This window comes from Gopherus flavomarginatus, chromosome 11 (genome assembly GCF_025201925.1).
Source record: "Gopherus flavomarginatus isolate rGopFla2 chromosome 11, rGopFla2.mat.asm, whole genome shotgun sequence".
Classification (NCBI taxonomy): Eukaryota; Metazoa; Chordata; order Testudines; family Testudinidae; genus Gopherus; species Gopherus flavomarginatus.
Genome location: NC_066627.1, coordinates 5,720,048 through 5,790,410, shown reverse-complemented (window position 1 = coordinate 5,790,410; position 70,363 = coordinate 5,720,048). Strand labels below are relative to the sequence as shown.

The 70,363-nt window shown below is 49.9% G+C and overlaps 5 protein-coding genes and 5 pseudogenes across 5 annotated transcripts; all 10 read left to right on the top strand.

Moving 5' to 3' along the window:
* LOC127031573 (mast cell protease 3-like) overlaps positions 1–188 on the top strand; it is a 6,015-nt pseudogene extending 5,827 nt beyond the window's left edge.
* A 13,800-nt stretch (positions 189–13,988) lies between these two features.
* LOC127031554 (olfactory receptor 958-like) lies at positions 13,989–14,921 on the top strand. The gene has a single exon (XM_050918485.1). The coding sequence runs from the start codon at positions 13,989–13,991 to the stop codon at positions 14,919–14,921; it is 933 nt and encodes a 310-aa protein (XP_050774442.1).
* Positions 14,922–19,096: 4,175 nt separating this feature from the next.
* LOC127031767 (olfactory receptor 958-like) lies at positions 19,097–19,858 on the top strand. The gene has a single exon (XM_050918805.1). The coding sequence runs from the start codon at positions 19,100–19,102 to the stop codon at positions 19,856–19,858; it is 759 nt and encodes a 252-aa protein (XP_050774762.1). The 5' UTR covers positions 19,097–19,099.
* Positions 19,859–21,580: 1,722 nt separating this feature from the next.
* Positions 21,581–22,513, top strand: LOC127031765 (olfactory receptor 958-like). Its single transcript, XM_050918804.1, has one exon. It carries the CDS (start codon positions 21,581–21,583, stop codon positions 22,511–22,513), a length of 933 nt encoding a protein of 310 aa, XP_050774761.1.
* A 5,070-nt stretch (positions 22,514–27,583) lies between these two features.
* On the top strand, positions 27,584–28,521 carry LOC127031764 (olfactory receptor 958-like; annotated as a pseudogene).
* Positions 28,522–35,114: 6,593 nt separating this feature from the next.
* On the top strand, positions 35,115–36,054 carry LOC127031763 (olfactory receptor 10G6-like; annotated as a pseudogene).
* Positions 36,055–45,182: 9,128 nt separating this feature from the next.
* LOC127031762 (olfactory receptor 958-like) lies at positions 45,183–45,956 on the top strand (annotated as a pseudogene).
* A 1,714-nt stretch (positions 45,957–47,670) lies between these two features.
* On the top strand, positions 47,671–48,606 carry LOC127031761 (olfactory receptor 958-like). Its single transcript, XM_050918803.1, has one exon. It carries the CDS (start codon positions 47,674–47,676, stop codon positions 48,604–48,606), a length of 933 nt encoding a protein of 310 aa, XP_050774760.1. The 5' UTR covers positions 47,671–47,673.
* Positions 48,607–53,645: 5,039 nt separating this feature from the next.
* On the top strand, positions 53,646–54,631 carry LOC127031555 (olfactory receptor 958-like). Its single transcript, XM_050918486.1, has one exon. It carries the CDS (start codon positions 53,699–53,701, stop codon positions 54,629–54,631), a length of 933 nt encoding a protein of 310 aa, XP_050774443.1. The 5' UTR covers positions 53,646–53,698.
* A 6,591-nt stretch (positions 54,632–61,222) lies between these two features.
* Positions 61,223–62,162, top strand: LOC127031760 (olfactory receptor 10G6-like; annotated as a pseudogene).
* Positions 62,163–70,363: the final 8,201 nt, after the last annotated feature.

Sequence of the window (70,363 nt, the reverse complement as noted above, 5' to 3'; positions counted from 1 at the left end):
AGGATGCCCAGATTAGGAAAATTGAGCTTCCTATTGGAAACACCAGCAGGAACCACCCCTCTAGTGATGATCATTTGGCAAGGCAGCAATTAGACCTTTAAAATATCACTAAATGATGTGACTATAACAATATTTGTAACATGTGAACAGGTCTTTATATAATTTCTATGTGCTTGGTTAATCATAACTTTAACTGTAACTTTAATAAAACTTGTAAAACAGACTGGGCCTTTTATGTGTGAAATGTACCTGTGGTCACAACCCTTTGTCCTTATGTGTTCCTAGAGACTCTGAAGCAAGTAAATCTGAAGCAAGTAGCAGAGGTGACTTTCACTCTGTGAGTTTGAAACTGTAGCCACTAGAGCCAAACCTATGATGGTGTAATACCGCACTACAAAATTCACTTAAATAAAAGAAAAGGCAACAGATGGAAGGATATTGCAAAAGGCTGGATGGAGAGCTGGATGGATGGATATTGTGGATGGATGGCTAGAAAAGGCAGATGAGAAGACTTATGGATATTGCAGGAGGATGGACAGACAGAGGATGAATAGATACTGTGGAACAATGAATGGATGGATATGGCAGATGAGAAGGTAGAAGGATGGATGGATGGGCAATACAGAAGTATGGATGGATGGATGGATATTGCAGAAGGATGACTGGACAGATGGATAGACGGATGGATGTATATTACAAGAGAATAGACAGATTGATATTGAAGAAGGATGGATGATCATGAATAGATACTGGAGAACGATGAATGGATGGACATAGTATATAAGAAGACAGATGGATATAGAAGGATGTATGGAGGGATATTGCAGAGGAAAGGAGGACAGAAAACTATTGATGTTCCAGAGAAATGAACAGTCGAGCCTGCCGTGAGATCTCCCTCCAGACAGAACTTACTCTTCTTATTTTTCAGCGCTACAGTGGCTGTCCTAGCCCTATAGAGTCCAGTCTATGTTTCTTCCACACTATCTTTTTTTAATTCATATGGACGTCCTTTGCTGGCAGCCCAGTATATCCGTATCTCATCAAACTCTGTGAGGATTTGCAGGGAGGAGATAAGGGGGTTCCCTACAGGTAGCTTTCTGCCATGTTAGTTCATGATTCCTATAGAAGGCAGTTCACCCGCTTACCAGATCAGCGGTCGGGGTCACCAGTGTTTTCAGTTGTTGGCTGTGTGTGTGTTCTCTCTGTGTGTGCTGCACCAGCTCTGGCCAGGTAGCCCGTACAGCAGACTTTGCTCAAACTGTCCAAGAAGACCACAGACTCGGTTCAGTGGCTAAGGTGCTTGGCCAGGTTTATTTCTGGCAAAGCACGGTATTACTGCCCTATATGTGCTACAAGTACATGAACACATTTATGCCTGTGACAATGGGCTCGGCTCACTGAGGGGCGGTGACACGCCACTCCCCCCAAAACCAGACAAAGACAATCCCTCTGTGACCCCCCTTTTATACACTGGTACGAATAAGTTATGTATTGCCCCTTTGATGTTGTTAGTCACCCTCATTTACCTGAGGGTCCCTGATGGTTCTTTCAAAACGTCTCTGTCCATCACGCTGTCATCCTGACCTTATCTTTAGGAAGAGTTGGTGTGTCTCTGTGTCACCTTCAGGAACTGTGTTTACCTTGCATTAGGATGTTCTGGCACAGTCCTTCTGGAATATATTTAAGTGAATACTTAGTGCCTAGGAGTGTTTGTGTTTTTGCAACACCAGCCCTGTGCTTGGCAAGTTCACATATCGGATAGTGAATATGCTTTGTAACAGGGCCTGACCTTTGCTCATAGACTGACTCCTGCTAACTTTATCTTACCTCAGCAGGCCATGACTTTAGTTCAAACCTTAGACCTTCCACCAGACCCCTTATGGGAGGCCTCATGTCTCAGGATCTCTCTTTTGACTACACCTTCCATGTCCATCCACCCCTTCTACCTATCTATCCCTCCCTCCCCATCCACACGCTTCTATCAATCTGTCCTGACATCCTTCTCTCCCTATGCATATGCAAATCTCCCTGCCTCCCCATACACTCCCTTCCTCCCTCCTTCCCTTCCTCCATCCATCCAATCCCTGACACTGTTACCCATTGCTATAGTATCTCAGCCCTCTTGGTGCCTTCACCTCCACCGTTTGCTTGTTAATTTCACTCCCTGTCCTATAGCTGTCTGCATCTATCAAGTTTAGTGACATTCAGCCTTCTTGGATGTTTATTTCCTTCCAGGGCTTTTAGAAATGGCCACTGCTATCGCACACTACCAGGCTGGAATGTTCAAAGCCACCTGCAGGAATGAGGTGTCAAAATCCCGTTGACTTTCAGTGAGTGTTGGGCCCCTAACACCATGACCCTCCCACCTTTACAATCCCCAGCCCATCCTGTCAAGTGCTGGGGCTCAATTCCATTGAAGCTCAGCTCCCAGCATCTCCAAATGCGGGGATATGGGGAGATTTTTACAAGCACTGAACATGCCGTGGGCCCCCTAGAACATATGGCCAGGAGAAGGTACACACTGGAGTCCACTCAGCCCCTCACCCAGTACAATGGGAACAGCTCCTCATGGGACCCAGCCTCACAGAACACAGCTACCCTTCATCTGGGGGTGGGTGAGAAATGGATATGGACATTTTCCCTCCCCAGGGGGCAGCAGCCCCCATTCAGTCTCAGGGCTGAGGATTGGCTGACTCAGGGGGATGGGGAATGGGAGATGGGGCCTTTCCCCTCTAGGGGGAGCCAACTGCCATCCAAGACTGGCTGGCTCAGGGGGGTTGAGAATCAGAGGCATTGTTTCTGCCTCCACCTGCAATACGGGGTCTTTGGGAAGCCATGCTGTCAAAGACAGGGGGCCCTAGTCTCCTAGATCCATGTCCCTCCCCCCAGCTCACACCCATACAGAGGGGAAGGAGAGCCACTGAGAAGGATCAAGGGGCCAGGTTCCCACCAGAAGCTGATCTGAGTCTTGGTCAAACCACGGCTCCCCTCACAGTAGCACCAAGCCAGGGAGAGAGCTCAGACTCTGTTGTTAGCTGCTGAGCCACTTCCCCCATCTTTGCTCCAGATGAGTGTGGTGTCCAGATGTGCACAGCTGCCGGGTATAGAGGGGGAGATCCCAGCTAGGTGTGTCCCCAGCTATGCCTGGCACCAGAATGGGCAGCCTCCTGCTGGGCAGGGCTCCAGGGGCTCAGATGTGGGGACTGGTTTCCCCCCACCACACCTATGTGGTGGGGTTTCCCTGAACAGAGACGGCCGAAGCCCCACCTGGGAGGTGGAAACATCACACTGAGGTGTCCCGCCAACCCCCGTAATTCCCATCTCTGCTCCGACACGGGTGCCTGAAGAAAGAAGCCAGCGAAGTCATCAGCGGATGTTTCAGCCCTACCACACACCTCATCTGGTGCTTGCATGGAACGAGCGGTGGGGGGTAGTGCAAGCTGTATCAGGGCCCAGCTCTACCCCAGATATGCACAGCTCCAGGCTGGGCCAGTGCCCAGATGTGCCCCAGCTCCAGCTGTGGAGGGCACGTAGCAACAGAGGAACCTTCCTGAAGCTCCTTCACCTGGATGCCAGGGAGGAGGGGAGCAGCTTTGCTTTGCAAGACAGCAGGCAAAGGTATCTGTGAGCCTGTGACTTGTGAAAGTTTCCAACCAGACACAGGACCCCTCCTGTGCACAGAGACACTGAGATGAATCCAGGTTAACCACAGCACAGGCCTCAGACTAGGCATCTCCTCTTGGTGGCTGAGTCACTTCCCCTCCCCCCACTCTGCAGGACTGCAGGGCACTGTCCAGGGTGAGCGCAGCCCTGCAATTCCTATGCAGCAACGGCTCCAGGCACCAGCGCTCCAAGCGCATGCCTGGGGCAGGAAGCCACAGGGGGTGCCCTGCTGGTCCCTGCGAGGGCGGCAGTCAGGCAGCCTTTGGCGGCATTCTTGCAGGAGGTCTGTGGTCCCACGGATTTGGCTGCAATTCGGCGGCGGGTATGCCAAAGCCATGGGACCGGCAGACCTCTCGCACGCAAGCTGCCGAATCCATGGGACTGGGGACCTCCCGCAGGCACGCTGCCAAAGGCAGCCTGACTGCTGTGCTTGGGGCGGCAAAAAAGCTAGAACCACCTCTGTGCCCATTGCCCCACCAGAATGGACTCAACAGTTGAGGGACCCCCAGTGGTGACTCTCCTTCTCCACCCTCCCTGCAGCTGGTGTGGGGTCCAAGCATTGAGCTGGCAGGTCCTCCACCCAAACTCTGGAGAGCCTGGCCTGGAGGTTTCCTGCCTCGCATTGCCATTGCCCAGCCAGGCCAGGCCTGTAACCCACCCCACAGGCAGATGGTGCCCCCCATGAGCCCTGATAATGCTGCTGCTGCTCACTGGTGCTAAGATTGTGACTGAGGCAAGGGCATATCCCCTGGATTACCAGGCTCAGATTTGCACAGGCCCAGCAGATTACTCTCTGCTAGCTCCGCAGGGCAGCTGGTGAGTGACACCTCACATGTGAACTCCTCCCCAGCAGGAACCAGGGGCTGTGGTTTACCCTGAGCCAACTGTCACTTGAGGGGTCCAGCCCCTCCTAATCAGGTCTATAAATATCCCCAGAAGTAGATGTATCACCCACTTCCCTAATGTCCCTCTGATGATGCTGTTACTGCTCCTGTTCCACATTGCCTTTCCCCTGACCCCTGGGCTCAGGCTGGTGAGTACATGGGAAGAGCCCCACCAATGCCAGCCTCATAGAAAGCAGAGCCTGGATATGCTGGAGCTGTCTGCAAACCCTGACTCCTCCCTAGAGTCTGATGCTTCCATCAGGGCCATAGGTGTGTCCCCCGCACCAGCTGAGGTATCATGGGGTTTGTGCGGGCATTGGTGCCTGCTCAGCACCCAGCTGGGGAGCCTGAGGGCCGTGGGCTCTGGGGCTGTTATCAATGTGTGCCCAGGACCGGGCTGGGGAGCTGTGGGGCCTGGGGGCAGGTGGAAAGGGAGCTAAAGGGGCAGAAGGTGCAGAGGTGATTGGTACTATAATAACAAATCCCCTGAGGCGGAAGTGACACAGTGAAGCTCAGTACACATTGGTGTGAACAGCTGGTCCCTATTCAGGAAATGGAGCTCTGTGTTGTTAGAGCAGAAGCCTGGGGGGTGGCTGGGAGCCCGGACTCCTGGGTTCAGCTTCCTGCTCAGGGAGGGCAGTGGGTTCTGGGGGCACTGAGGACAGTGGTGGATTCTAGTGGTTGGGAGGGGGGCCGTGGGCATCCTGAGTTCATTTTCCAATTCTACTGCACACTGCACCAATGATCTGGAGTGAGTCAATTTTTCTCCTTGTGCCTGGATTTCCCAGTGTGTGAAATGGGAATGAGGATCAGTCCTGTGTAAACTCTCTGGGATTCCTAGTTTCCCTGTAAGCTGTGCAGATGTGTGGCCATGCAGCAGCCTATTTAGTGCCATGCGGGCGCTTAGGGAACTGCCCGGGGACCTGCCCCAGCAAGGGGAGGGTGTCCCTCCCCAGGCCCCCACCCGCCTGCCCTACAAACTGTTGCCCTTGATTATGTAGATATTGAGGTCCCCCACACAGCCCAGGTAGTGGTCCCTGCCCTGGCACAAGGGCTGCAAGGATATTGACGTTGTTCCCATTTTCAAGGAGATCAGTCTGCCGGAGCAGCCCAGGTCAGAGCAGATGATGCAGTCTCCACTGTCGTTGCCGAAGATGTCTGTACCCAGAGAGTCTTTCCGAGGTACCAGTGATCCAGGGACTGGACTGGAGCCCTGAGGTGGGTGTGACATGGCATCCCATAATGCTTTATAGAAATGTGCTTCTGAGTGTAAATATGACATAACTGGAATATATTTTATGCTAGATATGCCATGTAACATATCTCTGCAAAGGTTATGACCTGCTGATTATATTCATCCTATCTGTATGCATGTATCACTTTTATATCTGAAGTTATGGGCATTGGCTCAACGCTTGTATTTAAAGTGTTTGCTGTAGGAAGCACATAAGAGAGATTTGGTCAACATAGCGTGCGGGGTTTATTCAAGTAATTGGGAGTATTTAACTAACAATGGACTTTGAGAGACGCCAATCCACATCTGAGCTTTCCTGGGAATGTTCAAACTCACATGTAAACAATGGCGTCGGCCTGCAAAAAGCTGAATCATCCATAGACACGTGACTTGCCCAGGTGGCTACAGGCCCCCTCTTGTGGTGGTGATGTTGCACAAGAGAGAGAATATAAAAGGCCCCAAAAAACCCTCCAGGTTGTCTTTAGCTGGGTCAGGAGATAGCCTCTCCACCCCAATGAGATGCCTAAAAGAAACTGGAACAAAGGACAGTAACTACAGGGGTGTGAGTGATTGCTGGACCCAGACTAGGGAGGAGTCTAGTCTGTCAAAGAAGCTTATTGGAACATCTCTGAGGGTGAGAGTTACCTGCATTTAATTTCCTACTGTATTGACTTGTGTGTTTTCTTTTATTTTGCTTGATAATTCACTTTGTTTTGTCTGTTATTACCTTGAACCACTTAAATCACTTTTAATAAAATCACTTTGCTTATGATTTGACCCAGAGTACGTAATTAATACCTGGGGGAGAAAACAACTGTGCATATCTCTCTATCAGTGTTATAGACAGTGAACATTTTACGCATTTACCCTGCGTAAATTGGGAACTGAGTATCTGGGTGCTGGGGGACAGGAGCACTTCTTAAGCTGTTTTCAGTTAAGCCTGCAGCTTTGAGGGCATGTGGTTCAGACCTGGGTCTGTGTTTCTGGCTCCAATTTGAGATCCTCTTCACTTAAAACTGTTAGCAAGGCTGCCAATTCTGCCTCCTGAGCTGACTGTGCTTCTAGTGAGAAACCAATGGTGCTCATTGTCTCATTTCATCTGATTCCCACAACAGCCAAGCCTGCAGTTTTCCATCCCTCCTGATACCTACAACTTCCATCCAAAAAACATACCAGAGTCCTCTCCTTTACCTGATTGGGGTTAGCCACCCAAAACACCTGATGCTGGGTTTTACCTGGGCTGGCTTCACATTGGTCTGGGGTGCCAGCCAGATGTAATCCAGCTACCCAGGCTATGGGTTCCTTTAACATTTCTGCTTTAATGTTTTCTACCTGTAAAGCCAGCAACCATTTGGCAATATGCTGCCCACTCACTTGTCCCTGTAAGATCGTTTGCATGTTTAACAGCCGCACAGGGTCATAATGGGACTGGACAATTACATTCTGCATCCCTGTGAGGTATCTGAATTTCCCTCTCCCCCTTCCCCCAGTAGGTGCACAACAGCACCTTTTCACACCATCCAGACTTCATTCCACAGCACTCAAAAGTTGGAAGGCAAAGGTCACGGGTCAGTCCTTTGCTCCATACTCCTGTGCTCATACACACCCAATGGTGGTGTCAAAGCCCAAAGGGGCCATAGGAAAAGGTTCCTCCCCATCCAGGGAGGCCAGCACTGGAGCACTGGCCAGGATTTTCTTTAGTACTCTCACTGCCTCAGGACACTCTTCTGACCACGCCCAAGTTGAGGCTCGGGTTAGGTCGAATAGAGGCTGGGCTATTTCTGCATAGTTGGCCACAAAATCCCTGCAGGATCCAGTTAGACCTAGAAAACTTTTCAAGCTTTTAACATCAGTAGGCAGTGGCAGAGACTGGATCAATTGCATCCATCCCTTATCAATTTCCTTTCCCATCTGGGACACCTCCACTCTTGTCTGTCTCATTTGAGCCTTTTTCCCATTGACCTTTAGCTCTGCTTTTGCCAAAGCTTGGTTAGTTCCCTGTCTTCCTCCTCTGTCCCTGACATTAGCAACAGGTTGTCTACATATTATATACACCTTGCTGAATCCACCCCATCCAGAGCTTATTTCATGTATCTGTGGAAAATTGCCAGGGAGTCCCGATATCCCTGTGCAGCAAAATTGTCTGCCCTCCCATGTGAATGCAGTTTTATACTGACAGGAGGTAGCTAGTGGCAGAGACCAAAACCCATTCGCTATATCCATTATGATGAAAATTCGGAATTGGGGTCTGTCACAGGGTCTGTCCTCTTGCAGGGCCACCCAGAGGATACCCGGGGCCTGGGGTCTTCAGCGGCGGGGAACCCCCGCTTCGGCAGTAATTTGGCAGCGGGGGGCCCTTCTGTTCTGGGACCCACTGCCGAAGTGCTCCTAAGACCCGAAGTGCAGGTGGGTCTTTGGTGGTAATTCAGTAGTGGGGGGGCCCTCGCCGCAGGTCTTCGAGGCACTTCAGCGGCAGGTCCCAGAACAGAAGGGTCCCCCGCTGCCGAATTACCACCAAAGACCCGGCTGCACTTCTGCGACGGGCCCCGGAACAGAAGGACCCCCGCCGGCGAAAACCGGGAGCGGAAGAAGCTCTGGGGGCCCGGGCCCCGCAAGAGTTTTCCAGCCCCCCCAGAGCGAGTGAAGGACCCCGCTCCAGGGGCCTCAAAAAACTCTCATGGGGACCCCTGCGGGACCCAGGGCCTGGGGCAAATTGCCCCTCTTGCCTGCCCCTGGGCGGCCCTACCCTCTTGTGCCTGCACCCTGTGTTGGGTGGTTAAATAAATACTCCTCACGTCTTCTTTAATGCTTCACCCTTGTGTCTTTTTTTACAGTGCAACAGTGCAACCCCACTTTGTTCCCCCAACAGTTATCCACATTTAGACCCTCCCCAGGGTCTGCTGGCCCACAAGGTTCCTTTCCTTGGGAGCCCTCCTGTCTCCTCCCAGGCTGGCCTCCTGACTGAGCTTTCCTCAGGGCTTTTATAGCCCTCCCTTACCCAGCCCAGCTGCTGGCATTTAACTCAAGTCATTGCTGTCAGCCCTCATTAGGGCCCACAGCTGGGCCCTCTGCTGGCTGCCCAAGCCCCTGCACTTGGCCTCCTTACCAAAAGCAGGGCTTAGCCAGAATTTTAGCTGGGCCTTCAAGCGGCTTACCCCTGCCCTGCCACAGGGTCCAATGCGGGCTGGAATTTCAGGGTACACTGCTACCACTGAGGCTGGTGAACTGGCTGGAGCATTTAGTGCCCTGTAATCCACAGTGAGGCATCAGGTGCCGTTTGGCTTCCTCACTGGCCACACAGCAACATTACAAGGGGATGCAACCTCTCTAATTAATCCCCTCAGCTCCAGTTCCCCAATAGTTGCCCCCACCTCTGCCAATGCCTCCCGAGGAATAGGATATTGTTTCTGTGGAAAAGGGTCCCCATCCTCTAGCAGTACCTCCATGCTGCCCCTAGCACAATCCAGGTTATCCCTAGCCCACACAGGTATGTGTTCCCACCCTGCTAGGGGTGGTGGGAGGGCAAGCGATCATAGTGGCTATCCCCATAGGAATGGTATAGCCCTGACGGTCCTGCCTCTGCCCCAGTAAACACACCCAATTGGCTAAGTCCAGTAAAAGTCCCAGCTTGTGTAAATCTCCTGCCCCCAACAGACTGAGTGTATCATTACAACCACACATAATCTTCCTTCCCCCCAGATTCCTTTGATCCATCACCGCCTTAATTGTGTCTCCCTTCCTATTGCCCTAACAACTGTCACAGTTCCTTATGAGGGCCCCCCCAACCCCATGTGGTTAAGCTGATGACTGCTCCAGTGTTTATCAAAAAATCCCTCATGGGACTCCCTTGGATTGCCCCCGGAGCGAGGGGTGACCGGATGCATCCCATCCTAGCCTGAGAACATGGACAGGACGCCTCCCATGGCACCTCTAAGTCTTGGCACCCATATCCATCCCTCCCACTGATTCAGAGGGGGCAGGGGGGTGGTTCCAGCACCAAAGACATTCCTGTCTCCAAGCAAAATTCTGTGTCTGGCATTTCAGGCAATCCCAGTCCCCTGGCCTCTGGGGCCATATTCCACTTGATCTGGTAAGATCCTGGGTAGTTAGTTTAATCTGCAATCTCTGAATCTATTGCTCTATAGCTGTCTGCTCATCCCTGACTACCCCCCCCCAAAGCCACAACCTCTCCCTCTACATCCGCCCCTCTGGGCTGACCCACTCCTTTCCACTTTGTACTGACCCCCCGGTGTAATAACATGGACTGGCTCTCCCCTCTGGTGCATCTGCCTCCACACAGCCGCCTGTTCCAGAACCTGGGGTAGCTGATTGGGTGCAAGTTCAGGATTCTGCAACTGTAAATGCCCCACGAACTGCAGCTCGCTCAGCTTCAGCCATTTCTCCAGCAACTCCACACCCCTGCCATGCTCCACAGCCCTCTGGGTCCCGGTGCCCCTGCCTGGGGTATCACCCATTGACCGTCCATGGGATGCACCCAGCCCCGTGTCCATGCCTGTATGCAATTAAGTGAATCCCGCCCTGTGTCCCCAGGGATTTGCTTCATCTTATTCATCCCCGCAGTACGACATTACACCCCAAACAACTGTTTTGCCACCTGTCCAGGGATTAGAAATGAGTGCGCCAGCCCTGCCACATAGATTCCCCAGGTGCCCCGTCCCAGAGGACTGAGCCAAGTGATCACCTGGTCATTACGAGTTAGATCCTTCATCTCCCTGCCCACCTTCACTAGCCAAAGCACAAAATGATCTCAATCCTCCAGGGGTTCCTTTCCCAACCAGCCCAGTACTGCCTCCCGGTCCTTCAGGGACAAGGGGCGGATTTCTGCCTGTTCTACTACTTGTGTGGCATGGTCTCCCCACCACGCAACTGGGGCCACTATTCCTGCCTCCTGGAGTTCCTCCTGGGTAGCCTTTCTCGCAAGGGCCGTAACTGTGGATCCCCGGTTTACAACGTCCACTGGCAGTGGTGGGTACAGTGTATTTTCAGGGTGAGGTTGGGGAGGTGTCTCCTTAAGTTCCATTGATGGGGCAGATGGTTTGGGGTCCCCAAGTCCATTGCCCCCATGTTTACATTGCTACAATTCATCCACTAAGTCTGCTACTCTTCCCAACAGTTCATCCTTCCCTTGCCGGATTGCTTTACAAGACTCCCTTGTCCTTGGAGTATCCCATGCCTTTAAATCTGCTACTTCTACTGTTAACAAGGATTTTTCCATTAAAATCCATTGCTGATCCACAATCCCCTCCAAATCCTTAATGTGTTGGAGGATATTGGCTTCCCTTTTTACCCAGTATGCCATCTCAGCACATAAACCTTGTAATGTCAGTCCCTTTTTCCTACATTCCTTTCCCTTAGGCTCTCCCCAGACCTCCCCCATTTCCTTCTTGATCTCATCCCAGGTGGACCCCTGCACCTGGTATGGGACCTGATTCTTCCTTATGCATTTATTTAAAAGATCCATTCTCCTGGGTTGCCAGAACTCACAACTACCATCATGAGCGTTCACCATACCCCCTCCAAGCAGCTGAGTGGACTGTTGTGGGGGGACACTTAAAGGCTGCCACTCACCTTTCTGAAGCAATGCATCTGAGTCACAGCACCAAGATGTTAAAGGGCTTATCATTTCACCTTCCCACTTCCCTGGTCCTTCTCACGTAAGGAGAGTGCAGCAATACCCAAAGTCCAGAGGTGCAGACAGTTCAATGGTTATTGGGGTTAGCTTCCACCAAGCAGGAATTCAATTTCCTTTTTCCCCAACTTATTTCCTGTTTGCCTCCAATTCATATAGAAATATTCTCAGCTATACCTTAATGGTTAACCGGTCAATTTACTGACATTTAACTTACCAATCCTAACATACTGTAACATGATTATTTAACCAATTATACCCCACCACCTTAATTGGTTTACACCCAACAAAATTAACTATATAGCAGACCGAAACAAGCACAGAACCAGACAGAGACCATACAGATAAACAATAGAGAAATGGGGACCAATGAGACAAAATAACAAGAAGTGAGGGTTTCACAATCACAACCACTGATAAGTTAGTTCTTGCCAGATCGGATGCTATCAAACTAAGTTTTCTTTAACCATCTTAAGATCTGTTTCTTTATCTGGTGATATCAGTTACCATTAGGATGTAGGCTCAGTTACCATTAGGATGTAGGCTGTCCTCCATCTACACAGGGGTGAATTTCACCCTCACACATAATCACACCACTGCATGAATACATCCCTGTGTGCAAAGAGACACAGAGATGGAAGCAGGAGAACAGCAGAACATACAGCCCCAGGAGAAAGCTGTGCTGGATATAGAGCCCTCCAGCTGAACCTCCAGCCCAGTTTACTCCTATTTCATGTCACTGGGGGGAATTTGCTGGCTTGTGTCACAGAACTGGAGAGCCAAGATGAGCATGAATGTCCCATCCCCCCTCCAATGGCTGGGCCAGATTCTCAGCTGGTAGAAATATACACAGCTCCCATGATTCCAGTAGCGTTACTCCTGATTTACACCAGGTGCCAGCTGGGAGGGGAAGGAGCCCCAGGGAATCCAATGGAATTGCTCAGGAGTCAGGTCAAAGGGAGCAAGACTTGAATCTGGACCTTGGTGGAGGTGGGGATCTAACCAATTCAGTTCCATGGCACTACTCTTATTGAGGCTGCCTGAGGGCCAGTCCCAGAGGGCCATGAGCGTTAGCTGAAATGATGCCAAATCTCCATTAATTGGAGACTCAACCAAGGTCTCAGACCAGGAGCCTCTTGGGGATTTAGGGCCCTGGTTCTGAGGGGCCCAAAGGAAATTTAAAGACCAGGGAGAGCTGTAAGGAGGCTGTAAGCTGTGAGAAAGCTGTGGGGTCTGCAGCAGCGTTGGGTGATATGCTGCAGATTAGGTCTCCCGGCTGGATACCAAGCACCCAGGCTGTGCACCTCTCCTGAGCAATGGGCCATTTGGGATAAGAAAGCTGGATGGTGCTAGAAAGGAGTCACGACTGAAGGACAGAAAGGGGGAATTCCCATCAGCTGGAGTGGCCTCTCCCAATGCAGCCAGTGTAAGGCCCCTGCTTTGGTAAAGTTCTTCTCTTTCTTTATCTCAATCTGTGTCTGTCGCTGAACCTGTCAGTCTGCCTCACACCGAGGAGGGTGTTAGCCAAATATTTTCTTTAGAGAGAAATTGATCCAGCCGTCCAGCCATCCACCCCTGTGCAGTACCTGCCTGCCAGTCTCAACCCACCAATATCTTCTCTTCCTGTGGTTCTCCTGCCTGGGAAACTCCCTGGCAAAATGCAAACAGACACTTCGTCACTGTCCTTCAACTCTCACCTTAAAAAGCCCCTGTCCCATCTACAGAGCCCAGCCCACTGTTCACAGCAGAGCGATGACAAGCTGTGTCTAGGGGCCCTGGAACAATTTGTGTAGTGAGGGAGCTGAGTGCCATTGAACCAAACTGTGAACCCTGGATATGATGGAAACCACGTCAAGCCAGTGATGCTTCCGAACCCCCAGTAACCCTAGTTCCACCACTTCTGGCTGTGGCTGTTCCCGTTTTCCTTCTTTCCTTTTCCTTCTCTCTGGGACCCCGATAAATACCCCCAACAAATCACAGCACTAACAAAGCTGAGGTCATTAATCCTCACAGTCATTGCTTTGTATGTTCCATCATACCCCTCTTCCTTAACACAAACACATCACAGCTCATGCATTTCTAACAACAAAACCTTGTGAAAACACAGCACTGCACTGCACACATGGCCATTCCTCTGTAGAAAGGGTGTGAGAGAGAGAGAACGAACTACTAGTAATAAACGTTAGCCAGAAATGGAAGGCTCTGAGGTACTGTGATGAGAATGGGGGGTAAGGACCTAGATAGAATAGAAGTGAAGAATTGGAGTAGGTAAGGAGACTAGAATAGACTAGAATAGACTAGACTAGACTAGACTAGATGTCCCCATTGTCTCTTCGTCTCTGGACAGTAAGATCTAAAAGGCAGATATTTTCTCTCTCTATGATCAGTGCCAGCCCAATGAGCCAAGACCCCAACTGGCAATCCAGTGAGAGAAATACACCGCTCCCAATGGCAGTGAATAATGGGAGCAGTGCAAGGAAGCAATAGGACGTTAGGTCTTTTTGTTTCAGTAACTCACTGGCATTATTTCTCTCCCCTACCCAGGAATGAGTCCCACATGAGGCTGGTCAACCACACTGTGATGACTCATTTCATCCTCTTAGGGATCCCCGATGTCAACGGCCTCCAGACCATCCTCTTCATCACCTTCTTAGCCTTCTACCTCTGCACACTGCTGGGCAACCTGCTCATCTTCTCAGCAATCCTCGCTGACCCCCGCTTGCACACCCCCATGTATTTCTTCCTCTGCAATCTCTCCATGCTGGATATTGGTTTTTCCTCCATCAGTACTCCCAAAATGCTGACCAACCTTTGGTTTCAGAGTAGGGTCATTTCGCTAGGTGGGTGCATGTCCCAGGTCTTCTTCTACCACTTCCTGGGCAGCACCGAGTCCCTGCTCTACACCGTCATGGCCTACGACCGGTACGTGGCCATCTGCCACCCACTGCGCTACCGGCTCATTATGAACCGGAAGATGTGCATCCTATTGGCTGCTGGCACCTGGATCACCAGCTTTTTCCACTCCACCATCCTCACCAGCCTGGCCTTCACGCTGCCCTACTGTGGGTCCAATGTGGTGGACTATTTCTTCTGTGACATCTTCCCGGTGGTCAAACTGGCCTGTGCAGACACATACGTTATTGAGACCGTGACTTTGACCAACACTGGGGTGGTGCCCATGACCTGCTTCCACCTCATCCTCGCTTCCTACATCCGAATCATGTTCTCCATCCTGAAGATGAACTCGTCCGAAGGGCGGCGCAAAGCGGCCTCCACTTGCGCTTCGCATCTCACAGTGGTGACGCTGTTCTATGGACAATGTGCCCTGGTCTACACACAGCCCCACCTGAGCCCAGTGCTGGTGGCTGCTGTGCAGATCTTCGGCAATGTGGTCACACCCATGCTGAACCCAGCCATCTACACACTGAGGAACAAGGAGGTGAAAGCGGCTCTGAGAAAACTGAGAGGGGGTCAAAAGCCTGAACATTGATGTGCAGCAGTTGCAGGAATAACAAGTGGCTCTGTGTGGAGATACCTCCACATATCCATCTGCATGGCTGCTCCATGGCTTTTGTGAGCCTCTTTCTCCCCCATATCCCCACACAGCCCCATCTATCTATCTGGAGCTCCACAAGTCATGGAAATGCTCCTAAAGATCCCCAGCTGTCTTTGACACAGTGTAAGGCTGACATGTTCAAAGCAGCCTGAGGGAGATGCACACTCCATCTGCATTGAAATTAGCCGGCCTTGGAGATCTGAACCTTGTAGAGGACTTTGAACATCCCAGCCTTATTTCACACATCTGCATAGCTCAAACTCTTTAAATTTATCCTTACAAGGCAGGTTTTCTACTCTTTCAATTAATCTCAGGGCTCTTTTCTGAACCCTCTCAGATTTATCAGCCCCTTTCTGGAATTGTGAACACTAGAATGGGATGCTGTACCAGCAGCAGTCATGCCAGTGCCAAACAGAGAGGTAAAATCAATCAACCAATCTCCACAGAGCCACAAATCCAGACTATGCAGCTTGAGAAATGAAAACCTGGAATGGAAGTTCAGTGCAGAAATTGTGCACATTGATTTTAAAAATCACGGTAGATGGTGATGGACAGTGGGAAAGCTCTCTTTACCGACAGGCCATGGGCATGAGGCAGCCATAAAGGGAGAAGGAGGGTGAGCAGATGGCTATAGGATTATGTAACTGAGAAGTGTATCAACTCAACTAGGGTGACCGGAGAGCAAGGTGAAAAATCAGTTTGAGGGGTGCATTGTGCAGAAGGTAGAGATCCTGTGGGAATTATTTGCAAACCATTATCTTATGGGTAAGACAACGGCCTGGGATGCAGGAGATCTGGGTTCCAGTACAGTCTCTGTAGAAGAGTCCCTGATTGCCCTTCAGTAACTCACTAAATTGCTTTGTGACTCAGTTTCCCTATATGTTATAGGTAGCTAATTAAATCCTTTGTCACTCTCAGCTATTAAATGTGTATCATGTTCAGATGGGGACTGTCTCTTATTCTGTGTCTCTGTGGGTGTGGCACAAAGCAGCCTGCATCTCAGATCCAGACTGTAGATGGTACCATAATACCGACGATAAAAATAGTGATGATATAAACTAAAATACTCAAAAGTCGTTCCTGTTCTGGTGTTTATGGCAAAGACACACGGAACTCAGCTCATGCAAGCCAAACGTAACCTCTGAGCCCGGTCTTCGGAGCAGTGAGAAGGCTCAGCCTGGGTACTCATTAGAAATGTCAACATTTTAATTAACCTCAACGGCCATTGCGCCCCGTGGGGTGTTATGACTGGGTTGGGGATAACACATCTACAGAGATTAATTATCATGTCTGTATCTGCCCCTGAATTCTGGCTCCCAAGGAAAATGCCTCCCAGAGGAAGAGCAGGAAATGATACAGATTAGAGGAATCATGAGGGACCTTATCACAACTGCAGTGCTAGGACACCAGCAAATGGAAGGATGAGATCCTTGCTGGAAACCTCCCAATCTAGCCCTGTCTCTCTCACATCCCTCTCTGTGTGGGGTCTGTGGATATCTCCACATTAACGTATTTCACACCTATTTAGCTAACCACTCCTGACCCCTTAGCGCAGATGCACAATAGAGGTCCGAGACCAGGCGCGGGTCTATCATTCTGCCCTCCTGGCTAGTAAAGAAGCAGCTTTGGTTCAGTGAAATCAGCCCTAATGCTCTAAAGGCCCCGACTCCTGAACCCTGATTGCACAGAGGGGAGGGTAAGAGAACAGGCCTGAGACTTAGAGAGACGCAGAACAAGGATCATCCCCATGAAAAGAGAAGGGTGTTACAGCCAGTGCTCGGGCTGGAACCCAGGAACTCTGGCCCTGATTCCCAGCTCTTCCACAACCTCCCTTTCTCACCTTAGACAATTCAATCCAATTGAGAGTTTCACCCAGCCAGTAGGAATTGGGAGTCCAATGCCAAGTGAACTGGAATGAGTTGTGGGAGACTGGCTCCTTTGAAAATCCCACACTGAAAAGCTCTGTGCCTCAGTTTCCCCTTGTAACATGTGGCTGATAATTCTCACTGTGTTTGGTTAGCTAGTGAGCTCTGACAGGCAGGGTCTGTCTCACCCTGTGTCTGAGCGGCATCCAGGACAACAGTACCAAGATCGAGCTGGAGTTGCTGGGAGCTATTGTACTACCCCAACCACTCAATGCTCTTCTTGGAGTCTCTGGTATCTTGTAAACAGTGATGTGAAGTCGTACGCAGGACATAGGCTGTCCTCCATCTACACAGGGGTGAATTTCACTCTCACACATAACCACACCAGTGCATGAATACATCCCTGTGCGCAAAGAGACACAGAGATGGGGGCAGGAGAACAGCAGGACATACAACCCCAGGAGAAAGCTGTGCTGGATACAGATCCCTCCAGCTGAACCTCCAGCCCAGTTTACTCCTGTTTCACGTCACTGGGGGGGAATTCGTTGGCTTGTGTCACAGAACCGGAGAGACTCGACAAGCATGAATATCCCATCCCATCCCCCCTCCAATGGCTGGGCCATATTCTCAGCTGGTAGAAATATACACAGCTCTCTTGATTGCAGTGGTGTTACTCCTGATTTACACCAGGTGCCAGCTGGGAGGGGAAGGAGCACCAGGGGTCCAATGGAATTGCTCAGGAGTCAGCTCAGAGGGAGCAAGACTTGAATCTGGACCTTGGTGTAGGTGGGGATCTGCCCAATTCAGTTCCATGGCGCCACTATTATTGAGGCTGCCTGAGGGCCAGTCCCAGAGGGCCATGAGCGTTAGCTGAGATGATGCCCAATCTACGTTAATTGGAGACTCAACCAGATCTCAGACCAGGATCCTCATTGGGATTTAGGGTCCTGGTCCTGAGGGGCCTGAAGGAGATATAAAGAACTGTATCTTTATATGAGAGCTGTAAGGAGGCTGTAAGCTGTGAGAAAGTTGTGAGGTCTGCAGCAGCGTGGGGTGATATGCTGCAGATTAGGTCTCCCGGTTGGATACCAAGCACCCAGGCTGTGCACCTCTCCTGGGCGATGGGCCATTTGGGATAAGAAAGCTGGATGGTGCTAAAGAGGATCACGACCAGGGGACAGAAAGGAAATCAGCTGGAGTGGCCTCTCCCAATGCATCCAGTGTAAGGCCCCTGCTTTGGTAAAGTTCTTCTCTCTAGGTCCCTCAGTCTGTGTTTGTCTCTGAACCTGTCAATCTACCTTGTGCCAAGGAAGGTGTCAGCCAAATATTTTCTTTAGAGAGAAATCGATCCAGCCGCCCAGCCATCCACCCCTGTACAGTACCTGCCTGCCTGTCTCTGTATCATTTATCTTCCTCTCTCCATCTGTCTTAATCTGAACCCACCAGCATCTCCCCTTCCCATGGCTCTCCTGCCTGGGACACTCTCTGGCAAAATGCAAACAGACACTTTGTCATTGTCTTTCAAATCTCACCTTAAAAAGCCCCTGTCCCATCTAGAGAGCCCAGCCTGCTTTTCACAGCAGAGCGATGACAAGCTGTGTCTAGGGGCCTTGGAACAATTTGTGTAGTGAGGGTGCTGAGTGCCATTGAACCATATGATGGAAACCCCGTCAAGCCAGTGGGTGCTGCCGAACCCCCAGCACCCCTATTTCCAACACTTCTGGCTGTGGCTTTTCCCGTTTTCCTTCTTTCCTTTTCCTTCCCTCTGGGACCCCTATAAATAGCCCCAAACAACTCACAGCACTAACAAAGCTGAGGTCATTCACCAACACAATCATTGGTTTATATGATCCATCCTCCCCCTCTTTCTTAATACAAACACGTCCCAGCTCATGCATTTATAACAACAAATGAAAACACAGTGCTGACCTACACACACGGCCATTCCTCTGCAGGGAGGGACAGAGAGAGAAAGAGAACAAACCACTAGTGAGAAACGTTAACCATAAACGCAAGGCTCTGAGGTACTGTGGTGAGAATGGGGGGCAAGGGCCTAGATAGAATAGAAGTGAACAAATTGGGGTATGGGAGGACAGAAGAGAACAACATGAATAGAATAGAATAGAATAGAATAGAATAGAATAGAATAGACGTCCCCATTAACCTATTGGCCCTCTACCAATAGGTCTTTTTGTTTCAGTAACTCACTGGCATTATTTCTCTCCCCTACCCAGGAATGAGTCCCACATGGGGCTGGTCAACCACACTGTGGTGACTCATTTCATCCTCTTAGGAATCCCCAATGCCAACGGCCTCCAGACCATTCTCTTCATCACCTTCTTAGCCTTCTACCTCTGCACACTGCTGGGCAACCTGCTCATCTTCTCAGCCATCCTCGTTGACCCCCGCTTGCACACTCCCATGTATTTCTTCCTCTGCAATCTCTCCGTGCTGGTCATTGGGTTTTCCTCCATCAGAACTCCCAAAATGCTGACCAACCTTTGGTTTCAGAGTAGGGTCATCTCGGTAGGTGGGTGCATGTCCAAGATCTTCTTCTACCACTTCCTGAGCATCACCGAGTCCCTGCTCTACACTATCACGGCCTATGACCGGTACGTGGCCATCTGCCACCCGCTGCGCTACCGGCTCATCATGAACTGGAGGGTGTGTGCCCTTTTAGCCGCTGGCACCTGGATCACCAGTTCCTTCCACACCACCATCCTCACCAGCCTGACCTTCACGCTGCCCTACTGTGGGTGCAGTGCGGTGGACTATTTCTTCTGTGACATCTTCTCGGTGGTCAAGCTGGCTTGTGCAGAAACGTACATCGTCGAGACCGTGATCTTGACAAACATTAGTCTGGTGCCCATAACTTGCTTCCTCCTCATTCTCACATCCTACGTCAGGATCATCTATTCTGTCTTGAATATGAATTTGGCCGAAGGGTGGCGCAAAGGTTCAGGTGCCAGTGGATCCTCACTTTTAGAGAGCTTCTGTCACTCCTGATGCAGATCTTGACTGGAAAGGAGATTGGTGGAGTTATTTCAGGGGTAGGGTTGGGATGGACGTCAGTGGAGTTTTCCCAGGGTGAGAGAGGAGGATGCTGGTGTTATCCTAGGGTTAGTGTTAGGGAAAAGGTCAAAGAAATTCTGCTCGGATTGAGATAGGATAGTTGGGTGCCGCTAGGGTTCAGTCGATGCATGCGGTCAATAAAGTTACCCAATGTTGAGGTGAGGCAGAAAGTGAATACATTCATGCCAAGGCTAATGAGGGTGAGGCAGGAACTTGGGTGAAGAACATCATCTCCTTGGGGTTCACTTCCCCACCTGAGACACAGTGGAAAAAATATCCTTTTCTCCCACCCATTTCTCTTATAAGCCCTTTGGGACAGGGACTGTCTCTGGCCTTGTGTGGGTGCAGCCCCTACTGCAACAGGGCCTCGGGTCTTCCACACAACAGAAACTTTAGTGGGTTGTTCAGAATTCTCCCTGACTGCTGGGATGTGGGTTTAACCTTGTGCCTTGAAATGAACAAATAATACAAGAAAAGAAGTGAAAGGACTCTGGGGGAGATGCCATGAGCCTGACCGCTGGCACATCTATCTGCAGAATAGCACATGCGAGCCCAACACCGCGGCAGGAGAAACAGCCCTGACTCGGAGGGAAGGGTGCCCCCTACTGAGTTGCCCTCACCGCTCCCTGACCTGCAGTGCCCCTTTGCACTGCGGGGGTTTGTCTGAAAATTTCTTTCTTGTTTCTCAAGGGAACAAGTTTCCACAGAGCCACAAATCCAGACTATGCAGCTTGAGAAATGAAAACCTGGAATGAAAGTTCAGTGCAGAAATTGTGCACATTGATTTAAAAAACCGCAGTAGCTGCTGATGGACAGTGGGAAATCTCTCTTTACTTCCAAGCCATGGGCTCAGGGCAGCCATAAAGGGAGAAGGAGGGTGAGCAGATGGCTATAGGATTATGTAACTGAGAACTGTATCAACTCAACTAGGGTGACCGGAGAGCAAGGTGAAAAATCAGTTTGGGGATCGGTTGCGCAGAAGAAAGAGAGCCCACGGGAATTATTTGTAAACCATTATCTTGTGGGTAAGACAAAGGCCTGGGACACTGGAGATCTGGGTTCCAGTACAGTCTCTGTAGAAGAGTCCCTGATTGCCCTTCAGTAACTCACTAAATTGCTTTGTGACTCAGTTTCCCCATCCGTTATAGGTGGCTAATTAATCCTTTGTCACTCTCAGCTATTAAAGGTGTATCACATTCAGACAGGGACTTTCTCTTACTGTGTGTCTCTGTGGGGTGTGGCACGAAGCAGCCTACTAGTGAGAAAAGCTAGCCACAAACGCAAGGCTTTGAGGTACTGTGGTGAGAATGGGGGGTAAAGGCCTAGATAGAATGGAACTGAAGAAATTGGAGTACATGAGGAGAGAAGAGAAGAACATGAATAGAATAGAATAGAATAGAATAGAATAGACGTCCCCATTGTCTCTTTTTCTCTAGACAGTAAGATCTTAAAGGCAGATATTTTCTCTCTCTATGATCAGCGCCAGCCCAATGAGCCCATGACCCCAGCTGGCTATCCAGTGAGAGAAATACACACCGCTCCCAATGGCAGTGTATGATGGGGGCAGTGGATCATTGCAGCTATATGACAACAGGTCTTTTTGTTTCAGTAGCTCACTGACATTATTTCTCTCCCCTACCTAGGAATGAGTCCCACATGAGGCTGGTCAACCACACTGTGGTGACTCATTTCATCCTCTTAGGGATCCCCGATGCCAACGGCCTCCAGACCATCATTTTCATCACCTTCTTAGCCTTCTACCTCTGCACACTGCTGGGCAACCTGCTCATCTTCTCAGCCATCCTCACTGACCCCCGCTTGCACACCCCCATGTATTTCTTCCTCTGCAATCTCTCCGTGCTGGACATTGGTTATTCCTCCATCAGTACTCCCAAAATGCTGACCAATCTTTGGTTTCAGAGTAGGGTCATTTCGCTAGGTGGGTGCATGTCCCAGGTCTTCTTCTACCACTTCCTGGGCAGCACCGAGTGCCTGCTCTACACCGTCATGGCCTACGACCGGTACGTGGCCATCTGCCACCCACTGCGCTACCGGCTCATTATGAACCGGAAGATGTGCATCCTATTGGCTGCTGGCACCTGGATCACAAGCTTTTTCCACTCCACCATCCTCACCAGCCTGACCTTCACGCTGCCCTACTGTGGGTCCAATGTGGTGGACTATTTCTTCTGTGACATTTTCCCAGTGGTCAAACTGGCCTGTGCAGACACATACGTTATTGAGACCGTGACTTTGACCAACACTGGGGTGGTGCCCATGACCTGCTTCCACCTCATCCTCGCTTCCTACATCCGAATCATGTTCTCCGTCCTGAAGATGAACTCGTCCGAAGGGCGGCGCAAAGCGGCCTCCACTTGCGCCTCGCATCTCACAGTGGTGACGCTGTTCTACGGACAATGTGCCCTGATCTACACGCAGCCCCACCTGAGCCAAGTGCTGGTGACTGCTGTGCAGATCTTCGGCAATGTGGTCACGCCCATGCTGAATCCGGCCATCTACACATTGAGGAACAAGGAGGTGAAAGCGGCTCTGAGAAAACTGAGAGGGGGTCAAAAGCCTGAACATTGATATGCAGCACAGTGGCTCTGTGTGGAAATACCTCCACTTATACATCTGCATGGCTGCTCCATGGCTTTTGTGAGCCTCTCTCTCTCCCCCACATCCCCACACAGCCCCATCAATCTATCTGGAGCTCCACAAGTCATGGAAATGCTCCTAAAGATCCCCAGCTGTCTTTGACACACTGTAAGGCTGACATGTTCAAAGCAGCCTGAGGGAGATGCACACTCCATCTGCATTGAAATTAGCCGGCCTTGGAGATCTGAACCTTGTAGAGGACTTTGAACATCTCAGCCTTATTACACACATCTGCATAGCTCAGACTCTTTAAATCTATCCTTACAAGGCACATTTTCTACTCCTTCAATTATTCTCATGGCTCTTTTCTGAACCCTCTCCAATTTATCATCCCCCTTCTGGAATTGTGAACACCAGAATGGTACACTCTACCAGCAGCGATCGTGCCAGTGCCAAACAGAGAGGTAAAATCAACTCTGTGCTCAGACTCAATATTCCTCCTTAATGCACCCCGAGCAATGCAGGGAGGGAGCAGAGAGGAGAGAGTGGAAGGCAGGGCATTGGGGGAAGAGGTGATGTGAGGGCGGGGTGTCAGGGGCATGGGCAGCACAGGTGGCTTGCCCACTATTCGGGTGCCAGTGGCTGCTCACTTTTAAGACGCTTCCATCACTCCGGATCCAGATCCCGACTGGGGTGGAGGTTGGTGCAGTTATTCCAGGGTCAAGGTTGGGATGGATGTCAGGGGAGTTTTCCCAGGGCAAAGAAGATGGGCACTGGTGTTATCCTAGGGTTAGCTCTGGGGAAAAGGTGAAAGGAATTCTCCTCGGATAGAGGCAGGGCAGTTCGGTGATGTTAGGGTTCAGGTAATGTTTGCGGTCAATAAAGTTACCCAGGGCTGGGGTGAGGGAGGAGGTAATACATTCACGCCAGGGTTAATGAGGGTGAGGCAGGAACTTAGGTGAATGACATCATCTTGGGGTTCACTTCCCCACCTGAGAAATGGTGGAAAAAATATCCTTTTCTCCCACCCATTTCTCTTGTAAGCTCTTTGGGACAGGGGCTGTCTCTGGCCTTCTGTGGGTGCAGCCCCTACTGCAACAGGGCCTCAGGCCTTCCACACAACAGAAACTTTAGTGGGTTGTTCAGAATTCTCCCTGACTGCTGGGATGTGGGTTTAACCTTGTGCCTTGAAACGAACAAATAATATAAGAAAAGAAGTGAAAGGAATCTGAGCGATATGCCACGAACCTGGTCCCTGGCACATCTATCTGTAGAGCAGCACATGCGAGTCCAACACTGCGGCACGAGAAAAATCCCTGACTTGGACGGAAGAGCGCCCCCTGCTGAGTTGCCCTCCCCACTCCCTGAACTGCAGTGCCCCCTTTGCACTTTGAGGGTTCGTCCTGAAATTTCTCTGTTGTTTCTCCAGGGAACCAGTCTCCACACAGCCACAAATCCAGACTATGCTGCCTGAGAAATGAAAACCTGGAATGGAAGTTCAGTGCAGAAATTGTGCACATTGATTTTAAAAACTGCAGAAGCTGATGTTGGACAGTGGGAAAGCTCTCTTTACCTTCAAGGCATGGGCACGGGGCAGCCATAAAGGGAGAAGGAGGGCGAGAAGATGGCTCTAGTATTTTGTACTGAGAACTGTATCAGCTCAACTAAGGTGACCAGACAGCAAAGTGAAAAGTCAGTTTAAGGGGTGGAAGGAAGAGAGTCCATGGGAATTATTGGCAAACCATTATCTTGTGGGTAAAACAAAGACCTGGGACACAGGAGGTCTGGGTTCCAGTACAGTCTCTGTAGAAGAGTCTCTGATTGCCCTTCAGTAACTCACTAAATTGCTTTGTGACTCAGTGTCCCCATATCTTATACGTAGCTAATTAAATCCTTTGTCACTCTCAGCTATTAAAGGTGTATCACATTCAGACGTGTCTGCAGGGTGTGGCACAAAGCAGCCTACATCTCAGGTCCAGACTGTAGATCGTACCATAATACCAATGATAAAAATAGTGATAATACAAACTAAAATGCTCAAAGGCAGTTCTGGTTCTGGTGTTCATGGCAACAACATACGGAACTCAGCTCATGAAAGCCAAGTGTAACCTCTGAGCCTGGTCTCCAGAGCAGTGAGAGGGCTCAACCTGGGAACTCGTTAGAAATGTCAACATTTTAATTAACCCCATGGGCCATTGAGCCCCATGGGATGTTATGCCTGGGTTGGGGATAACACATCTACAGAGACTAATTATCACGTCTGCTTCTGCCCCTGCATTCTGTCTCCCAAGGAAGATGCCCCCCAGAGAAAGAGCAGGAAATGAGAGAGATTACAGGAATCACATGGGACCTTATTATAACTACGGTGCTAGGACAATGAGATCATTGCTGGAACCCCTCCTAATCTAGCCCTGTGTCTCTCACATCCCTCTCTATGTCAGGTCTGTGAATATCTCCACATTAAAGTACTTCACACCTATTTAGCTAACCACTCCTGACCCCTTAGTGCAGATGCACAGTAGAGGTCCGAGACCAGGCGTGGGTCTATTATTCCAATTTCTTGGCTAGTAAAGAAGCAGCTTTGGTTCAGTAAAATAAGCCCTAATGCTCTAAAGGCCCCGACTCCTGAACCCTGATTGCACAGAGGGAAGGGTAAGAGAACAGGCCTGAGGCTTAGAGAGACGCAGAGCGAGGATCATCCCCATGAAAAGAGAAGGGTGTTACAGCCAGTGCTCAGGCTGGAACCCAGGAACTCTGGCCCAGATTCCCAGCTCTTCCACAACCTCCCTTTCTCACCTTAGACAATTCAATCCAATTGAGAGTTTCACCCAGCCAGTAGGAATTGGGAGTCCAATGCCCAGTGAACTGGAATGAGTTGTGGGAGACTGGCTCCTTTGAAAATCCCACCCTGAAAAGCTCTGTGCCTCAGTTTCCCCTTGTAGCATGTGGCTGATAATTCTCACTGTGTTTGGTTAGCTAGTGAGCTCTGACAGGCAGGATCTGTCTTGCCCTGTGTCTGAGCGGCATCCAGGACAACAGTGCCAGGATCGAGATGGAGTTGCTGGGAGCTATTGTACTACCCCAAACGACTCAACGCTCTTCTTGGAGTCTCTGGTATCTTGTAAACAGTGATGTGAAGTCGTATGCAGGACGTAGGCTGTCCTCCATCTACACAGGCGTAAATTTCACCTACACACATAATCACACCAGTGCATGAATACATCCCTATGTTCACAGAGACACAGAGATGGGGGCAGGAGAACAGCAGGACATACAACCCCAGGAGAAAGCTGTGCTGGATTCAGAGCCCTCCAGCTCAACCTCTGGCCCAGTTTACTCCTATTTCACGTCCCTGGGGGGAATTTGTTGGCTTATGTCACAGAACCGGAGAGACTAGACAAGCATGAAAGTCCCATCTCATCCCCCCTCCAATGGCTGGGCCAGATTCTCAGTTGGTAGATATCTACAGAGTTCCCGTGATTCCAGTAGTATTAATCCTGATTTTCACCAAGTGCCAGGCTGGGAGAGGAAGGAGCCCCAGGGAATCCAATGGAATTGCTCAGGAGTCAGGTCAAGGGGAGCAAGACTTGAATCTGGACTTTGGTGGAGGTGGAGATCTGGCCAATTCGGTTCCATGGCACTACTCTTACTGAGGCCGCCTGAGGGCCAATCCCACAGGTCCATGAGCGTTAGCTGAAATTATGCCCAATCTCCATTAATTGGAGACTCAACCAAGTTCTCAGACCAGGAGCCTCACTGGGATTTAGGATCCTGGTCCTGAGGGGCCCGGTGGAGATTTAAAGACCAGGGAGAGCTGTAAGGAGGCTGTAAGCTGTGAGAAAGCTGTGGGATCTGCAGCAGCGTGGGGTGATATGCTGCAGATTAGGTCTCCTGGTTGGATACCAAGCAACCAGGTTCTGCACCTCTCCTGGGCGATGAGCCATTTGGGATAAGAAAGCTGGATGGTTCTAGAGAGGAGTCACGACCGGGAGACAGAAAGGGAGAATTCCCATCAGCTGGAGCGGCCTCTCCCAGTGCAGCCAGTGTAAGGCCCATGCTTTGGTAAAGTTCTTCTCTCTCTGTCCCTCAGTCTCTGCCTGTCTCTACCTCATGACGATAAAGGTGTCAGCCAAATATTTTCTTTAGAGAGAAATCGATCCAGCAGTCCAGCAATCCACACCTGTGCAGTACCTGCCTGCCTGTCTCTGTATCATTTATCTTCCTTTCTCCATCTGTCATAACCAGAACCCTCCAGTATCTCTGCTTCCCGTGACTGTCCTGCCTGGGAAACTCCGTGGAAAAATGCAGACATTTTGTCGTTGTCCTTCAAATCTGACCTTTTAAAAACCCCTGTCCCATCTACAGAGCCCAGCCTGCTGTTCACTGCACAGCGATGACAAGCTGTGTCTAGGGGCCCTGGAACAATTTCTGTAGTGAGGGCGCTGAGTGCCATTGAACCAAACTGTGAACCCTGGATATGATAAAAACCACATTAAGCCACGGGGTGCTGCCGAATTCCCAGCACCCGTAGCTCCACCACCTCTGGCTGTGGTTCTTCCCGTTCTCCTTCTTTCCATTTCCTTCTCTCTCTACTCTGATAAATACCCCCAAACAACTGACAGCTCTAACAAAGCTCAGGTCATTCAAAGCTGAGAGAGAAAAAACTACTAGTGAGAAACGCTAGCCACAAACGCAAGGCTCTGAGGTACTGTGGTGAGAGGGGGGGTAAGGACCTAGATAGAATAGAACTGAAGAAATTGGAGTAGGTGAGGAGAGAAGAGAAGAACATGAATAGAATAGAATAGACGTCCCCATTGTCTCTTTGTCTCTGGACAGTAAAATCATCATGGCAGATATTTTCTCTCTCTATGATCAGCGCCAGACCAGTGAGGCCATGACCCCAACTGGCAATCCAGTGACTGAAATATACACCGCTCCCAATGGCAGTGAATAATGGGGGGCAGTGGAAGGAACAGTGACCATTGCAGCTATATGACAATAGGTCTTTTTGTTTCAGTAACTCACTGACATTATTTCTCTCCCCTACCCAGGAATGAGTCCCACATGGGACTGGTCAACCACACTGTGGTGACTCATTTCATCCTCTTAGGGATCCCCGATGCCAACGGCCTCCAGACCATCCTCTTCATCATCTTCTTAGCCTTCTACCTCTGCACACTGCTGGGCAACCTGCTCATCTTCTCAGCCATCCTCACTGACCCCTGCTTGCACACCATCATGTATTTCTTCCTCTGCAATCTCTCCCTGCTGGACATTGGTTTTTCCTCCATTAGTACTCCCAAAATGCTGACCAACCTTTGGTTTCAGAGTAGGGTCATCTCGCTAGGTGGGTGCATGTCCCAGGTCTTCTTCTACCACATCCTGGGCAGCACCGAGTGCCTACTCTACACCGTCATGGCCTAAGACCGGTACGTGGCCATCTGCCACCCGCTGTGCTACCAGCTCATCATGAACCGGAGGATGTGCGCCCCCTTTTGGCTGCTGGCACCTGGATCAACAGCTCCTTCCACACCACCATTCTCACCAGCCTGGCCTTCATGCTGCCCTACTGTGGATCCAATATGGTGGACTATTTCTTCTGTGACATCTTCCCGGTGGTCAAGCTGGTCTGTGCAGACACGTACATCATTGAGACCGTTACCTTGACAAACACTGGTCTGGTGCCCATAACTTGCTTCCTCCTCATTCTCACATCCTACATCAGAATCATCTATTCTGTCTTGAATATGAATTCGGCCGAAGGGTGGCGCAAAGTGGCCTCCACTTGCACCTCGCATGTGGTGGTGGTGACGCTGTTCTTTGGTCCCTGTGCACCGGTCTACACTCAGCCCCACCTAAGCAAAATGCTGATGACTGCTGTGCAGATCTTTGGCAATGTGGTCATGCCCATGCTGAACCCGGCTATCTATACGCTGAGGAACAAGGAGGTGAAGGCAGCTCTGAAAAAACTGAGAGGGGGTCAAATGCCTGAACATTGATGTGTAGCAGCTGTAGGAATCACACATGAGTCTGAATGGACATACATCTACAAATACATCTGCATGCTTGCTCCATGGGTTTTGTGAACCTCTGTGTCTCTCCCCATCCCCACACAGCCCCATCTATCTATCTGGAGTTCTACAAATCATAGAAATGCTCCTAAAAATCCCTTCCTGTTTTTTTACATTCTGTAAGGCTGACATTTTCAAAGCTGTCTAAGGGACCAGCATACTCAGTCTACATCAAAATTAAAAGGAACTGGAGTGCCAAATTTTGTAGAAGACGATGTAAATCTCAGCTTTGTTACACAGATCTTCAGAAGCAAGTGCAGCATCTTCTGCAAATGCAAAAGGGAAGGAAAAAAATTCCCTTCATCTTCTGGTATGAACCACAGCTCACCGAGCACCTGCCCTAGGTAGCTGCCTAAAATTCCTGGGAGAACCATTGGATTTTTCACCATGCCCTAAAGATCAATGGATTTGTGGTAAAATTTGCAAAACCGCCTAAGTGATTTAAGAGACTAACTCCCAGTTTCAAAAGTGATGGAGGCATTTAGGAGTTTTATTCTCCCTGAAAAGCTGTGGGAAGTATGTGTCTGAGGACCAGATTTTCAAAGGCATTTTTTAGTCATCTAATAAGGTTTCTAAGAGCACCTTGAGTGAGTCAGGCACCAGACAACCAGTTACTTTCCATAGAAGTTAAACACCTAACCTATTTAAAAGCTCTATGTGCCTAGTGGAATTTACTAAACTCTTTCATAAAGCTAGACCTTATGGCAGATTTTTAAAGATAGGCACCTACTGGGATTTTCAAAAGATTTGCTCATAGAAATCAATGAGAGTTAGATGTCCAGCACCAGATTCTTAAAGGTGTGACAGATACAGCAATTTCCTGGATAAACCTTATTGAGTTAAGTTTAATCCCTTGGGGTCTGTTGTATTACAAATACAATTGTGCATGTATTCTTGTGGACTGAGTGTAACTTTTCTAGGAGAGTGATGAATGGAATCTTGGGGAAATGTGAGGAACTTCAAAGAACTGTTTGGGACAGTACATGTGAAGGGGTCCAGGGGGTACTTTGGAGGTCTTTCAAAGCTATGTTGCATGAAGAAAAAAAAATTCTCTATGGATTACCTGCTCCTGGAAACTCCAGATCAAAACCCCCATCCTGCATAAAGAATGGACTAAACTTGCTGTGCTGCAGCTAGTTCTGAGCTGAGGCTGTTATGAGCTGGTAACCACAGAAGAGACCCGGCTGTACAGTTTGAAGGACTAATCCCCTGACAGAGCCCATGTTGGAGTTGGGCTTGTCTCTGCTAAGCTTATTGCTATACATGTAGGTTCTTTTATAGTTTTTAGTGATATCTCTGTATTGCTTTTACCTTAAGAATAAAATACGCTTGCTTAGGAAGAACTGTGTGGTAAGAACTGTGCACCACCCAGAGGGGAGCAGCAAAGCAGGGCTGCTTAGGCAGGATGGCTTTTGAGGGAATAATGCAGTGAAGGGAACTGTTAAGCCTGGAAATGCCCCAGTCAGGAGGGAAAGAGACATGGGTCTCCTCCCAAGGAAGGTAGGGAGCTGAAAGCCTGCTTAGAGATGCGCCTCTGCTGGACCACTACGGAGAAATACCAGTGTAGTTACCCTGAACTGTGACAATAATCTGGGCCTAAACTCCAAGGCCATTTGAAAATCCCACTATGTGCCTATCTGCACCTGTAGATGGTGATATACCTGTGAAAATCTGGCCTTTGTCCCATGGAATTTCAGTGAGAACTGGGCAGCTTAATGGCTTTTGAAATTGGGACCTACTCCTAAGACAATTAGATGGTTTTTAAAAATTTACCCTCTACTTAGGTACAGCTAGAAAGAGAAATAAGTAAAAAAAGTAATGAAAATGCTAATAGAAGATTTAGCTAATGTGAGAACTCTACACTTATCACACACAATGTGTTTGGGATTTGTGCTGCTTATGTAGTGCGTCTTCTGCATGTGGTTGTGCTTGAAGTTTGAGTACTACGGAGTGGGAATAAAACCTGTGAATAAAACTTTGTTTTTCTTGTTTCCTACCCTCAGCTGTTGTTTGATTGGAACTTGTCTCTAAGTTTTCTGTCTGACGAAGTGGGTATTCACCCACGAAAGCTCATGTTCCAATACGTCTGTTAGTCTATAAGGTGCCACAGGACTCTTCGCTGCCTCTAAGCTTTGTGTGCTTTTTCTAGGTGTTCCAATGAAAAATAAATCTGGAACTCAGTGTCTAGAGAGGACTGGGCCCATTTATAAGACTGGCAGAGAACAAGTGAAATTTAAGAGAACAGTAAAAATATGAAAGAAAATAGTTGGATTTTAAGACTGGAATTTCCAAAAGGAAGACAAAAGTCTAGGGCAATTAGACATTTAGCTCCTGGGAGGTGCCTTTGAAATTCCCACTCTAAAGTACAAGCGTGATAGGAAGTTCACCAGGGAGCGCAGATGGTCTGCTCACCGGTTACTTACCACTTAAGCCCTAAACTGCACACTTAGTCTGACAAACTCAAGGCCACAAGATACTGAGGCCAAGAGCTTTTTAGATTTCAAAAAAGGATCCGACAGGGGTACAGATGACAACATCTTGAGTTATATAAAAGCCAGTCACTACCATCATTATTATGGACTAGCAATAAATGATCCCTTGAAGCTTTTCTTTGATGGAAAATTGGGTTTTCAATGGACCTGCACTGGGAAAAACATCACCCACTAGATGAGAACGTGAACCTCTACAACTGAAAAATTGGTTACATTGACACACAATGAACTGAGCACCAAGGAAATTAATGCTACTAGGCCAAAAAGTTATAGAAATCTCACTACATATCGATATGGCCATATGACCAGCCCCTGACTGGTATAAACTGACATGTCCCCACTGACTTTAATTCACACCAGTTGGAGATCTGAACCATTGACTTCCATGGAGCTGAGGCAGGTTCACACCAGTTGGGGATCTGCCTCCTCTGTGGCAGGCACTGTGCAGTCAGTCCTTGTCCTAAAGTGCTCATGATCTAAACAGTCTAAAGGAAGTGGCACTAATCTCATTTTACAGATGGGAAGCCAAAGCAAGCAGAGTGCAAGTGACACAGGTTGTCTGGAGTCCAATTGGTGCCGACTTTCAAAAGTGCCAGAGGGTGCTCAACCCCTGGCTCTTCCCTAGGCCCAACCCCTACCCCCACTCCCACTCCACCCCTTCCTCCAAAGCCTTAACCCTGCCCTGACTCTTCCCCTGCTCCACCCTGACCCCGCTTCTTCCTGCCCCATTTCACCCCCTCTCCAGACAGTTGACAAGAGGTTAAGGATAGTTATCATAAGGAAATAGATTCAAGTAGTGTAATGACTCAGCCGTTCCCAGTCTCTATTCAAGCCAGAGTTAATGGTATCTAATTTGCAAATCAATCAAGCTCAGCAGTTTCTCCTTGGAGTCTGTTTTTGAAGTCTTTCTGTTGAAAAATTGTCACCTTCAGGTCTGTTACTGAGTGGCCAGAGAGGTTGAAGTGTTCTCCTGTTGGTTTCTGAGTGTTATGATTCCTGATGTCAGGTTTGTGTCCATATATTCTTTTGCATAGAGACTGTCCGGTTTGGCCAATGTACATGGCAGAGGGGCATTGCTGGCACATGATGGCATAGATCACATTAGTAGATGTGCAGGTGACTGGCATGGCTGATGTGATTAGGTCCATGATGGTGTCACTTGGATAGATATGTGGACAGAGTTGGCATTGGGCTTTGTTGCAAGGATAGGTTCCTGAGTTAGTGTTTTTGTTGTGTGGTGTGTGGTTGCTGGTGAGTATTTGTTTCAGGTTGGGAGGCTGTTTGTAAGCGAGGACTGGCCTGTCTCCCAAGATCTGTGAGAGTGAGGGATTGTTTTTCAGGATAGGTTGTAGATCTTGGATGATGCGCTGGAGAGGTTTTAGTTGGAGGCTGAAGGTGACGGGTAGTGGTGTTCTGTTACTTCACTCTCATTACACTACTTGAATCTTTTTCCATAGGATAACTATCCTTACACCTCTTGTCAACAGTCTATAATTGATCATTTTGATTATCACTACAAAAGTTTTTTTCCTGCTGATAACAGGTCATTTTAATTAATTAGCCTCTTAGAGCTGGTATGGCATCTTCTCTGTATGTATATATATAGTCTTATTATATGATCCATTCTTCGCATCTGATGAAGTGTGCTGTAGCCCAAGAAAGCTTATGCTCAAATAATTTTTTAGTCTCTAAGGTGCCACAAGTACTCCTGTTTTTCCTAGGCAGTCATTTCCCATTTTATAAGTGTGTAACTGATTGTTCCATCCTAAATAGAGTAATTTGCAATTTGTCCTTATTGAATTTCATGCTATTTACTTCAGACCATTTATCCAGTTTGTACAGATGATTTTGAATTATAATCCTGTCCTCCAAACCCCTCCCAGCTTGGTATCATCCACAAACCCTGTAAGTGTACTCTCTGTACCACGATCTAAATTGTTGATGAAGCTATTGAACAGAACCAAACCCAGAACTGACTCATTATGCCCTTCCAGCCTTACTGTGAACCAGTGATAATTCCTCTCTGGGAATTGTTGTCCAACTAGTTATGCACCTACATTATAGTAGCTCCATCTAGGTTTTATTTCCCTAGTTTGTACATGAGAGGTCATGCAAGACTGTATCAAAAGCCTTAGTAAAGTCTAGGGCAGGGGTCTCCAACTCAAATCACCAAGAGGACCACACGAGGACTAGTCCATTGGCCTGAGGGCCGCATCACTGACACCTTTACATATAAAGATACAAAAGACCCGGCTCTGCCCCTGGCCCTGCCCCCACTCCACTCCTTCTATGAGGCCCTGTCCCACCCCACCTTTTCCTACCCCTTCTCCACCCCCGTTCCAACCCCTTTCCCTCCAAGTCTGTTCCAAACCCAGGGTGGTTCCCCCTAATGCCACTTTGGGTTCAGAACAGATTTGGAGGGGAGAGCAACCCCTGATGACCCCCCTCATCCCATTGCATAAAACAAAGCACCCACTAGTGCCATTCTGGAGCACGGGGGACAGTACTGACTGGTAGGGGAGCGTGCCCCCAACTGAGCCCATACCCCAGTCCCTGAAGTCTCACGCTGGGCTATTCTTGTAAGATCCATAGTCTCCTTTAATAGCTAAGTCAATGCTCTGTCGCCTTCATTTTTGCCCCAAACACCATTTGTAATGATGCCCATTGGGGTTTGCCCATGGGGGACCTCATTACTTGCTTGAAAATACAGCAAATGTCAACAGTTTAATATGAGTGGCACTGGTGGGAGAGAAGTACCCGAGGGGGAAGAGGCGAGAGCACAGAGACTAGTGCAGGAGGGACGCAAGATTAAAGGAAGCTGCAGAGAGAAGGGACACAACAGAGCTGACGGCAAAATATAACAGGACCCACCCAGCTCAGTCTCCCACCGTGAGAGGCAAGTTCATGGACTCTGCAGCCGGCAAGTCCGGGATGATCTCCTATAGGGGACATTTACCCCGAGTCCCTGCCTGTTTGGGGCTGGCATCACCCTGGAGCCAAAGCCACCTCCTGTGTGAAATGTTTGATTGGGGGGATTTAAAGGAGATCTCAGAGCATGGAAGAGAGCAAATAGGACCTGCTTGAAGACCAAATCATGCATCCCAGCTGCAACACACTCCAGGTAACTGTATCCAGAGGGGCAGCTGCAGGACTGCTCTGTCACCTGTTTCAGTCTCTCTCCACTGCTCTTCCTCACTACAGGGCCAGGTCCCTAACTGGTGAAAATTCCAATTCCCCATGGCAAGTGAGTCCTTCATGCCACAGAACAGCCACTTGCTCCTTGATGATAGCCTGAACTGGCAACATCAAGGGAAGGTGCAAAAACCTCTGCAGGGGGCAGTTCCAGTATTGACTTTCCAGAGAGGGTTTTTTTTCCTATTCCAGGTCACTTAGAGGTTGAGTTTGACCCAATCGTAGGAAGTTTTATCCCCATCTGATCTTCGGAGCACCCTGGTTGAAATACACACTTGTGCAGTTGGGCCAGCATGAGGACTAGACACCAAAGTCCTGAGGTGGGGGTTTTAAAAGGACTTCCTCTTGTCACATGTGGGCTGCAGGGAGTTAGAAGATGGGGAGGGGACACTAGGATCAGGACTCTTGGATTGTAGGGTTGTATCCCCATCCCTGGGAATGGAATGGAGTCTAGTGGGGAAGATTGGGGATGGACTGGGGCTTCTGGATTATTTTCACAACTCTGGGTGGTGAGTGAGAGGTAAGGGGTGGGGAAGGGATGTGAGTCAGGTGTCCTGGGTTGTATTTCCACCTCTGGGAGGTAAGTGTGGTCCACAAGGTTAGAGCAAGGGCAGCTGGTTGCCAGGACTCCAGAGTTAAGGTCCCAGCTCTTGGAGCTGAGCAGGTCTAGTGGGGTAGAGCATAGAGGGAGAGATGGGGAGTCAAGGCTTCTGGACTCGATTCTTCCCCTGGCACAGGAATGAATCTTGTCCCAAATGCCCCAGCAAAGATCATCGATTGCTTCTCTGCTCATTAATCATTAACACCCCGGGTTCACCTTGAGGGACACAGACCGAGTGAATGAAGTGTGGGAACCGGTCTCAGCTGACCCATTTCATCCTGGTGGGGCTCCCATATCCCCCAGAGCTGTGGATTCCCTTGTTGCTCTTCTTCTTCATCGTCTACCTGTTGACGCTGTGCGGGAACCTGCTCATATGGCTGGCGGTGGCCCGGGAGCGCCGGCTGCACAAGCCCATGTACATGTTCCTCTGCTGCTTGTCCTTCCTGGCCATGATGGTCTCCTCAGTGGTGGTTCTCAAGATGGAAGCCGGCTTCCTGCGGGGCAGCAGGGCCATCTACTTCCAGGACTGCGTGGTCCAGCTCTTCTTCCTCTTCCTTGGCTGCACCGAGTGCTTCCTCTACATGGTTATGGCCTACGACCGCTTCCTGGCCATTTGCAAGCCACTGCACTACAACGTCATTATGAACCACAGAACCTGCCTGTGCCTGGCAGTAGTGACCTGGTTAGAGGGCTCCCTGCACTCCACCATACAGACCGTGCTGACCTTCCAGCTGCCCTATGGCCAAGAGAACAGGGTGCTATATACATCCTCTGTGATATCCGAGCTGTGCCAAAGCTGGCCTGAGGGGACACGGCGCTCAACGAGCTGTTGACATTTGTGGACATTGGCTTCCTGGCCCTCACCTGCTTCCTTCTCATCCTGATGTCCTATGTCTACATCGTCTCAGCCTCCTGAGGATTCGCTCGGCCCAGGGCAGGCATCGGGCCTTCTTCACCTGCATGGCTCATGATACTGTGGTGGTGACCTACTATGTGGCTGGCCTCTTCATCTACCTGAGGCCAGGATCCTGGCACCCACTGGATGGTGTGGTGGCTGTATTTTACACCACGGTGACCCCGCTCCTCAACCCCCTCATCTACACGCTGAGGAACAAGGAGATGAAAGATGCCGTGATGAGACTGGGGGGCAGGAAACTGCCGGGCCCTGAGCTATGATTATTCCGCTTTCAGCCGGAACTGCCTGACAACTGGCCAGGGAGAGAGGGACTTGGAAACAGAAGTCAGGACTCCCCTGTTCTGCCCCTGTTCGGTGGGGGAGCTGATGTCAGTGGCTTGGAACAGACACGGCTGAAAGTTCAGATTTTTCATTTTTGCCCCTGACTCTGGGAGAGGAGCAGGTTACTGTGCTTGGGAGCAGGTTAGGTGCGTGGGAGGTGGCTCTGGGCTGTGGCAGGGGGTTAGGGTGTGGACTCTGGGTTTGGGGATGGGGTTGAGAGGTTAGGTGTGTGGGAAGGGGCTCTGGGCCAAGGCAGGAGTTTGGGGTGCAGGGGAGGTGTGGGCTCTGATCTGGGGGGTGAGGTTGAGAGGTTAGGCGTTTGGGAGGGGGCTCTGGCCTTGGGCAGGGCATTGGGGTTTGGACTCTGGGCTGGGGGGTGTGGTCGAAGGATTAGGTGTATTAGAGGGGGGTCTGGGCCAGGGCAGGCGGTTCGGGTGCAGGGGCGGTGCGGGCTCTGGGTGGGGTTGCAGGCTCTGGAGTGAGGACAGGGGTGAGGGGTTGGAGTGCAGGAGGGGGCTTGGAGCTGGGGAAGGGGCTTGGAGCAAGGAGGGTTTGAGGGGTGAGGTCTCCAGGCAGTGCTTACATTGGGCAGCTCCTGGTCAGCAATGCAGTGGAGTTAAGGCAGGCTCCCTGACTGCCCTGGCTTGGCCTGACTCCCGGGAGCAAACAGCAAATCCCTGTGGCTGCTGGGCAGGGGGCCAGGAGGGCTCTGCACACTGCTAATGCCTGCAGGTGCTGCCCCCACAGCTCCCTCTGGCTGAAGTTCACTGTTTCCAGCCAATGAGAGCTGAAGAGTTGGCGCTTGGGGCGGGGTGTGGGGGCAGCGTGCAGAGACCCCCTGGCCCTGGCCACCCCTGCACCTAGGAGCCAGACATGCTGCCACTTCCAGGAGCCACGCGGAGCCAGGGCAGGCAGGGACCCTGCCTTAGCTCCCATACGCCACCGGACTTTTAGTGGCCTAAAATCTCCCAGATTGGCTTTATTCGCCTCGGGGAGATACAGCCCAATGCTGGGAGACTCCTGGCCAGACCGGGAGGGTTGGCAACCTTAGCTGTATTTGATGCTGTGAGAAGGTAGTGCTGTACCCCCTCTTTGAGATGATATGGGAGGAAGAAGTGATTCCGGTAGACTGGAAAGAGGGATATCTCATCAAAATCCCTAAGAAAGGAGACCTTAGCAACTGTGCCAATTTTAGAGGAATCACACTCCTGTGGGTGCCAGGGAAGGTCTTTAACCGAGTCCTCTTAGAGAGAATGAAGGATGCCGTTGATCCACAGCTACGAGATAAACAGGCAGGTTTCCGGCAGAACAGCATGCACGGACCAGATAGCAACGCTTCGCATCATAGTTGAGCAGTCTATAGTGTGGAACTCCTCGTTGTACATCAATTTTGTTGACTATGAGAAAGCGTTCGATAGCATGGATCGAGAGACCCTTTGGAAGCTCCTTCGGCACTACGGCATCCCAGCAAAGGTGGTCAACCTGATCAAGAACTCATATGACGGTATACACTGTAGAGTGATCCATGGAGGGCAGCTCACTAACAGCTTCCAGGTGCAAACTGGAGTCAGGCAAGGATGCTTGTTGTCACCACTTCTCTCTCTTCTTGTCATCGATTGGATTATGAAGACATCCACCTACGAGCGTAGGAACGGAATCCAGTGGACGTTGTGGACCCAGCTTGATGACCTGGACTTTGCTGACGACCTTGCACTTCTTTCGCACAGTAAACAGCAGATGCAAGAGAAGATCAATGTAGTGGCAGCCACGTCATCACAGGTTGGCCTAAACATTCACAAGGACAAGACCAAGATCCTTAGGATTAACTCCACTAGCAATGACCCAGTAACACTGAATGGAAGCCCCCTGGAAGAAGTGCAGTCCTTTACCTACCTAGGTAGCATCATCGACCAGCAGGGTGGCACAGACGCAGACATCAAAGTAAGGATTGGTAAGGCAAGAGCAGCCTTCTTACAGCTCAAGAAGATCTGGAGCTCTAGAGAGCAGTCTTTGGCAATAAAAATTTGACTGTTCAACTCCAATGTGAAATCAGTCCTACTGTGTGGAGCTGAAACCTGGAGGACAACCAAAACAACCATCAGGAAGATCCAGACCTTCATAAATCGCTGCCTCAGAAGGATTCTCCAGATCCCCTGGCCAGACACCATCAGTAACATCCAACTCTTGTAGAGGACCGGTCATCTTCCAGCAGAGGAAGAAATCAGAAGGAGAAGGTGGGGCTGGATAGGACATACACTACGCAAGCAGCCAACTAACATCACCAGACAGGCACTGCGGTGGAACTCTCAAGGCAAGCGGAAAAGAGGCCATCCAAGAAACACCTGGCGACGTGACCTTCAGGTTGATAGCAAAAAGATGGGCTATACCTGGAACCAGTTAGAAAAAATGGCCCAGGATAGAGGACTCTGGAGATCTGTTGTTGGCGGCCCATACCCAGATTGGGGTGACTGGCATGAGTGAGTGTGTGATCAGAGGAGGGGCTGGGAATCCTCCTGTAATCGATCCCTAGAGCTGGAAGGAGTGTGGGGTCTAACGATAAGAGTGGGGTAGGGAGGGGACTGGAGGGTCCAGACACCTAACAGGATGACAGGGGGTCTGAACACCCAAATAGGCAATTGAATCAACAGGTTGCATGCAATGTCATTATGCAAAAATCATATACCAGGTAAGGTCTTGTACAGGGCCAGCTCTAGGTCTTTTGCTGCCTCAAGCAAAAAAAAATTTTGGCTGCCCCTTGTCCCAGCCCTGGGCTTCTTGCCACACCTCCTTGTTGCCCCAGCCCTGGGCTTTCCCCCCACACCCACACCCCCTGCTGCCCCAGCTCTGGGCTCCTCCTTCCCTAACACCATTAACCCTCCACACACACCTCCTGCTGCCCCAGCCCTGGGCTCTCCCCCACACACCTGTACCCTCCTTCCGCTGCAGCCCTGGGTCACTGGTAATTCGCTCCCAGGGCAGGTCATTCAGCAGGAATTCAGGATGTGCACAGAACACACAGGACTGGTTCCCATATGGTTACAGAACTGCAGTAAAGTGGAACAGTTTTCAGCTTGTGTGAGCAGAGGATATCTGGATGCATATTATAAGACTGTCCTAAATGAATGAGAAGTTGAGGTGCCTTTATTATTCTTTTGTTCCACTCTATCTTTCTCTGGGGAATTTGCCAATGCAATATCACTGTCTTCCTTTTAAATAAATAAATAAACAAAAAGGCAATGACTGTTGAAAATAGCAATTCCAGTCCTAATAACCACTGGAAAGCATTTCTTGCTCAATTTTATCCTACTTTTTCTACAGCAAGTTACAGTGGATCAGTATATTTGATTTGGGAGAAATGAAGTAACAGCTGCCCAAACTGAGCTTGAGCACTCCTGAATTTTGAGGTGTTCCAATCTGGAAGGTGGGTGCCGGGGGGGGGCCTGTGGCTCCGTGGGGGGAGCACAGCAGCGTGTGGAGCCAGACACGATGGTCTAAGTGGCACGGTAAGGAGGCTGAGGGATTGGAGAAGGGGTGGGAGGTTTCAGGGGGCAGTCAAGGGACAGGGAGCAGGGAGGGTTGGATGGGGCGGAGGTTCCGGGGGGCAGTCAGGGGACAGGCAGCGGTTGGATAGGCATGGGAGTCTCAGGAGTTTGTCAGGGGACAGGTAGGGGGTGGGATCCTAGGGGGGAAGTTGGGGGGGTCTCAGGAGGGGGAAGAAGGAGACAAGGAGAAGGGAGGCTTAGATAGGGGGTGGGGTCCCAAGGGGCAGTTAGGGGCAGGGGTCCTGGGAGGGGGCAATCAGGGGTCAAGGACCAGCGGCGCTCAGATAGAGTGTGGGGTCCTGGGGGGGCGTTAGGGGCAGGGGTCCCGGGTGGGGGTGATCAGGGAGCAGGGGGGGTTGGATGGGTTGAGGTTTCTGTGGGGGGCAGTTGGAGGGAGTGGATGGTGGCAGGAGGGGCTACCCTCCCTCCCCATGGAGTGTCCTATATTTTGAATGTTAAACCATGGTATCCCCACCCTTTAGAGTGCAGCTCTCCATTCACAGCAGGCTGCAGCATGAGGTCCCCCCCTTCTTTTCCTGTTGGTAGTGGCCAAGGGAATGCTGGGAAATGTAGTTCTTTCCCTGCTCCAGGCTGGCTTTATAGGCAGGGAGCTAACCAAGGAACTACAGCTCGCAGAGCCCCCTGTTGGTTCTCAGCTCCCATGCTGGATCTCTGCTGCCCCTGCAAATGGGCTGCACCAAGCACATGCTTGCTTTGCTGGTGCCTAGAGCCGCCCCTGGTCTTGTATGAAAGCTTGTAGTGGTCTGAACTCCATGGCCAAGCTGAGGTATGAGTACAGACTGTGGTTATGAAACTCTATCTTATGCTCATGACTGGTACTACAAATCCCAGCTCCTCACAGCAAGGAGCGGGGGGGGGGGGGGGGAGGGGGGTCCTCCCAAGCCTATTGTGTACACAACACAACCACTGCCAGGGAAAGACAGTGGGGGCTTTCAAGGCTGATTCCCCACTCTGGCACTTTGAGTGCAGAAGGTGAGGTCCCTCAAGGACTCCAAGAATTAATACTGGCACTCCAGGCTGGTAATGCTGCCACTACCCAAGTGGCCTTTTGCCAACTGTAGCAGAGCGGTCACCCCACTCCGGCCCTGAAGGGGTTAAAGGGCAGCCCTTGGAGAGGGCTGAGAGCCAAGAAGAAAAGCCTAGGAGGCAGCCAATCAGGGCCAGGCTGGGCCCTATAAAAGAGCTGCAGGGCCAGAAAGCATGGAGTCACTCTCCAGGCTTGGAGGGAGAAGGGCCTGGCTGCCTGGGAACAGAGGGTACGTGATGCAGAGCAGGGCTGGGGAAAGGCAAGAGGAGCTGAGGAGCTCCAGCCTGGCAACTTCCCAGGCTGAGGCCTGATTAAGGCCAAAGCAGGTACTGGGGCTGCAGCCTGGGGATGGGCAGAGGCAGCTGGTCCAACCTCTTTGCCAGTGATGAGTGGCCATTACAGACTGCAATCTGCCCCAGCAAGCAGGGGCTAGGTGATGACTGGCAGTAGCCACTGAGGCAAGGTGAGTATAGAGGGTTGGAGGTTGCCCTGGGAGGGGAGACCCAAAGTGTGTGGGGGGTACTGCTGGGGGCAGAACCCTGAGGTACAGGGCACTGGGGTCTGGGAGGGAAACGGTGGTCGAGGCAGGAGAGACAGCGGCCAGCAGAAGTGCTCCGTGCTGGAATCGAGCTAATTCCTGAGGCAACCAGGAAGAGGCGCTGTGCCAGTGAGTGTCGAGCTGCTACACCAATCCAGAAAAAACCTCACTTGGCAAGATTTTTTTCTGAGGCCCTTTGGCTTTTCCACCCCTCCCTTGGGGCAGCCAACAAAGAAAACAAAAGAAAGGGGAAGCTCAGCTGTTGTATCAGCTGCTTAACAGATGCACAAACCTTTACCTCCTAAGAGTATGTCTACACTATGGGATTATTCCGATTTTACAGAAATCGATTTTTGGAAACAGATTTTATAAAGTCAATTGCACACGGCCACAATAAGCACATTAATTCAGAGGTGTGCATCCATGTACCGAGGCTTGCGTCGACTTCCAGAGCATTGCACTGTGGGTAGCTATCCCATAGCTATCCCATAGTTCCCACAGTCTCCACCGCCCATTGGAATTCTGGGTTGAGATCTCAATGCATGATGGGGCCAAAAATTTGTCGTGGGTGGTTATGGGTAAACGTCATCTGTCAATCCTTCCTCCATGAATGCAACGGCAGACAATCATTTTGCGCCCTTTTCCCTGGATTGCCCAGGCAGACGCCATAGCACAGCAATCACTGTCACCATATGTCTACTGGATGCTGCTGACAGACACGGTAGTGCAGCGCTACGCAGCAGCATCTCCTTGCCTTTGGAAGTTAGCAAAGATGGTTACCAGCCCTACTGTACCGTTGGCTGCTTTGCAAGTTGACAAAAATGGTTACCAGTCACACTGTACTGTCTGCTGCTGTCATGGGTGCTCCTGGCCGGCCTCAGTTAGGTCAGTCGGGGGCGCCAAAATGGGAATGACTCCCCAGGTCGTTCTCTTCTTTAAGTTTTCTCTAATGGAGAGTCAGTTCTGCCTAGAATATCAGGCAAGCCTTCTAAAGAACCAGGGAGACAAACGGCCACTCTCGGTCAGAGCCCCAGACATCCCACAGAAATGATGAGCTGCATGCCATTCTAGGGGGTACCCCTGCAAAAAGCCCACCCATTGCCTGCCTCCTCCCCCACCCCTTCTGGGCTACTGTGGCAGTTTTCCCCCCATTGGTGTGATGAAGTAATAAAGAATGCGTGATTTTGGAACAACACTGACTTTATTGCCTCTGAAAGCAGAGATCTAGGGTGGGAGGGGAGGGCGGTTGGCTTACAGCGAAGTAGAGTGAACCACCATTCTGCACTTGCTCAGCCTATAGCTGAAAATGGGAATCTGTGATTGTCATAAACAGATAGTTAAGGGTTAATGTCTGTTTTAGCTGTAAAGGGTTAAGAAGCTCAGTAAACCTGGCTGACACCTGTCCAGAGGACCAATAGGGGGATAAGATACTTTCAAATCCTGGTGGAGGGAAGTCTTTGTTTATGCTTTTTGTTTTGTTCGTTGTTCACTCTTGGGGCTAAGAGGGACCAGACGTACATCCAGGCTCTCAAAATCTTTCTGAATCAGTCTCTCATGTTTCAAACTTGTAAGTAATCAGCCAGGCAAGGCGTGTTAGTCTTATGTTTGTTTTCTCAACTTGTAAATGTTTCTTTTTGCTGGAAGGATTTTTACCTCTGTTTGCTGTAACTTTCTATCTAAGGCTAGAGGGGGTTTCTGCTGGTCTATAGAAATCTGATGACCCTGTAAAGCATTTTCCATCCTGATCTTACAGAGATAATTTTTACCTTTTCTTTCCTTAATTAAAAACTTTCTTTTTAAGAACCTGATTGATTTTTCCTTGTTTTAAGATCCAAGGGGATTTGGTCTGGACTCCCCAGGAATTGGTGGGGGGAAAGGAGGGTGAATGGTTAATTTCTCCTTGTTTTAAGATCCAAGGGGTTTGGATCTGTGTTCCCCAGGGAATTGGTGAAGTCCCTGAAGGCAGCCCAGGGAGGGGAAAGTTTTGTGGGGACAGGTAGTGCCCCAGACACTGAAATTTCTGGGTGGTGGCAGTGTCAGCAAATCTAAGCTAGTAATTAAGCTTAAAAGTGTTCATGCAGGTCCCCACATTTGTACTCTAAAGTTCAAAGTGGGGGGAAAAAAACCTTGACAGTGATAAGCACTAGGATAGAAGCACAGGCATAACTGAATCTCCATTGGTGTGTGGGCCTTTGGTTGACACTGGTAAAATACAAAATGTCCCAGGATATGTATGTTGGGGAACAGTTCTAAACGGCAGCTTAATTTTTTTATTTGCAGCAAAATGTAGAGGTCTAAGTATCTGATTGTGAACCATGGTAGCAAGGGGTAGGTGCGACTGCACGGTGCTGCTGACTGGGAGAGCAGGCTGAGGCAGAAGCCTCCAGCTGACGTGATATTCCAGGCAGGACTGAATCCCCATTAGACAAAACTTAAGAAGAGAATGACCTGGAGTCATTCCCATTTTTGGTGGGGATCTGGCCAATTCAGTTCCATAGCACTACTCTTATTGAGGCCGCCTGAGGGCCAGTCCCAGAGGGCCATGAGTGTTAGCTGAAATGATGCCCAATCTCCGTTAATTGGAGACTCAACCAAGATCTCAGATCAGGAGCCTCACGGGGATTTAAGGTCGTGGTCCTGAGGGGCCTGAAGGAGATATGAAGACAGGGAGAGCTGTAAGGAGGCTGTAAGCTGTGAGAAAGTTGTGAGGTCTGCAGCAGCGTAGGGTGATATCCTGCAGATTAGGTCTCCCGGTTGGATAACAAGCGCCCAGGCTGTGCACCTCTCCTGGGCAATGGGCCGTTTGGGATAAGAAAGCTGGATGGTGCTAGAGAGGATCACGACCGGGGGACAGAAAGGGAGAATTCTCACCAGCTGGAGCGGCCTCTCCCAATGCAGCCAGTGTAAGACGCCTGCTTTGGTAATGTTCTTCTCTCTCAGTCCCACAGTCTGTGTCTGTCTCTGGACCTGTCAATCTGCCTTGCGCCAAGGAAGGTGTCAGCCAATATTTGCTTTAGAGAGAAATCGATCCAGCCGTCCAGCCTTCTACCCCTGTACAGTACCTGCCTGCCTGTCTCTGTATCATTTATCTTCCTCTCTCCATCTTTCTTAACCTGAACCCACCAGCATCTCCCCTTCCCATGGCTCTCCTGCCTGGGAAAGTCTCTGGCAAAATGCAAACAGACACTTTGTCATTGTCCTTCAAATCTCACCTTAAAGAGCCACTGTCCCATCTAGAGAGCCCAGCCTGCTTTTCACAGCAGAGCGATGACAAGCTGTGTCTAGGGGCCTTGGAACAATTTGTGTAGTGAAGGTGCTGTGTGCCATTGAACCAAACTGTGAACCCTGGATATGATGGAAACCCCGTCAAGCCAGTGGGTGCTGCCGAACCCCCAGAACCCCTAGTTCCAACACTTCTGGCTGTGGTTTTCCTGTTTTCCTTCTTTCCTTTTCCTTCTCTCTGGGACCCCGATAAATAGCCCCAAACAACTCACAGCACTAACAAAGCTGAGGTCATTCACCAGCACAATCATTGGTTTATATGATCCATCCTCCCCCTCTTTCTTAATGCAAACACGTCCCAGCTCATGCATTTATAACAACAAATGAAAACACAGTGCTGAACTGCACACACGGCCATTCCTCTGCAGGGAGGGACAGAGAGAGAAAGAGAACAAACCACTAGTGAGAAACGTTAACCATAAACGCAAGGCTCTGAGGTACTGTGGTGAGAATGGGGGGCAAGGGCCTAGATAGAATAGAAGTGAACAAATTGGGGTAGCTGAGGACAGAAGAGAACAACATGAATAGAATAGAATAGAATAGAATAGAATAGAATAGAATAGACGTCCCCATTAACCTATTGGCCATCTGCCAATAGGTCTTTTTGTTTCAGTAACTCACTGGCATTATTTCTCTCCCCTACCCAGGAATGAGTCCCACATGGGGCTGGTCAACCACACTGTGGTGACTCATTTCATCCTCTTAGGAATCCCCGATGCCAACTGCCTCCAGACCATTCTCTTCATCACCTTCTTAGCCTTCTACCTCTGCACACTGCTGGGCAACCTGCTCATCTTCTCAGCCATCCTCATTGACCCCCCCTTGCACACTCCCATGTATTTCTTCCTCTGCAATCTCTCCATGCTGGTCATTGGTTTTTCCTCCATCAGAACTCCCAAAATGCTGACCAACCTTTGGTTTCAAAGTAGGGTCATCTCGCTAGGTGGGTGCATGTCCTAGATCTTCTTCTACCACTTCCTGGGCAGCACCGAGTGCCTGCTCTACACCGTCATGGCCTATGACCAGTACGTGGCCATCTGCCACCCGCTGCGCTAATGGCTCATCATGAACCGGAAGGTGTGCGCTCTCCTAGTCACTGGCACCTGGATCACCAGTTCCTTCCATGCCACCATCCTCACCAGCCTGACCTTCACGCTGCCCTACTGTGGGTGCAGTGCATTGGACTATTTCTTCTGTGACATCTTCTCGGTGGTCAAGCTGGCCTGTGCAGACACGTACATCATCGAGACCGTGATCTTGACAATCATTGGTCTGGTGCCCATAACTTGCTTCCTCCTCATTCTCACATCTTACGTCAGTATCATCTATTCTGTCTTGAATATGAATTCGGCTGAAGGGTGGCGCAAAGGTTCAGGTGCCAGTGGATCCTCACTTTTAGAGAGCTTCTGTCACTCCGGATGCAGATCTTGACTGGAAAGGAGGTTGGTAGAGTTATTTCAGGGGTAGGGTTGGGATGGACATCAGTGGAGTTTTCCCAGGGTGAGAGAGGAGGATGCTGGTGTTATCCTAGGGTTAGTGTTAGGGAAAAGGTAAAAGAAATTCTGCTCGGATTGAGGTAGGACAGTTGGGTGCCGCTAGGGTTCAGTCGATGCATGCGGTCAATAAAGTTACCCAATGCTGAGGTGAGGCAGGAAGTGAATACATTCATGCCAGGGTTAATGAAGGTGAGGCAGAAAACTTAGGTGAATGACATCATCTCCTTGGGGTTCAGTTCCCCACCTGAAACACGGTGGAAAAACTTATCCTTTTCTCCCACCCATTTCTCTTGTAAGCTCTTTGGGACAGGGGCTGTCTCTGGCCTCATGTAGGTGCAGCCCCTACTGAAACAGGGCCTCGGGCCTTCCACACAACAGAAAGATTAGTAGGTTGTTCAGAATTATCCGTGACTGCTGGGATATGGGCTTAACCTTGTGCCTTGAAATGAACAAATAATACAAGAAAAGAAGTGAAAAGAATCTGGGGGAGATGCCATGAGCCTGGCCCCTGGCACATCTATCTGCAGAGTAGCACATGCGAGCCCAACACCGTGGCAGGAGAAACAGCCCTGACTCGGAGGGAAGGGTGCCCCCTACTGAGTTGCCCTCACCGCTCCCTGACCTGCAGTGCCCCTTTGCACTGCGGGGGTTTGTCTGAAAATTTCTTTCCTGTTTCTCAAGGGAACAAGTCTGCACTGGGCCACAAATCCAGACTATGCAGCTTGAGAAATGAAAAGCTGGAATGGAAGTTCAGTGCAGAAATTGTACACATTGATTTAAAAAACCGCAGTAGCTGCTGATGGACAGTGGGAAATCTCTCTTTACTTCCAAGCCATGGGCTCAGGGCAGCCATAAAGGGAGAAGGAGGGTGAGCAGATGGCTATAGGATTATGTAACTGAGAACTGTATCAACTCAACTAGGGTGACCGGAGAGCAAGGTGAAAAATCAGTTTGGGGATCGGTTGCGCAGAAGGAAGAGAGCCCACGGGAATTATTTGTAAACCATTATCTTGTGGGTAAGACAAAGGCCTGGGACACTGGAGATCTGGGTTCCAGTACAGTCTCTGTAGAAGAGTCCCTGATTGCCCTTCAGTAACTCACTAAATTGCTTTGTGACTCAGTTTCCCCATCTGTTATAGGTGTCTAATTAATCCTTTGTCACTCTCAGCTATTAAAGGTGTATCACATTCAGACAGGGACTTTCTCTTACTGTGTGTCTCTGTGGGGTGTGGCACGAAGCAGCCTACTAGTGAGAAAACCTAGCCACAAACGCAAGGCTTTGAGGTACTGTGGTGAGAATGGGGAGTAAAGACCTAGATAGAATAGAACTGAAGAAATTGGAGTACATGAGGAGAGAAGAGAAGAACATGAATAGAATAGAATAGAATAGAATAGAATAGAATAGACGTCCCCATTGTCTCTCTTTCTCTAGACAGTAAGATCTTAAAGGCAGATATTTTCTCTCTCTATGATCAGCGCCAGCCCAATGAGCCCATGACCCCAGCTGGCTATCCAGTGAGAGAAATACACACCGCTCCCAATGGCAGTGAATGATGTGGGCAGTGGATCATTGCAGCTATATGACAATAGGTCTTTTTGTTTCAGTAACTCACTGACATTATTTCTCTCCCCTACCTAGGAATGAGTCCCACATGGGGCTGGTCAACCACACTGTGGTGACTCATTTCATCCTCTTAGGGATCCCCGATGCCAACGGCCTCCAGACCATCGTCTTCATCACCTTCTTAGCCTTCTACCTCTGCACACTGCTGGGCAACCTGCTCATCTTCTCAGCCATCCTCACTGACCCCCGCTTGCACACCCCCATGTATTTCTTCCTCTGCAATCTCTCCGTGCTGGACATTGGTTATTCCTCCATCAGTACTCCCAAAATGCTGACCAATCTTTGGTTTCAGAGTAGGGTCATTTCGCTAGGTGGGTGCATGTCCCAGGTCTTCTTCTACCACTTCCTGGGCAGCACCGAGTGCCTGCTCTACACCGTCATGGCCTACGACCGGTACGTGGCCATCTGCCACCCACTGCGCTACCGGCTCATTATGAACCGGAAGATGTGCATCCTATTGGCTGCTGGCACCTGGATCACCAGCTTTTTCCACTCCACCATCCTCACCAGCCTGACCTTCACGCTGCCCTACTGTGGGTCCAATGTGGTGGACTATTTCTTCTGTGACATTTTCCCAGTGGTCAAACTGGCCTGTGCAGACACATACGTTATTGAGACCGTGACTTTGACCAACACTGGGGTGGTGCCCATGACCTGCTTCCACCTCATCCTCGCTTCCTACATCCGAATCATGTTCTCCGTCCTGAAGATGAACTCGTCCGAAGGGCGGCGCAAAGCAGCCTCCACTTGCGCCTCGCATCTCACAGTGGTGACGCTGTTCTACGGACAATGTGCCCTGATCTACACGCAGCCCCACCTGAGCCAAGTGCTGGTGACTGCTGTGCAGATCTTCGGCAATGTGGTCACGCCCATGCTGAATCCGGCCATCTACACATTGAGGAACAAGGAGGTGAAAGCGGCTCTGAGAAAACTGAGAGGGGGTCACAAGCCTGAACATTGATGTGCAGCAGCTGCAGGAATAACAAGTGGCTCTGTGTGGAGATACCTCCACTTATATATCTGCATGGCTGCTCCATGGCTTTTGTGAGCCTCTCTCTCTCCCCCACATCCCCACACAGCCCCATCAATCTATCTGGAGCTCCACAAGTCATGGAAATGCTCCTAAAGATCGCCAGCTGTCTTTGACACACTGTAAGGCTGACATGTTCAAAGCAGCCTGAGGAAGATGCACACTCCATCTGCATTGAAATTAGCCGGCCTTGGAGATCTGAACCTTGTAGAGGACTTTGAACATCTCAGCCTTATTACACACATCTTCATAGCTCAAATTCTTTAAATCTATCCTTACAAGGCAAATTTTCTACTCCTTCAATTATTCTCATGGCTATTTTCTGAACCCTCTCCAATTTATCATCCCCCTTCTGGAATTGTGAACACCAGAGCGGTACACTGTACCAGCAGCGATCGTGCCAGTGCCAAACAGAGAGGTAAAATCAACTCTGTGCTGAGACTGAATATTCCTCCTTAATGCACCCCGAGCAATGCAGGGAGGGAGCAGAGAGGAGAGAGTGGAAGGCAGGGCATTGGGGGAAGAGGTGATGTGAGGGCGGGGTGTCAGGGGCATGGGCAGCACAGGTGGCTGGCCCACTATTTGGGTGCCAGCGCCTGCTCGCTTTTAAGGAGCTTCCATCACTCCGGATCCAGATCCCGACTGGAGAGGAGGTTGGTGCAGTTATTCCAGGGTCAAGGTTGGGATGGATGTCAGGGGAGTTTTCCCAGGGCGAAGGTGATGGGCACTGGTGTTATCCTAGGGTTAGCTCTGGGGAAAAGGTGACAGGAATTCTGCTTGATTGAGGCAGGGCAGTTGGGTGATGTTAGGGTTCAGGTGATGCTTGTGGTCAATAAAGTTACCCAGGGCTGGGGTGAGGGAGGAGGTAATACATTCACGCCAGGGTTAATGAGGGTGAGGCAGGAACTTAGGTGAATGACATCATCTCCTTGGGGTTCACTTCCCCACCTGAGAAATGGTGGAAAATATATCCTTTTCTCCCACCCATTTCTCTTGTAAGCTCTTTGGGACAGGGGCTGTCTCTGGCCTTCTGTGGGTGCAGCCCCTACTGCAACAGGGCCTCAGGCCTTCCACACAACAGAAACTTTAGTGGGTTGTTCAGAATTCTCCCTGACTGCTGGGATGTGGGTTTAACCTTGTGCCTCGAAATGAACAAATAATACAAGAAAAGAAGTGAAAGGAATCTGAGTGAGATGCCAAGAGCCTGGTCTCTGGCACGTCTATCTGCAGAGCAGCACATGCGAGTCCAACACTGCACCACGAGAAAAATCCCTGACTTGGACGGAAGAGCGCCCCCTGCTGAGTTGCCCTCCCCACTCCCTGAACTGCAGTGCCCCCTTTGCACTTTGAGGGTTTGTCCTGAAATTTCTCTGTTGTTTCTCCAGGGAACCAGTCTCCACACAGCCACAAATCCAGACTATGCTGCCTGAGAAATGAAAACCTGGAATGGAAGTTCAGTGCAGAAATTGTGCACATTGATTTTAAAAACTGCAGTAGCTGATGTTGGACAGTGGGAAAGCTCTCTTTACCTTCAAGCCATGGGCCCGGGGCAGCCATAAAGGGAGAAGGAGGGCGAGAAGATGGCTCTAGTATTTTGTAACTGAGAACTGTAACAACTCACCTAGGGTGACCAGACAGCAAAGTGAAAAGTCAGTTTAAGGGGTGGAAGGAAGAGAGCCCGTGGGAATTATTGGCAAACCATTATCTTGTGGGTAAAACAAAGACCTGGGACACAGGAGGTCTGGGTTCCAGTACAGTCTCTGTAGAAGAGTCTCTGTTTGCCCTTCAGTAACTCATTAATTGCTTTGTGACTCAGTTTCCCCATATCTTATACGTAGCTAATTAAATCCTTTGTCACTCTCAGCTATTAAAGGTGTATCACATTCAGACGTGTCTGCAGGGTGTGGCACAAAGCAGCCTACGTCTCAGGTCCAGACTGTAGATCGTACCATAATACCAGTGATAAAAATAGTGATAATACAAACTAAAATCCTCAAAGGCAGTTCCGGTTCTGGTGTTCATGGCAACAACATACGGAACTCAGCTCATGAAAGCCAAGTGTAACCTCTGAACCTGGTCTCCAGAGCAGTGAAAGGGCTCAGCCTGGGAACTCGTTAGAAATGACAACATTTTAATTAACCTCAACGGCCATTGAGCCCCATGGGATGTTATGCCTGGGTTGGGGATAACACATCTACAGAGATTAATTATCACGTCTGCTTCTGCCCCTGCATTCTGTCTCCCAAGGAAGATGCCCCCCAGGGAAAGAGCAGGAAATGAGAGAGATTACAGGAATCACATGGGACCTTATTATAACTACGGTGCTAGGACAATGAGATCATTGCTGGAACCCCTCCTAATCTAGCCCTGTGTCTCTCACATCCCTCTCTGTGTCAGGTCTGTGAATATCTCCACATTAAAGTACTTCACACCTATTTAGCTAACCACTCCTGACCCCTTAGCGCAGATGCACAGTAGAGGTCCGAGACCAGGCGTGGGTCTATTATTCCAATTTCTTGGCTAGTAAAGAAGCAGCTTTGGTTCAGTGAAATCAGCCCTAATGCTCTAAAGGCCCCGACTCCTGAACCCTGATTGCACAGAGGGGAGGGTAAGAGAACAGGCCTGAGGCTTAGAGAGACGCAGAGCGAGGATCATCCCCATGAAAAGAGAAGGGTGTTACGGCCACTGCTCAGGCTGGAACCCAGGAACTCTGGCCCAGATTCCCAGGTCTTCCACAACCTCCCTTTCTCACCTTAGACAATTCAATCCAATTGAGAGTTTCATCCAGCCAGTAGCAATTGGGTGTCCAATGCCCAGTGAACTGGAATGAGTTGTGGGAGACTGGCTCCTTTGAAAATCCCACCCTGAAAAGCTCTGTGCCTCAGTTTCCCCTTGTAACATGTGGCTGATAACTCTCACTGTGTTTGGTTAGCCAGTGAGCTCTGACAGGCAGGATCTGTCTCGCCCTGTGTCTGAGCGGCATCCAGGACAACAGTACCAGGATCGAGATGGAGTTGCTGGGAGCTACTATACTGCCCCAAACGACTCAATGCTCTTCTTTGAGTCTCTGGTATCTTACAAAACGTGATGTGAAGTCGTGCGCAGGACGTAGGCTGTCCTCCATCTACACAGGGGTAAATTTCACCCTCACACATAACCACACCAGTGCATGAATATATCCCTATGCGCACAGAGACACAGAGATGGGGGCAGGAGAACAGCAGGACATACAACCCCAGGAGAACGCTGTGCTGGATGCAGAGCCCTCCAGCTCAGCCTCTGGCCCAGTTTATTCCTTTTTCACTTCCCTGGGGGGAATTCGTTGGCTTGTGTCACAGAACCGGAGAGACTAGACAAGCATGAATGTCCCATCCCATCCCCCCTCCAATGGCTGGGCCAGATTCTCAGCTGGTAGAAATATACATAGCTCCCATGATTCCAGTAGTGTTACTCCTGATTTACACCAGGTGCCAGGCTGGGAAGGGAAGGAGCCCCAGGGAATCCAATGGAATTGCTCAGCAGTCAGGTCAAGGGGAGCAAGACTTGAATCTGGACCTTGGTGGAGGTGGGGATCTGGCCAATTCAGTTCTATGGCACTACTCTTATTGAGGCCGCCTGAGGGCCACTCCCAGAGGGCCATGAGCGTTAGCTGAAATGATGCCCAATCTCCGTTAATTGGAGACTCAACCAAGGTCTCAGACCAGGAGCCTCACTGGGATTTATGATCCTGGTCCTGAGGGGCCCAGCGGAGATATAAAGACCAGGGAGAGCTGTAAGGAGGCTGGAAGCTGTGAGAAAGCTGTGGGGTCTGCAGCAGCATGGGGTGATATGCTGCAGATTAGGTCTCCCGGTTGGATACCAAGCACCAGGTTCTGCACCTCTCCTGTGCGATGGGCCGTTTGGGATAAGAAAGCTGTATGGTTCTAGAGAGGAGTCACGACCGGGAGACAGAAAGGGAGAATTCCCATCAGCTGGAGCGGCCTCTCCCAGTGCGGCCAGTGTAAGGCCCCTACTTTGGCAAAGTTCTTCTCTCCCTGTCCCTCAGTCTCTGCCTGTCTCTAGCTCATGGCAATGAAGGTCTCAGCCAAATATTTTCTTTAGAGAGAAATCGATCCAGCCGTCGAGCCATCCACACCTGTTCAGTACCTGCCTGCCTGTCTCTGTATCATTTATCTTCCTTTCTCCATCTGTCATAACCAGAACCCTCCAGTATATCTGCTTCCCATGACTGTCCTGCCTGGGAAACTCCCTGGAAAAATGCAAACAGTCACTTCGTCGTTGTCCTTCAAATCTGACCTTTTAAAAGCCCCTGTCCCATCTACAGAGCCCAGCCTGCTGTTCACTGCACAGCGATGACAAACTGTGTCTAGGGGCCCTGGAACAATTTGTGTAGTGAGGGCGCTGAGTGCCATTGAACCAAACTGTGAACCCTGGATATGATAAAAACCACATCAAGCCAGGGGGTGCTGCCGAATTCCCAGCACCCGTAGCTCCACCACCTCTGGCTGTGGTTCTTCCCGTTCTCCTTCTTTCCATTTCCTTCTCTCTCTACTCTGATAAATACCCCCAAACAACTGACAGCTCTAACAAAGCTCAGGTCATTCAAAGCTGAGAGAGAAAAAACTACTAGTGAGAAACGCTAGCCACAAACGCAAGGCTCTGGGATACTGTGGTGAGAGGGGGGGTAAGGACCTAGATAGAATAGAACTGAAGAAATTGGAGTAGGTGAGGAGAGAAGAGAAGAACATGAATAGAATAGAATAGACGTCCCCATTGTCTCTTTGTCTCTGGACAGTAAGATCGTCAAGGCAGATATTTTCTCTCTCTATGATCAGCGCCAGACCAGTGAGGCCATGACCCCAACTGGCAATCCAGTGACTGAAATATATACCGCTCCCAATGGCAGTGAATAATGTGGGGCAGTGGAAGGAAGAGTGACCATTGCAGCTACGTGACAATAGGTCTTTTTGTTTCAGTAACTCACTGACATTATTTCTCTCCCCTACCCAGGAATGAGTCCCACATGGGGCTGGTCAACCACACTGTGGTGACTCATTTCATCCTCTTAGGGATCCCCGATGCCAACAGCCTCCAGACCATCCTCTTCATCACCTTCTTAGCCTTCTACCTCTGCACACTGCTGGACAACCTGCTCATCTTCTCAGCCATCCTCGCTGACCCCTGCTTGCACACCCCCACGTATTTCTTCCTCTGCAATCTCTCCATGCTGGACATTGGATTTTTCTCCATCAGTACTCCCAAAATGCTGACCAACCTTTGGATTCAGAGTAGGGTCATCTCGCTAGGTGGGTGCATGTCCCAGGTCTTCTTCTACCACTTCCTGGGCATCGCCAAATGCCTGCTCTACACCGTCATGGCCTACGACCGGTACGTGGCCATCTGCCACCCACTGCGTTACCGGCTCATCATGAACCGGAAGATGTGTACCCTTTTGGCCGCTGACACCTGGATCAAAAGCTCCTTCCATGCCACCATTCTCACCAGCCTGACCTTCACGCTGCCCTACTGTGGATCCAATGTGGTGGACTATTTCTTCTTTGACATCTTTCTGGTGGTCAAGCTGGCCTGTGCAGACACATACATCATTGAGACCGTGACCTTGACAAACACTGGTCTGGTGCCCATAACATGCTTCCTCGTCATTCTCACATCCTACATCAGGATCGTCTATTCTGTCTTGAATATGAATTCAGCCGAAGGGTGGCGCAAAGTGGCCTCCCTTTGCACCTTGCATCTGGTGGTGGTGACGCTGTTCTTTGGTCCCTGCGCCCTGGTCTACACTCAGCCCCACCTAAGCAAAATGCTGATGACTGCTGTGCAGATCTTTGGCAATGTGGTCATGCCCATGCTGAACCCGGCTATCTATACGCTGAGGAACAAGGAGGAGAAGGCAGCGCTGAAAAAACTGAGAGGGGGTCAAATGCCTGCACGTTGATGTGTAGCAGCTGTAGGAATCACATGCGAGTCTGAATGGAAATACATCTACAAATACATCTGCATGCTTGCTCCATGGCTTTTGTGAACCTCTGTGTCTCTCCCCATCCCCACACAGCCCCATCTATCTATCTGGAGTTCTACAAATCATAGAAATGCTCCTAAAAATCCCTTCCTGTTTTTTTACATTCTGTAAGGCTGACATTTTCAAAGCTGTCTAAGGGACCAGCATACTCAGTCTACATCAAAATTAAAAGGAACTGGAGTGCCAAATTTTGTAGAAGACGATGTAAATCTCAGCTTTGTTACACAGATCTTCAGAAGCAAGTGCAGCATCTTCTGCAAATGCAAAAGGGAAGGAAAAAAATTCCTTCATCTTCTGGTATGAACCACAGCTCACCGAGCACCTGCCCTAGGTAGCTGCCTAAAATTCCTGGGAGAACCATTGGATTTTTCACCATGCCCTAAAGATCAATGGATTTGTGGTAAAATTTGCAAAACCGCCTAAGTGATTTAAGAGACTAACTCCCAGTCTCAAAAGTGATGGAGGCATTTAGGAGTCTTATTCTCCCTGAAAAGCTGTGGGAAGTATGTGTCTGAGGACCAGATTTTCAAAGGCATTTTTTAGTCATCTAATAAGGTTTCTAAGAGCACCTTGAGTGAGTCAGGCACCAGACAACCAGTTACTTTCCATAGAAGTTAAACACCTAACCTATTTAAAAGCTCTATGTGCCTAGTGGAATTTACTAAACTCTTTCATAAAGCTAGACCTTATGGCAGATTTTTAAAGATAGGCACCTACTGGGATTTTCAAAAGATTTGCTCATAGAAATCAATGAGAGTTAGATGTCCCGCACCAGATTCTTAAAGGTGTGACAGATACAGCAATTTCCTGGATAAACCTTATTGAGTTAAGTTTAATCCCTTGGGGTCTGTTGTATTACAAATACAATTGTGCATCTGTTCTTGTGGACTGAATGTAACTTTTCTAGGAGAGTGATGAATGGCATCTTGGGGAAATGTGAGGAACTTCAAAGAACTGTTTGGGACAGTACATGTGAAGGGGTCCAGGGGGTACTTTGGAGGTCTTTCAAAGCTATGTTGCATGAAGAAAAAAAAATTCTCTATGGATTACCTGCTCCTGGAAACTCCAGATCAAAACCCCCATCCTGCATAAAGAATGGACTAAACTTGCTGTGCTGGAGCTAGTTCTGAGCTGAGGCTGTTATGAGCTGGTAACCATGGAAGAGACCCGGCTGTGCAGTTTGAAGGACTAATCCCCTGACAGAGCCCATGTTGGAGTTGGGCTGATCTCTGCTAAGCTTATTGCTATGCATGTAGGTTCTTTTATAGTTTTTAGTGATATCTCTGTATTGCTTTTACCTTAAGAATAAAATACGCTTGCTTAGGAAGAACTGTGTGGTAAGAACTGTGCACCACCCAGAGGGGAGCAGCAAAGCAGGGCTGCTTAGGCAGGATGGCTTTTGAGGGAATAATGCAGTGAAGGGAACTGTTAAGCCTGGAAATGCCCCAGTCAGGAGGGAAAGAGACATGGGTCTCCTCCCAAGGAAGGTAGGGAGCTGAAAGCCTACTTAGAGATGCGCCTCTGCTGGACCACTACGGAAAAATACCAGTGTAGTTGCTCTAAACTGTGACAATAATCTGGGCCTAAACTCCAAGGCCATTTGAAAATCCCACTATGTGCCTATCTGCACCTGTAGATGGTGATATAACTGTGAAAATCTGGCCTTTATCCCATGGAATTTCAGTGAGAACTGGGCAGTTTAATGGCTTTTGAAAATGGGACCTACTCTCCTAAGACAATTAGATGGTTTTTAAAAACTCACCCTCTACTTAGGTAGAGCTAGAAAGAGAAATAAGTAAAAAAAAGGAATGAAAATGCTAATAGAAGGTTTAGCTAATGTGAGAACTCTACACTCATCACACACAATGTGTTTGGGATTTGTGCTGCTTATGTAGTGCGTCTTCTGCATGTGGTTGTGCTTGAAGTTTGAGTACTACGGAGTGGGAATAAAACCTGTGAATAAAACTTTGTTTTTCTTGTTTCCTACCCTCAGCTGTTGTTTGATTGGAACTTGTCTCTAAGTTTTCTATCTGACGAAGTGGGTATTCACCCACGAAAGCTCATGCTCCAATACGTCTGTTAGTCTATAAGGTGCCACAGGACTCTTCGCTGCCTCTAAGCTTTGTGTGCTTTTTCTAGGTGTTCCAATGAAAAATAAATCTGGAACTCAGTGTCTAGAGAGGACTGGGCCCATTTATAAGACTGGCAGAGAACAAGTGAAATTTAAGAGAACAGTAAAAATATGAAATGAAAATAGTTGGATTTTAAGGCTGGAATTTCCAAAAGGAAGACAAAAGTCTAGGACAATTAGGCATTTAGCTCCTGGGAGGTGCCTTTGAAATTCCCACCCTAAAGTACAAGCGTGATAGGAAGTTCACCAGGGGGCGGAGATGGTCTGCTCACTGGTTACTTACCACTTAAGCCCTAAACTGCACACTTAGTCTGACAAACTCAAGGCCACAAGATACTGAGGCCAAGAGCTTTTTAGATTTCAAAAAAGGATCCGACGGGTACAGATGAGAACATCTTGAATTATATAAAAGCCAGTCACTGCCATCATTATTATGGACTAGTAATAAATGATCCCTTGAAGCTTTTCTTTGATGGAAAATTGGGTTTTCAATGGACCTGTGCTGGGGAAAACATCACCCACTAGATGGGAACGTGAACCTCTACAACTGAAAAATTGGTTACATTGACACACAATGAACTGAGCACCAAGGAAATTAATGCTACTGGACCAGAAAGTTATAGAAATCTCACTACATATTGATACGGCCATATGACCAGCCCCTGACTGGTATAAACTGACATGTCCCCACTGACTTCAATTCACACCAGTTGGAGATCTGAACCATTGACTTCCATGGAGCTGAGGCAGGTTCACACCAGTTGGGGATCTGCTTCCTCTGTGGCAGGCACTGTGCAGTCAGTCCTTGTCCTAAAGTGCTCATGATCTAAACAGTCTAAAGGAAGTGGCACTAATCTCATTTTACAGATGGGAAGCCAAAGCAAGCAGAGTGCAAGTGACACAGGTTGTCTGGAGTCCAACTGGTGCCGACTTTCAAAAGTGCCAGAGGGTGCTCAACCCCTGGCTCTTCCCTAGGCCCAACCCCTACCCCCACTCCCACTCCACCCCTTCCCCCAAGGCCTTAACCCTGCCCTGACTCTTCCCCTGCTTCACCCTGACCCCGCTTCTTCCTGCCCCATTTCACCCCCTCTCCAGACAGTTGACAAGAGGTTAAGGATAGTTATCATAAAGAAATAGATTCAAGTAGTGTAATGACTCAGCCGTTCCCAGTCTCTATTCAAGCCAGAGTTAATGGTATCTAATTTGCAAATCAATCAAGCTCAGCAGTTTCTCCTTGGAGTCTCTTTTTGAAGTCTTTCTGTTGAAATATTGTCACCTAGGGGTCTGTTACTGAGTGGCCAGAGAGGCTGAAGTGTTCTCCTGTTGGTTTCTGAGTGTTATGATTCCTGATGTCAGGTTTGTGTCCATATATTCTTTTGCATAGAGACTGTCCGGTTTGGCCAATGTACATGGCAGAGGGGCATTGCTGGCACATGATGGCATAGATCACATTAGTAGATGTGCAGGCGAATGGCATGGCTGATGTGATTAGGTCCATGATGGTGTCACTTGGATAGATATGTGGACAGAGTTGGCATTGGGCTTTGTTGCAAGGATAGGTCCCTGAGTTAGTGTTTTTGTTGTGTGGTGTGTGGTTGCTGGTGAGTATTTGTTTCAGGTTGGGAGGCTGTCTGTAAGCGAGGACTGGCCTGTCTCCCAAGATCTGTGAGAGTGAGGGATCGTTTTTCAGGATAGGTTGTAGATCTTTGATGATGCGCTGGAGAGGTTTTAGTTGGAGGCTGAAGGTGACGGGTAGTGGTGCTCTGTTATTTCACTCTCATTACACTACTTGAATCTTTTTCCATAGGATAACTATCCTTACACTTCTTGTCAACAGTCTGTAATTGATCATTTTGATTATCACTACAAAAGTTTTTTTCCTGCTGATAACAGGTCATTTTAATTAATTAGCCTCTTAGAGCTGGTATGGCATCTTCTCTGTATGTATATATATAGTCTTATTATATGATCCATTCTACGCATACAATTAAGTGCGCTGTAGCCCATGAAAGCTTATGCTCAAATAATTTTTTAGTCTCTAAGGTGCCACAAGTACTCCTGTTCTTCCTAGGCAGTCATTTCCCATTTTATAAGTGTGTAACTGATTGTTCCATCCTAAATAGAGTAATTTGCATTTGTCCTTATTGAATTTCATGCTATTTACTTCAGACCATTTATCCAGTTTGTACAGATCATTTTGAATTATAATCCTTTCCTCCAAACCCCTCCCAGCTTGGTATTATCCACAAACCCTGTAAGTGTACTTTCTGTGCCACGATCTAAATTGTTGATGAAGCTATTGAACAGAACCAAACCCAGAACTGACTTATTATGCCCTTCCAGCCTTACTGTGAACCAGTGATAATTCCTCTCTGGGAATTGTTGTCCAACTAGTTATGCACCTACATTATAGTAGCTCCATCTAGGTTTTATTTCCCTAGTTTGTACATGAGAGGTTATGCAAGACTGTATCAAAAGCCTTAGTAAAGTCTAGGGCAGGGGTCTCCAACTCAAATCACCAAGAGGACCACACGAGGACTAGTCCATTGGCCTGAGGGCCTCATCACTGACACCTTTACATATAAAGATACAAAAGCCCCGGTTCTGCCCCTGGCCCTGCCCCCACTCCACTCCTTCTATGAGGCTCTGTCCCGCCCCACCTTTTCCTACCCCTTACCCGCCCCCGTTCCAACCCCTTTCCCTCCAAGTCTGTTCCAAACCCAGGGTGGTTCCCCCAAATGCCACTTTGGGTTCAGAACAGATTTGGAGGGGAGAGCAACCCCTGATGACCCCCTCATCCCATTGCATAAAACAAAGCACCCACTAGTGCCATTCTGGAGCACGGGGGACAGCACTGACTGGTAGGGGAGCGTGCCCCCAACTGAGCCCATACCCCAGTCCCTGAAGTCTCACACTGGGCCATTCATTTAAGATCCATGGTCTCCTTTAATAGCTAAGTCAATGCTCTGTTGCCTTCATTTTTGCCCCAAACACCATTTCTAATGATGCCCATTGGGGTTTGCCCATGGGGGACCTCATTACTTGCTTGAAAATACAGCAAATGTCAACAGTTTAATATGAGTGGCACTGGTGGGAGAGAAGTACCCCAGGGGGAAGAGGCGAGAGCACAGAGACTAGTGCAGGAGGGACGCAAGATTAAAGGAAGCTGCAGAGAGAAGGGACACAACAGAGCTGACGGCAAAATATAACAGGACCCACCCAGCTCAGTCTCCCACCGTGAGAGGCAAGTTCATGGAGTCTGCAGCCGGCAAGTCCGGGATGATCTCCTATATGGGACATTTACCCCGAGTCCCTGCCTGTTTGGGGCTGGCATCACCCTGGAGCCAAAGCCACCTCCTGTGTGAAATGTTTGATTGGGGGGATTTAAAGGAGATCTCAGAGCATGGAAAAGTGCAAATAGGACCTGCTTGAAGACCAAATCATGCATCCCAGCTGCAACACACTCCAGGTAACTGTATCCAGAGGGGCAGCTGCAGGACTGCTCTGTCACCTGTTTCAGTCTCTCTCCACTGCTCTTCCTCACTACAGGGCCAGGTCCCTAACTGGTGAAAATTCCAATTCCCCATGGCAAGTGAGTCCTTCATGCCACAGAACAGCCACTTGCTCCTTGATGATGGCCTGAACTGGCAACATCAGGGGAAGGTGCAAAAACCTCTGCAGGGGGCAGTTCCAGTATTGACTTTCCAGAGAGGGTTTTTTTTCCTATTCCAGGTCACTTAGAGGTTGAGTTTGACCCAAAAGTAGGAAGTTTTATTACCATCTGATCTTCAGAGCACCCTGGTTGAAATCCACACCTGTGCAGTTGGGCCAGCATGAGGACTAGACACCAAAGTCCTGAGGTGGGGGTTTAGAAGGACTTCCTCTTGTCACATGTGGGCTGCAGGGAGTTAGAAGATGGGGAGGGGACACTAGGATCAGGACTCTTGGATTGTAGGGTTGTATCCCCATCCCTGGGAATGGAATGGAGTCTAGTGGGGAAGATTGGGGATGGACTGGGGCTTCTGGATTATTTTCACAGCTCTGGGTGGTGAGTGAGAGGTAAGCGGTGGGGAAGGGATGTGAGTCAGGTGTCCTGGGTTGTATTTCCACTTCTGGGAGGTAAGTGGGGTCCAGAAGGTTAGAGCAAGGGCAGTTGGTTGCCAGGACTCCAGAGTTAAGGTCCCAGCTCTTGGAGCTGAGCAGGGTCCAGTGGGGTAGAGCATAGAGGGAGAGATGGGCAGTCAGGGCTCTGGACTCGATTCTTCCACTGGCACAGGAGTGAATCTTGTCCCAAATGCCCCAGCAAAGATCATCGATTGCTTCTCTGCTGATTAATCATTAACACCCCGGGTTCACCTTCAGGGACACAGACCGAGCGAATGGAGTGTGGGAACCGGTCTCAGCTGACCCATTTCATCCTGGTGGGGCTCCCATATCCCCGAGAGCTGTGGATTCCCTTGTTCCTCTTCTTCCTCATCATCTACCTGTTGACGTTGTGCGGGAACCTGCTCATATTGCTAGCGGTGGCCCGGGAGCGCTGGCTGCACAAGCCCATGTACTGGTTCCTCTGCTGCTTGTCCTTCCTGGACATGATGGTCTCCTCAGTGGTGGTTCTCAAGATGGAAGCCGGCTTACTGCGGGGCAGCAGGGCCATCTACTTCCAGGGCTGTGTAGCCCAGCTCTTCTTCCTCTTCCTTGGCTGCACCGAGTGCTTCCTCTATACGGTTATGGCCTACGACCGCTTCCTGGCCATCTGCAAGCCACTACACTACAGCGTCATTATGAACCACAGAACCTGCCTGTGCCTGGCAGTAGTGACCTGGTTAGGGGGCTCCCTGCACTCCACCATACAGACCGTGCTGACCTTCCAGCTGCCCTATGGCCAAGAGAACAGGGTGCTATATACATCCTCTGTGATATCCGAGCTGTGCCAAAGCTGGCCTGAGGGGACACGGCGCTCAACGAGCTGGTGACATTTGTGGACATTGGCTTCCTGGCCCTCACCTGCTTCCTTCTCATCCTGATGTCCTATGTCTACATCGTCTCAGCCTCCTGAGGATACGCTCGGCCCAGGGCAGGCATCAGGCCTTCTCCACGTGCGTGGCTCATGTTCCCGTGGTGGTGACCTACTATGTGGCTGGGCTCTTCATCTACCTGAGGCCAGGATCCTGGCACCCAATGGATGGTATGGTGGCTGTATTCTACATCACAGTGACCCCGCTCCTCAACCCCCTCATCTACATGCTGAGGAACAAGGAATTGAAAGATGCCGTGATGAGACTGAGGGTCAGGAAACTGACGGGCCCTGAGCTATGATTATTCTGCTTTCAGCAGGAACTGCCTGAGAACTGGCCAGGGAGAGAGGGACTTGGAGACAGAAGTCAGGACTGCCCTGTTCTGCCCCTGTTCGGTGGGGGAGCTGATGTCAGCGGCTTGGAGCAGAAATGGATGAAAGTTCATATTTTTCATTTCTGCTCCTGACTCTGGGACAGGAGCAGGTTACTGTGCTTGGGAGCAGGCTAGGTGTGTGGGAGGTGGCTCTGGGCTGGGGCAGGGGATTATGGTGTGGACTCTGGGCTAGAGGATACGGTCGAAGGGTTAGATGTTTGGGAGGGGGATCTGGGCTGGGGCAGCATATTGGGGTGTTGACTCTGGGTTGGGGGATGGGGTTGAGAGGTTAGGTGTGTGGGAAGGGGCTCTGGGCCAGGGCAGGAGTTTGGGGTGCAGGGGAGGTGTGGGCTCTGGTCTGGGGGTTGAGGTTGAGAGGTTAGTTGTGTGGGAGGGGGCTCTGGCCTTTGGCAGGGCGTTGGGGTTTGGACTTTGGGCTGGGGGGTGGGGTCGAAGGGTTAGGTGTATGGGAGGGGGCTCTGGGCCAGGGCAGGCAGTTGGGGTGCAGGGGAGGTGCGGGCTCTGGTCTGGGGGGTGAGGTTGAGGGGTTAGGTGTGTGAGAGGGGGCTCTGGGCCAGGGCTGGAGGTTGGGGTGCAGTGGAGGTGCGGGCTCTGGCGGGGGTTGCGTGCTCTGGGCTGAGGACAGGGATAAGGGGTTAGGTAGCAGGAGGGGGCTCGGGGCTGGAGTAGGGGCTTGGAGCAAGGAGGGCTTGAGGGGTGAGGTCTCCAGGCAGTGCTTACATTGGACAGCTCCTTGTCAGCAATTCAGTGGAGTTAAGGCAGGCTCCCTGACTGCCCTGGCTTGGCCTGACTCCCGGGAGCAAACAGCACATCCCTGTGGCTGCTGGGCAGGGGGCCAGGAGGGCTCTGCACACTGCTCATGCCTGCAGGCGCTTCCCCCACAGCTCCCACTGGCTACAATTCTCTGTTTCCAGCCAATGAGAGCTAAAGAGTTGGCGCTTAGGGATGGGGTGTGGGGGCAGCGTGCAGAGACCCCCTGGCTCTGGCCGCCCCTGCACCTAGGAGCCAGACATGCTGCCACTTCAAAGACTGTGGTTATGAAACTCTGTCTTATGCTCATGACTGGTACTACAAATCCCAACTCCTCACAGCAAGGAGCGGGGAGGTCCTCCCAAGCCTGTTGTGTACACAACACAACCACCGCCAGAGAAAGACAATGGGGGCTTCCAAGGCTGATTCCCTACGCTGGCACTTCGAGTGCAGAAGGTGAGGTCCCTCAAGGACTCCAAGAATTAATACTGGCACTCCAGGCTGGTAATGCTGCCACTACACAAGTGGCCTTTTGCCAATTGTAGCAGGGCGGTCACCCCACTCCGGCCCTGAAGGGGTTAAAGGGCAGCCCTTGGAGAGGGCTGGGGCTGAGAGCCAAGAAGAAAAGCCTGGGAGGCAGCCAATCAGGACCAGGCTGGGCCCTATAAAAGAGCTGCAGGGCCAGAAGGCATGGAGTCACTCTCCAGGCTTGGAGGGAGAAGGGCCTGGCTGCCTGTGAAGAGAGGGTACGTGATGCAGAGCAGGGCTGGGGAAAGGCAAGAGGAGCTGGGGAGCTCCAGCCTGGCAACTTCCCAGGCTGAGGCCTGGTTAAGGCCTAAGCAGGTACTGGGGCTGCAGCGCTGCAGCCTGGGGATAGGCAGAGGCAGCTGGTCCAACCTCTTTGCCAGTGACGAGTGGACATTACAGACTGCAATCTGCCCCAGCAGTTCGGGGCTAGGTGATGACTGGCAGGAGCCACTGAGACAAGGTGGATATAGAGTGTTGGGGGTTGCCCTGGGAGGGGAGACCAAGAGGGTGGGGGGTACTGCTGGGGGCAGAACCCTGAGGTACAGGGCACTGAGGTCTGGGAGGGAAACGGGGGTCCTGAGGCAGGAGAGACATCGGTCAGCAGAAGCACTCCGTGCTGGAATCGAGTTAATTCCTGAGGCAACCAGCAGGAGGTGCTGTGCCAGTGAGTGTCGAGCTGTACATTAATCCACAAAAAACCTCACTTGGGAAGATTTTTTTTCTCACTGCCCTCGGCTTTTCCACCCCTCCCTTGGGGCAGCCGAGAAAGAAAACAAATGAAACAGGAAGCTCAGCTGTTGTATCAGCTGATTAACAGATGCACAAACCTTTACCTCCTAAGGGTATGCTACGGTATTATTCCAATTTTACAGAAATCGATTTTTGGAAACATATTGTATAAAGTTGAGTGCACGCGGCCAGACAAAGCAGATTAATTCGGCGGTGTGCATCCATGTACCGAGGCTAACGTCGACTTCCGGAGCATTGCACTGTGGGTAGATATCCCATAGCTATCCCATAGTTCCCACAGTCTCCATCGCCCATTGGAATTCTGGGTTGAGATCCCAGTGCCTTATGGAGCCAAAAATTTGTCATGGGTGGTTATGGGTAAACGTCATCAGTGAATCCTCCCTCCATGAACGCAACGGCAGACAATCATTTTGCGCCCTTTTCCCTGGATTGCCTGGGCAGATGCCATAGCACAGCAACCATGAAGCCCATTCAGCCTTTTTTCACTGTCACCATATGTCTACTGGATGCTGCTGACAGACACGATAGTGCAGCGCTACACAGCAGCATCTCCTTGCTTTTGCAAGTTAGCAAAGATGGTTACCAGCGCTACTGTATCATCTGCTACTGTCATGGGTGCTCCTGGCCAGCCTTGGTGAGGTCAGTCGGGGGCACCAAAATGGGAAGGACTCCCCAGGTCATTCTCTTCTTTCAGTTTTGTCTAATGGAGAGTCAGGTCTGCCTAGAATATCAGACAAGCCTTTTAAAGAACCAGAGAGAAAAACGGCCACTCTGGATCAGAGCACCAGACAACCCACAGAAATGATGAGCTGCATGCCATTCTAGGGGCTGCCCCTGCCAACAAGCCCACCCATTGCTTCCCTCCTCCCCCACCCCTTCTGGGCTACTGTGGCAGTTATCCCCCCACTAGTGTGATGAAGTAATAAAGAATGCATGTTTTTGAAACAACACTGACTTTATTGCCTGTGAAAGAAGAGATCAAGAGTGGGAGGGGAGGGTGGTTGGCTAACAGCAGAGTAGAGTGAACCACCATTCTGCACTTGCTCAGCCTATAGCTGAAAATGGGAATCTGTGACAAGCACTAGGATAGAAGCACAGGCAGGACTGAATCTCCATTTCTGTGTGGGCCTTTGGTTGACACTGGTAAAATACAAAATGTCCCAGGATATGTATGTTGGGGAACAGTTCTAAACGGCAGCTTAATTTTTTTATTTGCAGCAAAATGTAGAGTTCTAAGTATCTGATTGTGAGCCCTGGTAGCAAGGGGTAGGTGCGACTGCACGGTGCTGCTGACTAGGAGAGCAGACTGAGGCAGAAGCCTCCAGCTGACATGATATTCCAGGCAGGACTGAATCTCCATTAGACAAAACTTAAAGAAGAGAATGACCTGAAGTCATTCCCATTTTTGCCCAGGTACCCCTGACCAACCTCACCAAAGCCAGCCAGGAACACTCACGGGATGACAAGGATGGATACCAGTCATACTGCACCGACTGCTGTCCGGAAGGGAAGGGAAGGGAAGGGGATGCTGCTGTGTAGCGCTGCAGAACCACGTCTGCCAGCAGTATCCAGTAGACATACGGTGACAGTGAAAAAAGAGGTGAGAAACAATTTTTTTCCCTTTGCTTTCATGGAGGAGTAAGGGGGACTGATGACATATACCCTGAACCACCCGCGACAATGTTTTTGACCCTTCAGGCATTGGGAGCTCAGCCCAGAATTCAAATGGTTTTTGGAGAGTGCGGGAACTGTGGGATAGCTACAGTCATCAGTTGTCCCTTCCCCACATGAGCATACATTTGATTCTTTGGCTTTCCGGTACACTTGTCTCAGCTCTGTAAGTTTCACGCAGCACTGCGTTGAGTCCTTGTTGTGGCCTCTGTCCATCATGGCCTTGGAGATTTTTTCAAATATTTTGGCATTTCGTCTTTTGGAACGGAGTTCTGATCGAACAGATTCATCTCCCCATACAGAGATCAGCTTCAGTATCTCCCGTATGGTTCATGCTGGAGCTCTTTTTTGATTCTGGGACTGCATGGTCACCTGTGCTGATCGGCGCTCCACAGGAAATAAAATTCAAAGTTCGTGGGGCTTTTCCTGTCTACCTGGCCAGTGCATCCGAGTTCAGATTGCTGTCCAGAGCAGTCACAATGGTGCACTGTGGGATAGCTCGCAGAGGCCAATAGCATCGAATTGAAGCCACACTAACCCTAATTTGAAATAGCAATGTCGATTTCAACGCTACTCTCCTCGTCGAGGAGGAGTACAGAAATCGATTTTAAGAGCCCTTTAGGTTGACAAAAATGGCTTTGTTGTGTGGATGGGTGCAGGGTTAATTCGATTTAACACTGCTAAATTTGACCTAAACTTGCAGTGTAGACCAGGCCTAAGACACAGAAATCTCATCAAGTTCTTAAAAAAGGTAAATTTTAATGAAAAAAGAAAGAAAACACATCTGAAAACTCAGCCTCTTAGGGACTGAACACCAAAAATGACTTTCTTGAGGTCTATTTTAAAGGTTACAAGCAAAACAAAAGTACCTGGGGTTAGCACAGAGGAATCCACAAGCCCAAAATGAAGAATTAAATCGAATCACGTCTAACTAGACATTCATGATCTACTTACATAGCAGTAGTTTCAAATGAGTAATTTCTAGGTATGATGCTGCTGATTTTTATACCTGGCCCAAACCTTATAGCATATTGCTGCCTTGTCTACACCCAGCAGCTTTTCCCTATTTGAAAGGTAAAGCTTCCCTATTGGTTCCCCTGGTCAAGCGCCAATTCATTTTAAGTAGCAAAGAATCCTGTGGCACCTTGTAGACTAACAGACGTTTTGGAGCATGAGCTTTCGTGGGTGAATACCGACTTCTTCAGATGCATGTGGTGGAAATATCCTGGGGCAGGTATATATATGCTAGCAAGCAAGCTAGAGATAACGAGGTCAGTTCAATCAGGGAGGATGAGGCCCTGTTCTAGCAGTTGAGGTGTGAAAACCAAGAGAGGAGAAACTGGTTCTGTAGTTGGCAAGCCATTCACAGTCTTTGTTCAATCCTGAGCTGATGGTGTCAAATTTGCAGATGAACTGAAGCTCAGCAGTTTCTCTTTGAAGTCTGGTCCTGAAGTTTTTTTGCTGCAGGATGGCCACCTTAAGGTCTGCTATAGTGTGGCCAGGGAGGTTGAAGTTCTCTCCTACAGGTTTTTGTATATTGCCATTCCTAATGTCTGATTTGTGTCCATTTATCCTTCATTTTCCATCATTATTCATTTTAAGCATCTCTTAACCCTTTACAGGTCAGGCAATTAGAGAACAGCTGCTAAAAAGGACATTATAGCTAACTGACTGGTTGGGGAGTCACATAAGGGTGCTATTCCCCCTCTTTTATCATAGGGACCCATTAGAGTTCATGGGGAAACATGGAAACAACTTGGAACTGAATCTGTCTCTCACACATACACACACACACATGCGTCTCTATACAACCCTGCAGTCACATCTGGTCCTGGCAGAAGGGGACATACAATAGAGGCTTCTGGACTTTTTGTAGAATGCCATAGAGTTTATGGCCAGACGGGACCATCAGCACAGCCAGTCTGCTCATCTGTACCTCGCAGGCCACCAAACCCACCCAGCATCCTCCCCCTGAACCCAACACAGGAAATGAGACCAAGGTGTTACATCCAGAGGCAGAGAACAGGAGAGACCGAGATGCACCATGGCCTGGGGGTTCCCTGCACTGGTGGGGGTTTGATTTAGTGAGCGATATCCAAGTGACCCTGGCAAGTGACTACAGCCCCCTCCCACCACCACCACCACTGCAGAGGCCAGCCAGAAAACCCCACGGTCACTGCCTGGGGGGAAATTCCATCCCAGACCCCCATACAGTGAATTGGCAAGAACTATTTATCAGTGAGTATTCACATCGGCCAGCTGTGCAGCTGCTCTAATTCAGAGGTGCTGCGATGACTCCAGTGGAGCTGTGGCTGATTTACACCGGGTGGGGATCTGGCCACATTGACTCCAATTGACTCTGGGGGATTTACACTATGAAGGGTTACCCACTGATACACTAGCAATGGGCTTTCCTCAGTCTTAGCTTGCCTGCTGCCCCTCAGTCCCAACCCAGACCCCCGCCCCACACACACACACAGTGCCTGGCCTGCCGGTTTTTCACCACTAGATCATGCTTGATGCAGATTCATCCCAGTAAAGCTCCTGGGATCTTGGAAGCTGCCAGAGCCACGTTAAAATGATCTCCATGTAGCTAGCAGCAACGCAGCCCTGGGTAGCGAACCGTCAGACACTCAGTGAAGAATCCCAATGGGATGCCCTCTCTCCCCTGCTGACAGGGTCTGGGAAGGGGAGACCTGGGGCGAGGCTTCACCTGGATTTGGGTCAGACAATTAGCTCCCAGGAGCGTGGTGAGCAGTGTACCCAAGGGTGAAAATATCATTCAAATACTTGGCTGACTCAGGCACTTTACCACAGCGGAGACAATGAAGCTGCTGTTCCTCATCCCGGTATCGTGAGAGTGGTGAGTGCGTCTGAGCTGGGGAGTGGCTTTTCTTTAGGGACAGAGGGACTGCCAGAGCAGGTTAACCCAAGGTCCATCCAGCCCAGGCTCTGATCTGAGGCTCTGCTACCAGCTGTTTCCTAGGACACACGGTACAAGAAATCCCACAGAGGGCAGCTAAGAGTTCATCTGCCTCTAGTGGGTATTTTCTCCCTAACGTCTCCCAGTTCCGGATCAGCTCATTCCCGGATCAGGAGAGGGCACCAACCTTCCTGCTTTATACAAATCCCCTGATTTCATGCTGGCTGTCATCTGTGCAGCACTCTGGATGTTGACTTTCCTGTGTGGACAAGTTTTGTAATTGGAACTGGAATCATGCAATAGACCTGGGGTCGGCAACCTTTCAGAAGTGGTGTGCTGAGTCTTCATTTATTCACTCTAATTTGAGGTTTCATGTGCCGATAATACATTTTAATGTTTTTAGAAGGTCTCTCTCTCTAGAAGTCTAAACTATTGTATGTAAAGTAAACAAGTTGTTTAAAATGTTTAAGAAGCTTCACTTAAAATTAAATTAAAATGCAGATCTTATCAGTTTAGTGCAGTGGTTCTTAACCTGGGGTGCATGCACCCCCTGGGGCAGGGCTGGTGCAAGGATATTTTGCCACCTAGGCGAAACTTCTACCTTGCCCATTGGTTCATTGAGGGACAAATCCCCAACGAGCCTTTATAGACCCCAGGGGCCAGCCGTGCCCAGGGGCTGCTCCCCAGACCAGATCCCCCTCTCCCCGCCCCCTGCACTCCCCTGCAGGGTGCACAGCCCCCCTGCGAGCCCTCCCAACCCCACCCTGGTGGCCCCTGCCCCGAGTCCACTCTCTGGCTTTGCCAGGCTTGGGCTGGTGCAGCAGCTCGGCAGGGAGGAGCCACCTTCTGGAGGCACCAGAGAGTCTGAGCATCCTGCTTGCGGCGGCGGCGAGCCCCAGCCATGGAGGAGCTGGTGCAGTGCAGGGGGGCAGCAGCCCTGCAAAGGCGGCAGTGGCACTGCTAGCAGAGAGCAGCTGTGCCCTCCCACCCCTCCTGCCCAGGCTGTGGCCCGGCACCTCCCTGCTGGCGCCTGTAGGCTGCAGTGGATGTATGTGGGCGCCAGCCCCCATGCGCCCCCGGTTCCCCCCTCACCTTGGGTTACCATATTTCAACAATCAAAATGGAGGGGAAAGATCTGCCCGAGTCCCCCTCCACTTCCTCCCACTTCCCACCCCGATTGCCATGTACCCCACAGATCCTCCCTTGCCACGCTCGGGCTCTGCAGCTCCCGGAAGTGTGAGCCGCCACTGGCTATTTATCTACCTACACTAGCAGGACATTGTTCACAGATGATGGGAGAGGAGACAAGATGAGAGGAAGGAGGGTCCAGCAGTGAAGTCACTAGCCATGGATCTGAGACACCTGAATTTAAATCTCCTGCTCTGAAGTGGGTTCCCTGTGTGACTTTGAGCTGTTCTGTGCCTCGGCTCACAGGCTGGAAAACTGAGGTATTGTGAGGAAAAAATGCATGGGAGAGCCTCAGACT

What these genes read in the sequence shown, in the direction of transcription:
- LOC127031554 (XM_050918485.1), top strand. Translation starts at nt 13,989, where the DNA reads ATGAGGCTGGTCAACCACACTGTGATGACTCATTTCATCCTCTTAGGG.
- LOC127031767 (XM_050918805.1), top strand. Translation starts at nt 19,100, where the DNA reads ATGGGGCTGGTCAACCACACTGTGGTGACTCATTTCATCCTCTTAGGA.
- LOC127031765 (XM_050918804.1), top strand. Translation starts at nt 21,581, where the DNA reads ATGAGGCTGGTCAACCACACTGTGGTGACTCATTTCATCCTCTTAGGG.
- LOC127031761 (XM_050918803.1), top strand. Translation starts at nt 47,674, where the DNA reads ATGGGGCTGGTCAACCACACTGTGGTGACTCATTTCATCCTCTTAGGG.
- LOC127031555 (XM_050918486.1), top strand. Translation starts at nt 53,699, where the DNA reads ATGGGGCTGGTCAACCACACTGTGGTGACTCATTTCATCCTCTTAGGG.